The sequence below is a fragment of the Myiozetetes cayanensis genome, unplaced genomic scaffold (genome assembly GCF_022539395.1).
Source record: "Myiozetetes cayanensis isolate MyiCay16 unplaced genomic scaffold, myiCay2020 scf1, whole genome shotgun sequence".
In the NCBI taxonomy this organism is placed as follows: Eukaryota; Metazoa; Chordata; class Aves; order Passeriformes; family Tyrannidae; genus Myiozetetes; species Myiozetetes cayanensis.
This window is the reverse complement of record NW_026086604.1, coordinates 20,861,595-20,912,395: the sequence shown is the minus strand read 5'-3', so window position 1 is coordinate 20,912,395 and position 50,801 is coordinate 20,861,595. Positions and strand designations below refer to the sequence as shown.

General features: G+C 40.2%; 3 protein-coding genes across 3 annotated transcripts; 2 read left to right on the top strand and 1 right to left on the bottom strand.

The window, feature by feature from the left end:
* Positions 1 to 7,849: 7,849 nt before the first annotated feature.
* ERICH5 (glutamate rich 5) lies at positions 7,850 to 10,566 on the top strand. The gene is made up of 3 exons (XM_050327764.1): positions 7,850 to 8,203; positions 10,174 to 10,287; positions 10,388 to 10,566. The coding sequence occupies exons 1-3, from the start codon at positions 7,930 to 7,932 to the stop codon at positions 10,564 to 10,566; spliced, it is 567 nt and encodes a 188-aa protein (XP_050183721.1). The 5' UTR covers positions 7,850 to 7,929.
* Positions 10,567 to 19,637: 9,071 nt separating this feature from the next.
* RIDA (reactive intermediate imine deaminase A homolog) lies at positions 19,638 to 27,593 on the bottom strand. Its single transcript, XM_050324989.1, has 6 exons — positions 27,469 to 27,593; positions 23,147 to 23,252; positions 22,562 to 22,616; positions 21,744 to 21,812; positions 20,153 to 20,208; positions 19,638 to 19,728 (listed from the first exon to the last, which is right to left on the bottom strand). The coding sequence occupies exons 1-6, from the start codon at positions 27,528 to 27,530 to the stop codon at positions 19,666 to 19,668; spliced, it is 411 nt and encodes a 136-aa protein (XP_050180946.1). The 5' UTR covers positions 27,531 to 27,593; the 3' UTR covers positions 19,638 to 19,665.
* Positions 27,594 to 27,766: 173 nt separating this feature from the next.
* On the top strand, positions 27,767 to 50,507 carry POP1 (POP1 homolog, ribonuclease P/MRP subunit). The gene is given in 16 exon segments (XM_050316231.1): positions 27,767 to 27,988; positions 30,403 to 30,585; positions 31,418 to 31,593; positions 33,977 to 34,225; positions 34,786 to 34,873; positions 35,164 to 35,339; positions 35,957 to 36,207; positions 36,332 to 36,425; positions 37,197 to 37,308; positions 38,247 to 38,366; positions 44,215 to 44,330; positions 45,683 to 45,874; positions 46,754 to 46,908; positions 47,738 to 48,014; positions 48,016 to 48,080; positions 48,850 to 50,507. Coding segments are annotated over 16 exon segments (3,000 nt in total). The 5' UTR covers positions 27,767 to 27,867; the 3' UTR covers positions 49,475 to 50,507.
* The last annotated feature ends 294 nt before the right edge of the window (positions 50,508 to 50,801 follow it).

Genomic DNA, 50,801 nt, shown 5'->3' with positions numbered 1-50,801 from the left:
CCCTGAAAGATGAGGTTCAATTCAAAAAATAAGGCAGATCTTTTGAAAAGCTAGGCCTACATCTTTATTTTACCAATATGAACAGAACATACTATTTTGATAGGATGAAAATATGCAAAAATACAATCCTGCTTTTTCTTAGATTTATTGTCTGGTCAAGCCTCTGCACAATTACATAACAACATTGTGTGAACACCTGCAGCCATTATTTTCTACTTTTGCACATCAGGGCTATTAAAAGTGACAGACTGTGTTCTCTGATAATCATCACATTTACAGTGAATGCAAACATGTTCATCCAGTTTTCACAGGGTCATGCACCGAACTATCCCCTGTATTGTCAGGCATACAAATGCAGCTCATTTCAGATCGCTGGGAATTTGGAATCCCAGTAAGGCACAGATCCACTGCATCTGCATGCAAACCTCCCCCTGGCCACCCTTGCAGCAGCTTTATCATGGGAAAGGAAGGAAGGAAGGAAAGAAAGGAGTTGAGTAGGAAAATGGGTCAAGTGCAGAAAGGCTATTTCATTAGAGAACAGGGAAAATCTTGAGGTTACATACAGTCTATTGTGAATACCTGGATATCTGCACACCTTGGACAGATTTTCAGCCAGTGAAAGCATGTTTAGAAGTATGTGCGTATGCATATACATAATCATATACATATATAAATACATTTGTATACCTAGAGGTGTAGCCATCTTAAATACAATGCCAGTCAATTAGATACTGCATTTTCTAAGAGCCAAATAGTGCAGAAATTCACAGGTGTGGATATCTAAACATGGCAACTAGTTTGATAAGAAAATCTACAGACTGCCTCCTTTCCAGGAAATTCCAAGGCATGTCCTAGGAGGTAAGTTTCAAGGTCATTGCATCCCATGCAAAACAAAAATAGCCATTTCAGAAGGCAGTTCTCTGCAGTTCATAAATCAGCATCACAGAACTTCCTTCAATGGAGCTACAGAAATTTGCATCAGTAGAACATTTGGCCTGAATTATCTGATACAATAAATGATTTAGATTACTTTATTGTCTGGTTAGGTACTGGTATTTCTGTACAGAATAGCCAAAGAGCTCAGAAAAGAAATCACAAAAAAGAAAACTCAGGATTAACATAATGTTATGAAAATCACTGTGATTTGGAAAGTCCCAGGATTTGGGACTATCAGAAAATAGATATAAATTTAATAGCTGCCGTAGGAATAATACTCAAAATTTTTAATAGATAGTGAGCTCTGTAATGAGTGCAACAAGTTTGATCATGGAGTACTGGCCTGGGGAACTTAAAAATTGCCAGGGCCTTGGAGAAATCTTTATGAAGTTTGCTTTTGGAAGTGTATTACTGCTTGTATAAAAGAGGTCATAGGTATTTGTTGTTTTACTGCTGGAGATACAGCTGTCCCTGAACACTCACAGTTTATATTTAATTTTAATTTCCCAATTTATATTCCTGAATAAAATAGTTTTCCTTTGTAGAAATAACTAATTTGAGATTATTGTTTGGTTTATTTGCTGTTAAAGGGTTTTTGTTAGCTACTTTGGTACTGCCTGCATTTTGGGCAGTACCAGGTGGTTCAGATTAGAGAGGGCAGGGAGTCTGTGGAGAGGTGCCCTGCTCAGGGGAATGGATGGGAAGGCTACCAAGAATTTTCACCTGCCAACATCGTGCTGTGGCCACTGGATCATTTGCAGTAATTTCTCTGGGACTCTGTACAAGCTCTGTACAATCTTGTGCTCCCAAAAGGTAGGATGGTGGCGCAGAGGCAGCTGCAGGACAGCATGTAGTTCTCCTGCAGGAATGTGTTTGTGATGAATGCTTGTCAGAGGGCACACGTTGTCCAAGCCTGGCCTGGTATGTGGTAAAACAGCTGGTACACTGAGGTGCAGCCTTGTCCTGCCATGGCTCCACCTATATCAGCTCCAGCACTGGCTCTGTTGGAGTCTTCCTGCTGAAAAGATGCAACTTTTCCTTTACTCATGGGAGGAGGTAAGAAGACCATGAAATTGGTTTTTAGTGATTCTGGGAGTCACCTGCCAAATGGCCCTTGGGTTTTCCTTCCTATTTCTGTATCTTGTCCAAGGTTTGTTTAAGGAACATGAAGTACAGACCAGCCCTGGTCCCCTCAGTGAGCCTGTGGCTGCCGACACATGCCTACACATGTTCCCTCAGGCCTCGTAAATCTTGGATGCCTTTCTCCACTATTTAAATTAGATGGATAGTAGGTGCACTCTGCACAACTTACCCTTTGGTTAGGACATGGAGGAAGCAGGTACAAAGCTCTGCAGGCAAGAGTTAGCTTTCCCTGGTTTATTTCCCTCAGTTCCAGTGCCCAATGAATCTGTCCTGGTGGCTTGTCCTCCTTGCTTTATTCTCCGAAGGATCACAGAAAAAAAGGTGGGAAATCAGATATATTTGCCATCTTTCCCTTTCATATGTGCTGTCTTCAGGCAGCTTCCTCAGCTGTCAGTTCACAGTCACAGACACTTCTACTTTCCTACCTGTGGCAGCAGATGAGCGGGGTGCCTGGGTGTCTTCATTTGTGCTGTACAGGGAACCCACATGTGCTGTGTAGGGAACTCATTCCCTCATTCCCACCAAAGCACTCTCAGGATTTCACACCAGCAGCATGAATATTAAATATTTCTGAAACTAATTTTTAAGTTGCTAAGCCCTTTGTTGCACTTCTACTTTTGCCTTTAAATGCTTTGCTGATGCTAAAGTTACCAGCATTTCACCATCAAGTGTCTGGTCAAAATCTTATATACAGCCATGGAGAAATCTATATAGCCTACAGGGTTTTTTTCTATTATTTTTAAAAAGTGTCCTGAAAATTAACTTAAACTGAGGAAGCAGAAGATATTGCAGAAATTATTTGAGTTATTGCTACTGCTCCATCTTGGCTGTGGGACATTGCACACCCTGGACAAATGTCTAAAGATAATATGATTTGTCTGGACAAGTTTCTGGATGGATATAAAATGTTCATTTAGAGGAATGGGTGATTAGTCTAAATTTGAAGGACGTAATGAAACATGTCTTGGGTACAATAATTGCTTATGTCAGCAAATGTGTGGCAAACATTCTTCATTCTTACTCTCTGGAAGGTTTTTAGGCCACCTGGACTTCCCTTGACATCGGCTCATTTGCCTACATGCAAATATAAAAATCATGTTATCTTTATTTTACCTTTCAGGCTCGTAGTAAGGATGATGCAGGTGGTTGCTGAATCCAGAGGAGTCTCCAGCCCAGGGGTTCTTTGTTGCATCCCAGTTGCTGAGATCCCAGAGGTCTCCCTCTCCCAGTCCCACAGATACATCCACTTCTGTTCCCGTTTGGGAACAGAAGGGCCGGTGGGTAGGCTGAGGTTCCTGTGTGTGTACAAGCGACTCCCCCCACACTCCTATACGACATACACCTTACGTGCAGATAACCCAGTCCTGCTCTTCTCCACTGGTCTGGACTGAGGTTCCCTATAGAAATGCCACACCTTTGGTCTCAGGTTCATAAGTTCAGCCACATTCATGGTCCCCCAAACATCAGTATGGCCTTCAAGTCCGTCTAATATCCCCGTGCGGACCCGAACCCTCTTACCGGGGTATGGGTCTCCTCTCCTCGATGCCACCCTGGGTCGAAGCTTGCTCGTGAGGTTTATGTAACCCAGGGTTAAACTGACGGGGCACACGAACCTGCAGTCCTCTCTCCTTGGCTGCTGCCACTCACACCTTCTGGCACCCGCACACAGCGCTGAAATCCGCCCCCGGGGCAGGGACGGCCGCGGCGGTGGCCCGGGCTGAACCGCGGGGGTGTGTTTTAAGGCTCCGTCGCTGGGGCCGCCCCCCAGCTCGGTGGGTCGGTGCTGCCCGACTGCCCTCCAGCCGCTCCTCACCCGCCCCGGTCCCGTCGGGAGCGGCTGCAGCACCGCCCGCCCCGCCATGGGATGCTCCAGCAGCGCCCGCAGCCGCCCCCAGGAGCCGCCGCCGCCGCGGGGTGAGCCGGGCCGGGGGGAGCCGGGCCGGGGGGGCGCAGAAGGGGGCTGAGGGTGGGGGCCACGGTGCTCTCAGCCGCGGGGTAGTTCTGTCCCGTCCCGTCCCGTCCCGCCGCGGCTGCGCGTCCCGCAGAAACCCCACGGGGCAGGAGCCCGTCGGGCTTCTCCTGGTTTCTAATTCTGCCTGAGCTGTGGATGGAGTTGTGCCTCGTGAGCGATGCTTCGAAACTGCTGTTTCTTATGAATGAATAGCTAAGTCCCCTTCCGCTCCTCTCCATCGGCTTTTTTTGTTTGTTTGTTTTCCTAATTTCCAGGCAGGTCCTGCTGTTGGCCGTTTCGTATAGTACCTATTCAACCTAGTGCCTTCTTTCCCCCCTTAAAAAAATAATGAACTAGCAATACCTGACCCCACTATCCTTCCTGGTTTTTGACAAAATCAACCCTGACACCATTTGCAGCACCGGTAATGTACCCGTGGCTTTGACTGGCTCAAGTCACAGCAGACTAATTTTTTGTGCAAGATGTATTTGTAGGATGTTACATACGAATATCCTTGCTATTCAGTGGAAGTAAAATAAAACTTTGTTTCCATATCCATCACGCTTAGCTCTTTGCTCCAAGGATGGTTTGGAAATACTTTCATATGAACCCAAATGCTACAGTTACAGATACGAGAAAGATACTTCCTGAAGACATATACATAAAGGTTGTTTGCATTTCATTTTGCTGCATTTCTTTCTTATATTCTCGGGTTATAAGTACCATTTGTTGCTGTTACTCTGGCTGCAGCATCCATGTTTTCCATATGGGTTTATTTCCCCTGTGTTGCCTGGCAGTGCTGTGGCTTGTGGCTGCAGAGAGGATAGCAGGTTGTGTGGGGCGAGTGTTGTCAGTGCCACTACAGAGCCAGCTTACATCTGCAAACTCAGGAACCCATCTGAAAGTACCCAGCAGAAGTCTCTTTATCCTGTGCCTGCTGTCTTGTTCACCTGGTCAATGTACCAATCCCTCTGCCTTCCCATCCTCCACTGAAAGATGTCTGTACAGGGACACTGAAGGGAAATAACTGCAGTAATTTTTTCAGAGTATTTTACAAATTCTGTCTAGATGCCTGTTCATGTCAGGATAGGTTATGAAATATAATAAATCCGTAAACTAATGTCGTGGTAAGGATGAAGTGCGGTTTGTAATTACAGCTGAAAGATCTCCATTAATTGGGCAGTTACCAGAGAGATATGTCAATAATTTTCATATTTAGTTTAATAAGAAAGGATAATTTAATAAAAAAAACCAAAACAACAAAAAACCAAACAAAAAACAACTTATCCAAATGTGTTAATGTGGGAAAATGTATTTAATTTCCTTCCAGTGATGTGTAACTCACAAAAATCTGAGGCTTTTCCAAAAGGAAAGAAAGAAGGCAAAGGGAAAAATACTGTAGCCATGGCCCACTTGAATTCACTGTGTTTGTCATTGTTTTTCCATCTGAAATTGTCAACAGAAGGGAAAATAAAAATTATAAATTTAAAAATGAAACAAAACTAGCCAGAATTTTAGGAATGTTGATTGCCACATGATGTTCATTCTTCTTGGGGATAAAGGTATTGAACAGATTACTCTGAGGATTTACTTTTTTCCATATTAGGGAATTCTTTGCATTTCAGATGAGAGCAGAGGAATGCTTCCAGGGTTTCCAACAGTGCAGATCTCATGTTGCATGGCAGTATTTTATAAATCCAATTTATATAAAACATCTTGATGAAGAAAAGGCTAGATGGAAATTATAAGGCTGATATTTATAGAAGCTGCAGGAGATTCCTAGTAATAATAGGTCTGAGTTTGTTGTGGTTTTGGTTTTTTTTTTTATTGCTAACACCAATTGAAAACACTCTAATTTGAATTGCTCATTTATTTCTGTCCATAGGTTTTAAATGCTCCTAACACCAAGCAAGGTGAAGGCATCTAGAAGTGTCCAAAGAGATGAAAAATAAGAATGTGAAAAGATTCAGTCCATGGTCTCTTAGCATACATTTCTTTTTTTTAATCACTGCTTAGAGTAGCTTAAGATTTACTTGTTATTATTCCAGTTGGGTTATCTGTTTCACCTTGAGCTTTGTGTTAGGAAAATGAGTACCTAGAAGATGAGGTGTGATAGAGATCTAGAGAAGGTAATTGGGGGAAATATATTTGCTGTTTCTTGTAACACAAGAACTGTCATTCGATGAAATGACTTGCATCAGGATTAAAAACAGCCAGAATGTGTTTTGCAGGGGTTATAAGTGGGCTGCAGCTCTCATTGCTGCTGGTCATGGTGGTGGCTGAGAGTAAATGGATTGAAAAGAGGCTTGAGGAATGTCCACTGATGGACTGAAGTCAGCCCTGTGGGTTGGGGCCATCAGCCCTTTCCCAGTCCCTTGGCAGCTGTCAGAGGCTGGTGCTGCCCTTTGGGGGCTCTGTGGTCCAACATGTGCAGATGAACTTATCTCCTGTTGTTCAAGTTGTCTTATAAATACCCATATCTATGTGGATTTGGAGGGCATGGTTGGAATTTGGATGGGTTTACAGATCTTAGGACAAATGAGATTTTATCTGTGTTGCTTTCTGTACCTCTTGACAGTCCAGATTCCCAGTTCTTGCTTTTCTTCCTGCTTAATCGTCCTTCCCTGTGTCTCTAGGCACATGCTGACTAGGTGACACTTGCTGGCAAGGTGTTTTGCTTGACTGCCTCAAAAGAACTGTGAAGTTACTTTAAAGCAGCAGTATTCAAGCAGTTGTTTTAAGAGCAGGAGGTATTACATTTTTTTGCTGTTCATCTATGTCTGTATAAACACACATAGATGTGTTCATCTATGTGAACAGTATCATATGGTTCTGCTTACTGGCTTTGACAATGCAATCATAATTTTCTCAGAAAATAACATTTTTCCAGTTGTGTAATTATTATATAAACAGATTTCACACATGATTTACTAAGGTTTTCATCCTGACATTCCTTTGAAGAAGATTAACTACAAACTCTTGTCAAATTGAATTTAATCAGAACATTATTAAGTCAGTCTGATAGGTAGGTATAGCTCATTTTGAGTCTTCAACTTTCATACTTAAATACCTGTCAGAGTAATTTTGTCAGTACTTTATTCATAATTTTTTCTGCCAAAACACATTGCTTTACTAGCCAATAAGTTGATGAAAGATGAAAGAAGTGGAAGTGAATTTGTTTAGGCTTCCTTTTATTGAATTTTTTATTGGACAGAGCATACTATGAATGGTAGTTTGGTATTGAAAAAGACAGACAAATTGGTTTTTGTTTTAAGAAGTGGGTACTGCTCATCCTCCAGGATGAGAACATTCTCAGGGTTTTTCATTGAGCCCACCTGGAGGCACCACCAGAATTTTCCCACGTGCAGCCCAGACCAGCAGCTCCCTCACACTCATCACATTGATCCTGTGTTTGGTTTGGGGCAGGATAAGGTGCTTCCTTGCATAGTGTCCCATCTACTGCAAACCACCTGCATACTTCAGATTCATAAGGCAAAACGTAAACCGGTCAGCTCTCTTTATACAAAAATACATCTTATGCTTCAAATGAAAACTTCCTTTTAGTGTAAGAGCAGCACCATCCTCTGTGGGACATTTGTGGATATGTGCAGCACACCTGTGAGAGGGTATTGTTCCTAACCAGGAGGGAGCTCTTTGACAGGTAGTGCTCGTGTGGTGCACTGTGGGTTTAGTTTTCATCGAGCTTACTACTCACCAATTCTCTTTTTTCTTTCTTTGCCCTTCTGCAATTAAAAGCATCATCAGGTGCAAACACCTTGGCTGCAGACGATCATGAAACCATAGCTGACCAAACACAGTTGGACCCAGCAGAGGATGTGAGCCTTGCCTCTGAGGAGACAAACCCAGGGGAGCATCTGCCAGGAGAGGAGGCTGCAGCCATGATTCTAGATGTTGAGGAGAAGACCGATTCAGTCAGTAAAAGGGAGGAACCGGAGGGCACCGAGCCTGAGCCTGCAGGAGCAGAGGAGAGCTCTGAGCTGCCTTCTGTGTGGAGAGAGGAGAGCAATGGGCCTTCCCCTGCAGCACCAGAAGATGTTGGGGCACCATCACCAGGACCAGCTGAGGACAGTGGGCTGGTAGAGGGCAGTGACAGCTCTGTAGTGGAAGCCATCGATAAAGTACATATTACTGAAGAGGATCACCTAATTGAGGGTAATATTTGTGCTTTCATAAATTCAGGAGACCGAATTTTGCCTCCAGAGACTTCTGTGCGGGTACTTATGACTTTACTAAGAGCCTCTCAAGAGCTTCTGGAGTCAGAATTTGGTCCTGGGAGTCTGTACTGTGTGGAACATAGAAGAATGTGGCTGAGGAAGCCTCAGATTTACAAGTCCAAGCTGTAATAAATTTAATCAGCATTTCCAGTCATTATCTCTGCTACTTCATTTCATGTCCTTTTTGTTCTTAGCAGGTAAAGAGCCCCACCATGCCCCTCATTTAAAACACTGTGTCTCTGTATAGCTCAGACACATCCCTTAATGTTTGCAGAGCCCAAAGACTCTATTACTTAGTCACAGGTATTAGTTACAAAGTAACTTTCCCTGGGCACGTAAACTTGGAGGCTTCATGGATGTATAAGAAAAAAACCTCTTTGATGTATGCCTGGCATATCCAGTCTGTCCTAGAGCCTTTGCTACTAGACAAGCTAAATAGAAGTAGTAGCAGAGGGACATTGGGCTGGGCTTTCAAAAAATGTCTTGAGATGACTAGCGGTGGAGGAAGGCTGCATGAGGAGGCAGTGGTGTCTGAGATGGCAGATATTTCCACGTGCAGTGAGAGAGACCTTTAGTGGGAGATGTGCTTGTTCCTGAAAATTGTAGGCTATGCTCATCTTTAGGTTAGTGCCCAGAGAACATACATAAGGACCGCAGATGTAAAAGTTGAACACTTCACAGGAGGAGTCGAATTTCTCCTGAACTGCACATATTAGCTCGGTAGGGAATCAGATACATCCTGGGGGAGCTTTTTTTCAGGGAACAAGCAAGTGAAGCACAAGGAGGAATATTTCTCTGCAGGGAAACATGGTATCAGAAGCCTTTCTCACTCCACATTTGTCTTGAAGAAATGCAAAATGCAGGAGAAGGACTGGTCTGTGGGAAGTCCAGAATCAGTTACATACACTACCACTAATCCTGTGGCTTTGCTCTGCATGTCTCTGAACTGGCTGTATAAATCTCACTCTTTGCATTCCAGTAGCTGAGCAAGGTGGTTGGCTTGCTTTGTCCTCTCCTGTGTCTCTTCACAAAAGAATTTTTAAGTTTCTCCTACATAAAACAGGCATCTATCCTTAGGCATAAAGCCTCACTTTATGTAAGCAGTAAATGACAGGATGCTCACCTGTTAAACACACAGTCTTGTCTAGTTGCAAACTCATTAATCACCATTCTAAGCCTCAGGGCAGAATGCTGAAGGCAGAGCAGCACACACTGAACATTGCTCTGCCACCTCATGTCTGTGCAAACACTTTTACAGTTGACTGTTTGGCTGAAGGTGAGCTGTGGGGCTTTGAGCACCAAAGGACGTGTGCAGGACCAGTGAACAAGACTTTTGGGAAAAAGGGTTTTGCTCCTATTACTTCCAAGCTAGAAGTAATAACTTGTGTGCATTCTCTTTCCATGAGGCATATGATGAAGAGTCTTCACATTTTTATGCTGTGGTGCATAGGATACTTAGCATTTGTTTAATTTTCCTTTATGCTTCCATAGCTTCCATAGTGTGAGGAAATGAATGAGGCAGTAACTTCCCAGGGAAAGCACATATTCAGCCAGACTGGCATGTTACTGTGTTCTCTATTTCTGTTTAATTCGAATTGCAAATAAAACTGCACATCTATAAAACAAAATCAAGAGAAAATAATTGGAACAGAAATAGTACTCATGATGTCATTTGGATATAGCATCAAGGGGATTTTGTGAAAGCATAAGGAGAACTTCATGGGCATGAGGCATGCATGTAGCTGGATGGGATCACCCTGTTTGTTCTCTATGGATTCATTCAGGGAGTACCTTGGTAAGGGGCATTGGAGAGCTGACAAAGCAAAATCAGGTTTACAGAAGGGAGATGGGGCACTTGGTGCTTTTCTCAGTGGATGCTAATTTGATCTCCATGGTTACCATTCCCAGGTGAGACGGGAGAACAGGTGGAAACTGAGCTGCTCAGTGAGACAGTAAGTGGAGGGCCTGAAACAAAAGAAGAAACAGGAGAAGCTGTGGATAGTGCAGCAGCGACAGACATGGGTACGTTGACAGAGGAGGGAAAGACCACATGGGTTATTGTTTAGGAGACAGAAAAGACTCTGCTGTCCTTAATGAGCACTTCTTGTCACTCTCCTACCAGCAGGCAGCTGCTTTCTGCATTTTAACATGAGAGCATCAAAAATACTTTGGTTTACCTTAAGAGACATTTTTGGAAGCAATCAATTGGAAGTCATGGTTTTTACATGGATTGTCTTTATACAATACATGAACCTTACCAGAGATACATTATCCAGCTCTGGAGAGAATGCTAGACTGTGACATGCAGTCTTGGAAAATAAAAACCTGTGTTAAAATCATGACTCTGGCTCATTATTATTTGCAGGCTTCTTCTAAGATAAGCCTTGAAGCTGTTTTGTGATTTCGATTCTATGCCAGTCATTTTAGATCCGCTTGTTCTTCATATCAGCTGGAATCAGCAGCATGGTGCTGCGGGGAAAGCACATTGCACAGCAAATGCAGTCACATGGTGGGAAGGAAAAGTCAGAGGCCAAATAAAGTGCCTTTGAAAATTGGTCACACCAGTGAAGAGAAAAATTCGAGGGGATGGGATTATCCCTCTGGCAGACTTTGAAATTATGGTAACAATTCTATCAACACAGTCTTTCTGCAAAAGTTATTTCTTTTTCTTCCTCCACATTCACTAAGAATCCCACACTCAGGTCCATCACATAAGGCGATTACGTGCCTCAGAAGACAGAAGTGGAATAATAGAATTATTTAAGTTGGAAAATACTTCTAAGATTGAGTCTAGCTGTTGGCCCAGCACTGCCAGGTCCACCAGTAAACCATGCCCCTGAGTTCCACATCCACATGTTTCTTAAACACTTTCAGGGATGGTGATTCCACCACCACAGATTACCCTGTGGTATTGCTGGAATGTGGAAATGGATGAGCAGGCAACACAGGCACCTCCTCTCTTTCCCCGCTAAACGTTATTGCATGACTGAAACCACCTTTACTCTCTGCCCTCCCTCCTAACCACCAGCCTACGTAGCTATGCTCAAAATCTCTCTGGGATAGTTAGTATTTCTGTATTTGAGGACAGATTTAGCAGAAAGGGTAGTAGATACCTTACACCAGTGCCTTTCATGACTTCCAGATGAACACCTTGCAACTGGGATGAGAAGTCTTTGGTTCCTTCCCAGTGCTGTTATGCACCAGTATATGCTAGTATATGCCAGCTTTGAGCTCCCAGCAGCAAACCAGCTTGTGCTACAAGACTAAGGAAAATGTTTTTCAGCACAAGCACTGCAGCCTGGAAGATCAATATTGTGATGGTCTAGCAGTTTGGTCAAGGCCATTTATGCCATATAGCTTTGCTTATGAACTCAAAACAATTCTATTCAATCAACGTGCTTTTAATGTCTTGTCCATACGCTTTTGCAAAGAATTATCTGTCTGTGCTGAGTTCAGCAAAGCATTTGAATCTGAGAGAATCAAAGAACAGCTTAAAACCAGCTTCCTGCTTCTGAAGAGTAAGAGAATCATAAAAAGGCTTGGATTGCAAAGGACCTTAAAGATCATCTAGTTCCAGCTCTCCTGCCATTAGATCAGGTTGCTCAGGGTGCCATCCAACCTGGCTTTGAATACTTCCAGAATCCAGAAATTTCATCATGTGATGATTACAGCTTTATTGAAATACTTTCTGCATTTTCCTGCTTTGACAATATTCTCCCCAACAGTTTTGTAGGGAAGCAGAAAAAGCAGCCCTGCTTCTGTGTCTGTAATGCATTTCAGATGATGGGAGTGCAGTGATGCACACAGCTCAGAGAATGGCTGTGGGCGAGAAGAGAAACAATGTTAAGAATGGAATAGTGACCATTTAAACCTGGCATGCTGTTGTGTAAGGGAGCAATTCTTTCATCTTGAAAGGATATTGAAGAACTGAAACAAGATTCCGGGCAGGGAAACAGAATGGCTTAAGGGAATGAAAAAATTCTTACTTTGAGAGACATCAAAAACATTCAGAGCCTTGCCTCTGAAAGGGTACGACTAAGAGGATATGAGCTTTTCCTAGTGCAAAAAAAATACTGCTCTAAAGGTAGCTGCCATCCATCTCTTGGTAAGGGAATGCTCAGTGACATGCTAAGTGTGTTGAATTAAAAAAATTCAAAACCATTAAAGGTAGTTGGCTATTTTTCATGTTATATTAGCAGTCTTCACGCAAATTAACTGTCCTTGTCACAGTCAGTCACTGCAGTTGGATGTCTGTCACTCACCTTCATTCCCATGCAAATTTCCCACCTTCCCTGTCTTCCCTACCCACCCTCATGGAACACCACTATTCATTATGAGGAAGTCCCATGTTCTCATGTTCCCAATCTATCCTCACAGTGTCTTCTGGCTGGGAAAGAAGTACTTTGAACTTGGGTGGTCTGACACTGATTTCAGCCAATCATCCCCTTGGACACCTTTTTTTTTAGCTATCAAGGAAGCCAGTGAGCCTCAGGGCTTCTCAGCTGCTGATGGTTAAGATTGGTAGTTTCAGGGGCTGGTTCCCCAACCATACTTTATCACGGAATGGCTGAGGTAGAAAGGTGCCTCTGAAGCTTGTCTAGTCCTGCTCCAAGCAGGGTCAGCTGGAACAGGTTGTCCTGTTGGGATTTGAATCCCCAAGGATGGAGATTCCATAAATTGTGGGCAGCCTATTCTCATCAGTCAATTGTCGTTAGAGGAAAAAAAAAAAGAAAATATTTTCTTACATTGAAATGTAATACTCTGTTACTCCAATTTATGCCTTTTGTCCTTATTTAAGATTTAATGTCCATGAGATACCTGCCTCTATGTCAGATATGACTGAAAGGATGTAGTGATTTCAAAAGTTGTTAGGAGAAAAGGCAGCAGGGTGGGGAGGAGCACGAGACTGGTGCAGCGTAACGCAGAGGTGATGTTAATGCCCGTGAGAGGAAGATTGTATGAACAGGATGGGGCAAGAGGAAGCAGAGCCAGTGCCTGCTTGTGGTCATGTCAGGTCCACACAGAACGTTCTTACAGATCTGGGAGAAGAACAGATACCCCCTTCATCCTGTGATGCTTCCAGGGAACTTTCACTTTGAATTCTTGTGAGATTTTGTGAATATCATGTTGTACCTTCAATTAATCGCTAAATTAATTTTTCCATGTGTTTCAGAGACAGCTAATAACAAGGAATAGAAGTTATGTCTCTATGACCATCCTCTTCTTGGGCCTGCTCTTCTGTCCACATGAACATTTAAAAATTTTATTGGGTTGGGAAAATAGAAAAGCTTTTATGGATTGAGCCACAAGCTACAGACACCTGAATAAAAGGCATCAGAAAAATTTTTACATAATGTAAATATTTTTTAGTTCAAGCTGCCAAGACCTCAAGTGTTTGAAATACCTAAACTTCTACCACCCTTCCACAGAGTGCCTTCTGTACATGGTTTGATAATTTTCCAAAAGCATTCAGTTTTCAATTAGGATTTTTTTCCAGGTTCAGATAACTAACTTCAAACCTTTTATACCTTCAATCAGCCTTATATAGGATAAAGAATACAGTGCAGATTTTTTTTTTTAAGTGATTGTAATGCAGGCAATGGGCAATTTCTCTGAATGCCTGGACTACCAGTGTACAGAGCTGCTGAAGTGTATAGCTTAAAGGACTTAGAAGGACAGACCTAGAGAACTGGGAGATGAAAGTGCCCATTTACCAGGCTGTAACTAAATGCAGAGGTTAGTTTTCCAGAAAATAGAAGATAACAGGGTGCATTGCCCAGGACACAAGTGCTATGTGCTGCTCACTCCCCATTTTTAAACATAAATTTATTGAAAGGATAGTAGCACAATATATGTGATGACTTCTGCAAAAACAGGGAGAAGAGGGCATTTTTAACTGAGTAGGATGTTTTAGTCACATAAATCCTAGAAGAAAACTTCACAGCTGTTAGCATTTATGGTGATTAACAACCTGTCTTTAGCTGTGTAGCTCTCTTCATATGCATTTGTGGCTCCTAAAATAGATTTCTAACCAGAGACAACTATGAGCCTGTTCCCGAAGGAGAGGTCATCTATTATATTTCCCTGTAGTGCTGTCCTCCCGGAGAAGTATGCTAGCAGGGACTGTACAGGCTATTTTCCAAAATGCTAAATAATCATTTGGAGCTGAAGCTGAATAGCAAAGCTTTCAAACAAATTTCCTGTGAAAACGGGTCCTAAATATCATTAGTGTTATGGATCAGATAGAAAGTAGAAATTTGTTCTGATGGTGAATGTTGCAAAGGGACTATATATTGTATATTACTGGGGACTGTGTTAACAGGATGCTCTAGCATAAGGAAGTAGAACATGGAAAAAAGGTCATTTACCTAAAAAGAGCAAGCACATGTTGCTGTTTTATTAGCTTTATTGCACAAAAGGACTTAACAACATTTTGTACTGTCACTAGTAAATTATATAAAGCCCCTCTAAGAGCTAAATTTGTGCTGCATGTGCACATCTGACCCCAGCTGACTCTGGTTTGTATCACATAATCTAATTGATATCCTTGGGCTATCAGCCTTTGTGTAAGCTGATATAACTTGGCTATATCACTAAATCTAAGGTTTTCTGCTTTGTAGCCCTCTTTTGAACTTGTCAGCTTCTTTAATGTCAGCTTCCTATAGGCAACACCATAAACTTTTAGAACCCAAATGCATATTTACTATTTTTTTAAGGAATGCTTTGCTAAGTGGAAGTTGCTTTTATTTTATTTTTATTTTTACTAGCTTTCTATAATTGAGAAGCTAAAACGAGCAGCTATTTCTATTAAAAATTTATGAGATCTATTAATAAAGTGAGAGTTAAAAACACAAAGAGAGGTAGTCAAAACATGACAAAAATTCATGAGAAACATACCATGCACTTTGGAGAGTTGAGCAGTCAGGGGGCAGGTACTGAGCAGGATGAGGACAGTCCCAGGTGATACAAGACCAGGTGTACATCCAGAGTCTAGGATGCCCCAGTAATTTCCACCTTCAGCTGCACCTCAGGACTGATTTCCTCCTGTGAGCTGGGAATTCAGGTCAGCCCCCAGCACCTGTGCCAGCACAGCCCCACTCCCAAAGACAGGAGACTAAAATGGTGGAGGAGCCATGCTGACTACTTGTAAGATCACGAGCTGCAGTTTGACCAGCTATATTAAACAATTTTAAAGCATAAACCAGGAAGAGTTCTGTGACAGAGATCAGTAGTATTCACAGCAACAGAGGAGGCTGCACTTGGAAATGAAATGTGAAGATACAAGGGAGTCAAAATAACCTGCTCACCTCAGAGTCACTCTTTTCTACCGCTGTTGTAACAAGGAAGATGGGTGACAATAAATGTTCTTACCTCATTGTTCAACTTTGTCAGGTCAGTGAGCAATGCAAATAGAAAAAAGATAAATATAAACCAGTCAATGACCCAACAGTATCAGCCTTTCTCAATCATCTTCATGCTTACATACTCTATAATTACAACAGATGAAAGCTAAATATGCTTGATACTTTGTTAAACATGAAAAGTTAAATCACCTAAATTCTTACAATGCAGACGCTAAATAGATACTGAACATCCCTGCCTTGAGAAACAAAACATTCCTACCTTGAAAATTTCATTGGGGTCTAATATTCATGACCTGTAAGCTACCAAGGCATGTACCATGGATAAAGGGCCAAAATGCAGTTATTTTTATTTGCCTCTGCAAACCTGGGACATCACAGAGGTTCCCAAGGATAGAAATTGGTCTGTGTATCAAAGAGCTTTCTCATGTTAAAGGCTGGGAAAAGGATATGCTCCAATGTCTATTTTTTTTTAACACAGGCAAGCATTTTTGAAAATTGTTTTGTATTTTATCAAAAGCTGGACGATCTTCAGCCCTCAACTTCATCCAAGGTAGAAATAATTAATTCATGCTGCAGGGAGAGCTGGGCAGGACACTTGATGCAACAAACTGGTTTTTCCAAACTAACAAGGATGTTCTGATAGAAATTGTTTTCTAATCACCAATAAGCACAGTCCTAGAAGAGGTTAAATTTGCACCCTGTCAGCTCCGTGCAGGCACATAAGATCTGCTCTGCACCCTGTAAGATCTCAGAAGATACTTGGCCATCTGACTGGCTGGGGTTGGCTCTTTCACTCACTGAGGAGCTGCTTTCAGGTAAACACTGCAGCAAGAGCAAGTGCTTGTAGCAGAAGATTAGGGCAGGTTAAGTCCTTTAAGAGAACAAAGTTAGAACTTTATTTTTGCATTGTTTAATCTATAGAGAATATAATCATCTGAAGAAGAAAAAGGTCTACTAAAAGAAACACCTGGTACAACATGCATGTTTCGGTATTTCTTCACTTTCACAGAGAGAGAGGACCAGTTTTGTTGTGGTTTTTCTGTTACATGTGATGGAAAGAAATTTTAAATGGTGAAAATGGGATGCCACCAGCTGAATTGCAACTTCAGATTGTTACATGCTAGTGGCTCAGTCTAGCAAACAAGAAAAGCTGTGTTTAACTTGCCTCTACTTAAAACAGGTTTTATGAAATATCCATGTACTAAGTAGTTTGTATGCTAAGACCTAAGAGATAGCCATGATACTTGCTTTTCGTATTAGAGAATCAGCCTTTTTGCTTTAAGGAATAGAATCAAATCATATAAGTCTGCTTAAAAAAATAAATGTTTTAAACACCTCTATGGAAGGCTGATTATTTATGTTGAGAACTATTATGTTATAGCTGTAAATAAGAGAGGTTTTTTCAGTTATTCTAGACTTCCTGTACCAGAAGAATATGTATTTAGATCAGAGCCATTCAAGAAAAGGCTCTGATCTAAACATGAAGTCTAAAAAATACACCTGGTCTCCACCTAAAAAATCGTAAAGCAAAAAGTGAATTTTAGTTCCTGACTTTTTGCACTGATAATAACATTTTTAATGGAATCAATGTGTTCTGCCTTGTTAGCTGCATTGAGAATGCATTTTTTCCTGGTGTTTCACTTACACTTCAGTCTCAGACCAACCCTTACTACATAAAGGAATGGTGTATTATCATTACTCCTCCTATGGAAGTCTCCAAAAGGAGTTCTATAAAGGGCTTACATCAGCCAATGCACAAGTCAGCACACCAAAAAAATATCGAAACTGCCATCTAGTGTTACGTTCAAGGTTGGCAAAGAGGCAGCACAGCACAGGTAAGGCACTGGGAGGTAAGTGAGAGGTAAGAAGGGATAACCACAGCGATTATACAAAGCTGAACTTAGCTGATGTTCAAGACTATTGGAATCGGCTGATTTATGGGAACTTGAACTGTTTGAACTACTACAAATAAGTGAAAAAAATTCGAACAAAGCAATTATATGTGAAAAAGCTGTTACAGAGAACCCCAAATATAAATTAGAAATTCAACTCCATTTAAATGGAGTTCATATGTAAATTCACTCAATTATATTATTCTTAACTCTTACTAATTGACAAAGTGAAGCAACATCTGCTCTGTGTTTCCTAGAAAGTCATATCCACAGTAGTACTAACTCCTTCCTAACAAGTCTGACCATGTGTTTTCTTAGGTGGAATTGCTTATTGAGTCAAAGCTGTAGAGTATAAAGACATTAACAGTATAGCCAAAGAGTCAGAACAAAAGCACAAGCCAAAACTAATAAAGTTTATGTGTAGGAATTTTGTTTGCAGGTTTGAAAGGTTGTTTGGAAGTTCACTGTTTGAAATACTGAAAGCATTATTTTGCTTCTAATAAAAATAAGTATTGTCCATTTTTTCAAGGGAAAACAAGATAATAGTGTAAAATATCACACATCTGTATATGCCTGCTGTGACAACTCATAATGAATCTTTTTTCTATAAAGATACAATCTATAAGCTCAGTGAAAAGCAGAAACAGCCACTTTCCATCACATCCAAGGAGGGTTAAATAGGGTTGACTTTCTCACAACTTTCCAATGGCCATTCTGGTGTATGCTAAAGTGATACCAGGAATGCATGAAAAATACAAAATATTCGTACTGCAGCTGAAGTAACAAGATCTGGAAAGCATAGCTGGTGAGCAGGAAGGTAACAAACCACAAGTGGGACACCTACAGTTTATCCAAGGATGGCAGATAGTTCACACAGTGTGGCTGTGGTGTTGAATGCTGGGGGATTTTCAGACAAGGCAACATCTGCACGTGCCACGGCAAGATTGACAGCAACAAGGTGCTGCCAGATTGGACTCTTCTTGCGTGCTTACCCTATGAAAATCAACTCTGCCGTGAGGCAGCTGACTTTCAAACAGATACTTAAAACACAATATCCATTTCTACTTGGTTAGATCAGTAGGGATGGGATAACTTACTAGCAGCACCAGTCAGACTTCTCAGTATGGCTTAATCACCCCATGAAACTGATGTTTCTGATCTTAATGGCAGCAAAAAAAGAGCCAAGAACCATAATGCCACAATAGCCAAAATCTTCCTGTCTTGGAGAATTTCATCCTTAGCTATTAGGAGTGAGATAAGAAGCCTGCTCTTCTGGTTCAAATAATTTCTTATTGAATAAGCAAAATGGGGATGTTTTTTTATGATGGATAATCAAAGCAAAATCAGGAAAAGACGTTTGTTCCCAGAACAGACAAGCACATTTTTGCAGTTGCAATTATATTTTATTCTCATTAAACTCTTTTTTTTTTTTTTTTTTTTTTGGTGGATTTTACTTGGTTTTTTTTAAAATCAAAACACAGTCTAAGTTGAATTGCTATGAAAAAGATTATGAAAAAAGGTCAGGTAGATAATTATTTACAGCTGATTTATAAAGTTAGCACTTCAGAGAAGCATAATTTTCTTATTTCTGAAATTAATATTAACTTTCTTAAACAATTGCTTACATATGAAAAAAATGTGAGTCCCAACAGTAATCTATGTAAAGAAAGAGGTTAAGACAATTCAGAAACAAATAAAATTCCCCAAAAGTGAAGATACGTCCTAAGCAATTCAAGTGTTCTGTTTTCTCATTTCTGTCATTTTTTCTTATTTAAAATTGTTACTTACAAATCACGATATTTTTCTATGTCCAGATCACACATAGCGTAACTGTCATAAGTTCACCCAAACGTGTAGCTGAATATACCTGAATGTCCAGTGACCATCACAAAGGCTGGGCCCTGTCCTGCAATCAAGATCAGCTGATTTTAGCAGGACTCCCACAGGTTTCAGGCTTTGCCAGCAGAGAACTCATATTTTAGAGAATCCAAGGCCCCAGCCCAGAAGAAGGCACTTTCCTTGGTAAATTTACTACTTTCAACTGTATGGAACAGCTGTTAGTCAACTGTAGGAATCGGATGTAAGGGAGAAGTACTAATCAAATCCAAAACTGCTGTTGTGGGATATCCAGTCTCTATTTATAGTCAGGCTGAAGCATCTTGGAGGGGTCCCTGAATGGCAATAGCTTCAATCTCAACTCGGGCACCCTGTGACAAAACAAGGAAAGAACACATTAGGAATTTAATGCATCTATTCTATGAAGCAAGTGGATGTACAACACAACCTTGGAAGAACAGTGACATTTGAGAGAGATTACACTTCTGACAGTTGTATTACTGATTTAGCCAGGTTAAGTAATATTGACAATTCACTTTACACTTACTCAAGTATCATAAGCCCTTACTTCTAGTGTTGTAACTATCTTCCACAATAAAGAAATTTATATCTCATATTCAGATCTATGATAATGTGTGGGAATAAGACTGGTATACTTAGAAAAAAGCTAATTAGGAGTCTTCATTCAAATAATTGCAATTGAAACTATTTCAGAATAAGAAAAGCTGTCAGAATGCTTCAGAAGTAAGGTATTTCATAAATGGGTTTTTTTGTAGGCAGAAAAGCGACACTTACTTTGGGTAAAGCAGCAACTTGATAGGCTGCCCTCGCTGGGAAGTTTGCCTTGAAAACTGTAATTTAAACAGAAACATCCACCAATCACTGAACTTTGCTTGATAAAACACAGTTCAAAGTAATCTGTATAAAACGCAATCAATTTGAATAGTTCAAGCCTTCAAGTCTCCTGTGCCAGCTATCATTTTCCCCTTGTTGGTTTGTTTTGGTCACCGACTGCTCTCCCATCTCAGCAAGCCACCATTCATCACTAAGAAGCCAGAGGCAGTTGTGATCTAGTGACCAGTGATACTTGCACTCTGCTGATACTGCAGGGTCTTAACACCAGCTTGGCTGAAAGATTAAATTAGAATGGTGATCTACAATTGCAAACACCAGGGAGTGGGAGACAGCTCTCGCACAGAAAGGGCAAGAGAGAGAAACAGGCCCCTGCCAAAAGTGTTGTGAGCAAAGACCCCAGATTTATGCAAAGTCAACAGGAGTCCAAACTTACTCATCCCAAAGGAAGACAGAGAAAAAATAGGCCCTTGGCCTATTCCTCTGTGCCCACTTAGACCTGGAGCTCACAGGTGTTAGAGCAGGGGGTGAGGCAGGGGTAAGGGTACTTGTAAAGATACAAGAGCTGAATTTGCAGAATCACAGAATAGCTGAGGATGGAGGGAACATTTAAGGCTCACAAAATCATATCCACCACCCCTGCCACAGCCAAGAACGTCTTTCATTAGATCAGGTTGCTCAAAGCCCCATCCAACCTCACTTCAAATGTTTCCAAGAAGTTTGCATAATTAAATGAAACTTCACTCAAAGCCATTAATCACTGAGATAATAACTCACAAGGAAAGAACAGCAACAACTGCTTTCTTGAACTACAGGTAGGAGAAAACACGTAACTAAGCATCCAGCTGGTCTGTTTTTACCCTCCTTAAACACACACACCATTCCATTTTGACATGCAGAAGACTGTGTTGATTGCTCATAAGTGAAAGACTTCATTTAAGATCAGATGCCATTACCTTATTAAAGCCAAAGGAACATAAGGAACTTGTGTGCATAATCTCACGAGTTCTTTTACACAATATGGCCCACTGGCATCACCTATTTCAGTTTACATTCAGTTTTGTTAACCAAGCATTGTCCATTTTTTTCCTCAAGTGGAGCAGCGTGGCTCATCTTTGTATAAAAAACGATCCCTGTGTCATAACAATAACCCACAAATTGTTCAAAGATATAAACAGACTTTGAAGAAATGGAGGTGCAAAATCTAAAATTAAGCATTTGAAGGCCACCTACAGTAGAATTTTATTAGGGACAACAGAGCATCTATAGAGATAGAGGCATGGAAGATCAGCCTGGAGGGATAGCAGGAATTGATCTTCACAGGACAGTGAGTTAGTGGGATGATAGGCCATAAATCTACAAGAAATTAGGCTATGCTTGATCTGATGCTTGCAAATGTTTTTTTTTTAAATTTTTACTGGAATTTCAAACAATATGGAACCGCATCATCTGAGTCAATCAAACACGTTGAATACCAGAATATAATTTGTTACACAAGCCATACTGATAAAATAGAAACAAAATATCTACTTACATTGCTTATAAACATCATTAATATCATTGTAGTCCTTCATGTCTGCCATCAAAACCGTAGTCTTCACAACTAGAAATTATATAAGTGCAGTTATTTTAGACCTCAGGCTTGTATACAAAAGTTGAAAAACTTTAATGCATTTCTTGCTTTTATTTCATAAAGTTCTCTTGAGTATTCTAAACATTTTGGAAAGTTTTGCAAACAGATATTGACCATTAGAGGTACAGCCTAGAGAACCACCAAAACAATCTGAGCACCTTGTATTAATAAAACTTTAAGGACTTGAGGCATTCCTGACCAGCTCTGAAAAAGCCAAAATCTTCCAAGAGGCACAGAACTGACAAGCAAGTCAATTAAAAAAGCTCTTGTAAACCAACTGTTGGCAATAACTTATAGTATATATAATATCTGTTGTGAAAAAAGTCCATAAAAAGGCCTGAAAATATAGTCCATCCTAGAAATTTTTTGCCCACAACTGTCTAAGCCAGCATTAATCCTGGTTTGGCTGCACTATTAGAGTCCTCCCCCCAAAAAGTACTGAAAGTGTCTAGAATATTAATACCATAGACACAAACCTGCTTTTACCTGGAGCAAAACTTAGGATGCTTAAAATGCCTGTAGCCAGGTGCAGCTCTGTCTATACCTAAGCTTTCCCAGCTGGAGTTAAAGTATTAGTACCACTGGCAGAAACTTTCAGTGAAGAGCAGTGTTCCATTGATACCCATTGCAAAGATCACTGTAAAGGTCACTTGATATTTTTGGTATTTTAATTCAGGTAAAAACAGCTACTTGTTTGCCACCATCACAGCCCCACTTACCATTTCCATAGTCACAGCCTGCAGCTTTCAGGATTTCTCCCATGTTTTTTAGAGCCTAAGGAAAATGGAACAAAAATCTTTTAACTATCAGCTGGGTTATATTTATGTAAGTTTGTAAATATGACTTGTAACTTCGCTGCATCCATGTTATATTGTAAGTTCACCCAGCAAAACCTCAACTGTCAAAACTGACCACAATAAAAATTAATAAAACCATAAATATTAAACCATCCATTCATTAGATGTAAATTTATGATGCAGCTCCATCTCATCCTATTCCACCTCATTGCTTCTGAGGGAATAAATCTTTGCCCAACTCAAGCCAAGGTTTTTACAGGGGTGTGAACCTTTCTTACAAACATCGATTCTTTCTTACTTTCCTATATAGAAACACAGATTCCTCCCCTGACCTCCAAGTTGTCCAAGCGGAAAAAAGACAGGGTTAGGATAGAATGACTTTTTCTTGCTTTTTCCTCATCTGGAGGATGTAAAATGCACTTTCTAGTCCTCTCAGTTTCTCACAAGTCCATGTTTAACTAAACATGTGGCAACCCCAGTACAATTCATTGCTAGAAGACTTCTTACCTGCTTAGCTTCCTCCTTTGCCCCTCCAGAGACGAGCTGCCCGGTGGAGGGTTCTAAGCCTATCTGCCCCGCAATGTACATTGTCCGGTCCACCAGCACGGCTTGGCTGAAAACACAGGTCACAATGTGGGTTTAATGTTTCCCCATGAAAACATCCAAGTATCTGAAAGCACATTTCAGATTTTCTACAGTAGTTTATAATATCTCAGAAAGAGGACTGAGGTTATGCACACACAAGTCTGTGCACACAGTCATACACTCAATTGGTGTATGCTTTTGGAAGTGCTGGGATTAGACCCTCTATGGAATTGCATGGATCTGGTTTTGAGGAAATAAATCCCATTTCTTGTGAAGGTTCAGGATATGAATGCAGCAACACAGCACTAAACTGACCTATAGATTCCACACTGCAGATAGCACAGAAGCAAGGCAGAGTAAATAGACACTTTTTGCACATGCCCAGATAAATATTCCATGCTAGTTTGAAAGCAGACAATACCTTTTATCTACATCTCAGCTGCAGAGCAATGAGGGGAATGAAGGGGGGGAAAAAACACAAAAAAGAAAAATCATTTAAGAGTTTTCTTCTCAAACAGGCACCATGATAACAAGTTACAGCTGTGAGGTGACACCCTGCCCACTAGTACTTTGGCAGTATTTCCCCATAGTAATGAATTTGGCCAGTCAGCAAAGCACCTGGATCACTCCATCCCCAGAACAATCACTCTCCTCTCACCAAATAACCTGAGTGACCTGTTGGCTGGGTTAATTCAGAATAATGCAGAGTTAAAGCTAGTTGCAAAACATTTTTATATAAACGTCAGGTGTGTTTTTGCTGAAGTAGAATTAGCAATTATTAATGTCTCTAGTTACACAAAGAGATTAAAAGATTAAAACAAAGATTTAACTACCTAGCAAACATTATGCAAGAGACATAATTTAGTTCTCTTCAGCCAGTAATTAAAAATATTTTGCAAAGGAATTAGAGAAAGATTTTTTAAAGTGTTTGTGATGCATCAACACCGTTTTTCTTATCTCTTCCATTCCACAAGAAAATGCACTGTTTTGACCATTCAACAAGTCTCTTAAGCTACATAAACTAGCCAAGAACCTTCCTGAAGTATCTGAAGGAATTTAGCTTCCCTTTAATGTCAGTAGAAAAAGAAATGGACACTTTCAGAGTATGTTTTATTACATCTCTTCTCTCAACTGAGATTGACTCAGTTGGATTGTTTCAATGCAACCTCACAGGGGACACACCTGATTTAGGGACTCAGTAAAATGATTAGGGTCAGGAAGTTCAAACAGGGCCATCATTCCCATCTTTCCTTTCATCCCTGTCCTACATTCTCCTGTAATTTTATAAGGGGAAAAAACAGACAGTAACTTACTGGATATGGTAAAATATCTTACGTGACAACTCTTTTTACTGTCATCAACTAACAAAACTGGAGTAAGTCACAGAACTACACCATTTAAAGACGAGAAACTAGTGAATAAAGTCGTTTTCCAGCTGACACAATCTTGCTGATAGAAAATGTGTGCCTGTACACACATGCTTCCTTAATTTTCTTTGCTACCATGTTCTGCTTTGTTTGAGGCACAGCCCCTCAGCACATAAACTTCTGTTCTGTTTGAAGCACAGAGAACCATGCAACAATAAGGTATGAGCCCTCTAAAGAAAAAAAAAAGACATTGTCTTGTACTGCTTATTATAAAATGAATGACATGACAAGACGTTTATCTCAACAGAGGCCTTTGGAAAATCCTAAATCACAAATAACTAGGGAAAAAACAAGCTGCAGCCTTCTGATACCACTGCCAGACCAACATCTGCAACAGCCTTATTGGGCCCCCTTCTCTGCTCCTCCTCAGCCTCCTTCTCTTGGCATGCTTACTGACAGACTCCTCCACTCACTGGTACTAGTAACAATTTACTACAGCCCTACTGCAGTCAAATACAGAGATCTGATTGTGTGTCTAAAGTCATTCTGGTTTCAGTGTATCTAAATGCATAATTGGACAAACACTGTGACCTTGGAAGAACATTGTCCATCCGCGAGACGGTGATTAAAGACAAGGACTGCCAAGTTAAACATACCTTCTTTACACAAATGATTGTGGATTAATACAAGAACGGTATCTCTGCAGAGTCTTTTAAAAGGTTAATAACATTAATGAGATATATACACAACATTAATGATATCTATATATACACATACACAGATATATGTCTTTTTAAATATCTATCTACCTATCTCAAGGTACTGGCAAATAGATGCAGTAAAGGAAATAGAAAAAAACAGCAAAAACTGGCCATCAAAAAGCATACTTATTGGCTGTAGCAGAACCAAAATGCATCCTGCACATCCCAATTTTTCATCCTATATTAAGCCCACATTCCATGCTCAAATTTCACAGCAGAGCTGGGGCAGTTACTTCTTGTGCAACTTCTGCTCCCTGGACTTTGACAAGTTTACTGAAATCTGATAAACTAAGTTAGTGATAAACTAATGGATGTGAGACAATTAACAGGCAGCATAATAAGAAGTATTTCACCAAGAGCTACCAGTAAGCACAAAATGCTGGAGGGCAGTTAATGCACAACAGAAGTGGAGAGCTATATTGCAGACTGGGCCAGTGTGGGGTGTGTGGGTGTGCAGCACAAGAATCGTTGCCTTTCCATGTCTTAGACGTTCTGCTAATGCCAAGCAGTGCCGGGCCCCTGGCTGCAGTCCAACAACAGTTTATTGTTTACAGAAGTTAACCTTCATGTCATGTCTCTCGGCTTCTACACTTTGTATTTTTCCATCTTTATAATGCCTATAAGGATCACACAGTTTGAAGCTGAAAAAGCTCAGGACACATAGCAATGGAGACAAAAATGCACCTGGAAGGCAACAAGGTACTATTGGGAATACAAAGCCTGAATGCAGAATTAAAATGTCACATAAAATGCTCTAGTAAAAATCCCTCAGCTATAAGAGTCTACTATACTGATTGAACATTTTTTTCTCATCCATATAGTAAAGAGAAACCTTTCTCCAATTAAAACTGGATTTTTCTTTTTTTAGAATTACATGCCGATCTGCTGCAACAACAGACTTGTTGTGAAAACATTGAACAACATCTTACATATTTTTACAGCAGTTAGTTTTTAGCCTGAAAAGCATTTATAAACATTCAAAATAAGAAAGGATCTGCAATTCCCAGGCACTGAACTCTCCACCTGCCCAAGCCTGCCCTGTATCGGGCTCAGCCTTCCCTCTCCACCACCTCCATAGTCAGCACTCTCTGTAACTTCCCTGCGCAACACGTTTGTCTCTAGGCAAACACTTTCCTGGAGAGGAATCATTCTTCCTCTTGCAGTTTATTTTTCACTCACTTCTTGCCACTAATTTCAGAATTATTTTCCCAAACTGACTTTTGGAGGGACATTTTAAAATGATTAGGTGACATCCCCCTGTGTGGCAGTGCGGCCCCGCTCCTGCTGACGGACTCCAGCTGTCCCTGGGGTCACCGGGGAGGGGACCAGCCCCTGCTCGGGGGTCCTGCCCTCACCTCAGCCCCAGGGCTGCCTGACAGACCACACTGGGACCTGCCAAAACTTCACTGGGAAAGCCTGCTTCTGCTTCTCCCAAGAGACCTCTCCCTCACAGAATCACAGAATGGTTAGGGTTGGAAGGGACCTCTGGAGATCAGCCCGTTCAACCTCCCTGCTAAGGCAGGGTCACCTAGAGCAGGATACACAGGAATGTGTCCAGGTGGGTTTTGTATGTGTCTAGAGAGGGAGACTCCATGACCTCCCTAGGCAGCCTGTTCAGTGCTCTACCCCTCTCAATGTAAACTTCTTTCTCACGTTGAAGCGAAACTTCTTGTGTTTTAGTTTATGGCCATTGCTTCTTGTCCTGTCACTGGGCATCTGTGCACTGGCACCATCCTCTTGGCACCTGCCTTTGAGATACTTATATGTACTGATGAGATCCCCTCTGTCTTCTCTTCTCTAGACTAAACAGGCACAGCTCCTGCATTCTCTCCTCCTACGAGAGATGCTCCAAACACCTCATCATCTTTGTGCCCTATGCTGGACCCTCTCCAGTAGCTCCTTGTCTTTCTTGAACTGAGGAGCCCAGAAGTAGACAAAGTACTCCAGATGTGGCCTCACTAGGGCCACGTAGAGGGGCAGGATCACCTCCCTCAGCCTGCTGGCCGCACTCTTCCCGATGCACCCCATGGACCCTCCCGGCCGCAGGGGCACTGCCAGCTCATGGTCAACTTGTCATCCACCCAGACTCCCAGGTCCTTCTCAGCTAAGGCATTACCTGTAGGGACCCAGCGCAGGGGCCTTGGTAGTGCTGATTATTTTCTTCACGAGCGAGGCCATAGCTGGCGCTGGTGCTGCGGTCGGTGCCGGTGCTCCTCTGGGTGCCCGCCCCTCCCCGCCTCCCCTCAGCGCCGCACGGACGCACACCCCATCCGCCGCCATCCGCGGGGGGTTATGGGAAATGTAGTTCCCGCAGCTGCGCGCGGGAGGGGATGCGCATGCGCCATGCTGCGTGCAGGCAGCCGCGTGTGCCGGTGGAGGCCGCGCCGCGAGGGAGCGCCGGGTCTGTGGCGGTGCCTGTGCCCGTGCCCGTGCCCGCTGTGCCCGCGGCTGCACTGCCCGCCGGCCCCTCCTCGCCTCCCCCTGCTACCCAGAGGCTCGGCAGCCCCCGCCGGCGATGTCTGGGGCGCGGGAGAAGAAGCGGGCCAAGAAGATGAGGAACCAGCCGGCCAGCGTGACGCTTCCCGCGGAGCCGGGGCCCTTCGCCGGCGGCGGGAGCAGAGCCTGCCCTCCCCCAGGTATGGCTGGCCGGGTCTCCCCGTCCCCTCAGCCCTGGTGTGCCCGCCGTGGGAGTACCCAGGGCTTCGTCCCCTGTTGTAGACTCCTTTAGTCCTGGTGCTGCCATAAATCCCGTTAGTACGGGATTCATGTTAGTATGGGAGAATCCTGGAGTCTCCCTCTCTGGAGTAATTCCAAATCCACCAGGGCGCGTTCCTGTGTGTCCCGCTTTAGGTGACCCTGCTTTGGCTGAGGTGGGAGGTTGGACCGGATGATCTCCAGAGGTCCCTTCCGACCCTGACAAATCTGGGAATATGCGCTTCTCTGTATCATTCATTAGATTACACAACAAATCCTTGTGGTTCCTAGTCTTAAAATGAATTTGGATGTTATGTTCCATCCAGCGGCCCCCCTCTTTTTCTGTCAGACCTCGGAGCTGCAGAAGGGACTAGTTTAGCCTTCTGGTGCTGTGATAAATGCTCTGGTTTTCCCTCAGATCAGCGTGCCCGACCAGTTTGCCTCTTGGGGCTTGTGGCTCCTGTATCTATGGAAGGGTATTGATAGGAGGCAGCAGGGCCTGTCCCTGAAGTGGCAGTGTCTCTGAGTCATTGCTGGAGCATTTTGTTCACAGGTAACCTTTGTAGCTGAAGACTGAAGAATCCTGCCAGCTTGTGTGCCACATGCTTTTTTCGTCTGTGTTTTGACATGCATCCTGTATGCTTCAATTGGACCTCAGTTTCCACCCCACATCCTCCCATTTAGATATTTTGTTACATATAAACACCACACATGAAAGGGCTTGTTACTGTGAGACCTTCAAAAGATGACAAATTGCATCTTTGTGGTTGAACAAAAAAAATACTCAAGTGTCACAGTGTATTTAGGTGACTGAAGAGCTCCTAAGCAGACAGAATGACATTGCAAATTATGCTCAGTCATGCCTGAATATTTTGGAATATCATTACAGCAGTACTGCCAGATTAAACACATTTTTCTAACTTTATTTGTAGCAGGGAACTTCTAAGATTACGTGGTTATGTTTTTCTATTAAATAGAGTGGATTTTCATCCATGTAACATTCTTTGGTAGTGTTACTATCTCAGTTTTACAGGGCTATTTTGTAGAAAGAGGAAAGAAAAATTCTAAATAGGAGTTATAAAACTATGAATATCCATAGAAGCTGAAATAATTTAAATTTTATTTAGGTGTTAAGTCATTTACTGCTTTTTGAAACACTCTTCCATATTCTGATTAAAATTTTTAGTTCCTCTATGGAGAGGGTGTGTTTGTGATATGAGATATTTTTGGGCTGTAAGCCTACACAGATTTGCTGTCTGAGGCAGCTTCCATCCCTCTTTCCTAACTATTTCCTTCTCACCTTCACCTCAGTGCCTGGACAGTGCTTCTCTCAGCCACGTGGAAAAACTAGGTAAAGGAGTTGTTCTGCATAAAAGCTGATACCCGTTTTCCACACTAAATTAATTTTTTAGCTGTACTGCTGCAGTTCTGCTTGATTTGTGGTTGCAGCAGCCTGTAACAGCATTGCTACTGAACATAAAACTTCAGCTTCTTGCTTTTTTGAAATGGAAAAAGGAGGTTCTTTGCTGTTTTTAATTCACATAAATTGATGCTGCTGGAGGTGAATCTGCTCCTGGCTGTTCTTCATGCCAATGGTAGCATTTTTGGGATGAAAGGACAGGCTTATCTCACCCCATTTCTCTGCACATACAGATTGATTTTTCACTAGAGAAGTCCCTGAACTATATGGCCCCATGTTCTCTCAAGCACTCATCTTGATGAAGTGGGTGGGGTGATGGGAATGGCTGTCTGGGCCCTTTTTAGTTAGGTTGTCCAGCTTGAACAGCCTGAGAATCAAGCTATACTAGAAATCCTAAGCAAGACTTAACTGACTATAAAGTAATCTAAACTAATATATAGTATTAGTTAGGCTGAATATACACTAATCACTGAATATGGACTTCAAGACCCTCTTCAACTTTAAGTACTGCTAAGCACTCTTGATATATAGTGTCAGAGAAGACTACATTTACTTACAGGAACAAAGGTCAAGGGGGAAGATGAAAAAATAACTCCTGGTTTGTACTAAATCTCTAACTAGACAATAATAAAAATCACTACTGATGTTGCATGGACCAAGTCAGGCTCTTGGAAGCAAAGTCTGGATTGGGTACCATTTTCAGAATAGGCAAAAGTTACTTAATCTACTGCAGGCTTGCTGCAGGACAGTGTAAAATTCTTATTTATTCCTATAAGAAAGAACTTTTTTTGATTTCTGATGGCTTTTTCAGTTATGTATATTCAGTATAATAGGAGGAATCTGCGCTGCGGTTTTATGAGGAAAGACTGTAGGGTTATCGGTTACTCATACTACTTTGCATTTCTCTTAACCTCTTTTCATCTCTAAACCTTCCAGGAGATGTTTGTTCTGAGCAGCAGCATCAGCAGCAGAAATTCTCAAATCAGTCAGATGGGTCTTCTTACAGGAAAGACGAATATTTTTCAGAAGGGCAAAGTAGAGGAGAGAGAGCTAGAGGAAGAGGAGAATGGCAAGGAGGATGCCAGAGCGTTTCTGAGGAAATGCCAAAATACATAACGGGTTTGTATATATGAGAAGGTCGTAATTTTATGTCCAAGACAATTTTTGCTGGTGATTAAGTTTGCTGTGTGTCTTTGTTTTTGTTCAAGAGCAAAAATTAGAACTGATTCTATATTCTTCTGTTTTTCCTGATTTTCTCTAAAACACAGAAGTAGTTGTGGACTGGAGTGAATGACCAGCTGTTGTTCAATGGGTCCTTTTGGACTTCTGAGTTGAAAAGTTACACCTGCTTGTAGTGAGGGATATGCATTTTGGTTTCTGTTTGCCAGCAAAATGAGTACCGACAGTCATCTGCTTTTAATGTAGCCAGTGAGAGTGATTTTACCCATGATGTAAGTTAAAGACAGCTTTTTGTCTCATACAACATTTATTTAGGAGAGCAGATTAGCTTTGCAAAATGTGGCAGTGCTCTGATAGTGGATAGACCTTCATAAGCTTAAAACAAGACCAAGATCTGGATTTTTACTTGATATGTAATGTCTGTAAAGTGATTACTTTTTCCTTTTTTTTTTCCATGCTGAAGTTCTTTTCATCTTTCTGAATACGATCTGAAAAGATTTTTATTCTAATTTAACAAAGAACTGTTTCATGCAAATAGGACTTCATATACCATGGCTTTCGGATTCATTCATGTGTAAATATTAGTTTGAACATATCTGCAAGCTTCAGGATATCTAAAGAACTGAAATTTCTTCAGTAATAATGTGTAGTACTTCTACGTTAAGAAGGTACTGAACTGATGTACTGGGAGTAATTCCATAATTTATGTACAGTATCCTTCTCTTTGTTTTTTGCCATTTGTCATGCTCTGATGCAGTCCTTTTCATTCTAGTGTCTACCTTTGCTCAAGCTCGTGCTGCTGAAATCAGTGCCATGTTGAAAGCAGTTTCGCAGAAGTCTTCAAACTCTCTGGTTTTCCAGACTCTACCCAGGCACATGCGAAGGCGAGCAATGAGTCACAACATCAAACGCCTACCCCGGCGGCTCCAAGAGATGGCCAGGAAAGAGGTATAAGTGCATGTTACAGTGTTTGATGTAGTGGGCATAGCTAATGCACAGTGTTCAGCTGTACATTTATTAATGTTAAGACATGTAATTATTTGCAAAACTTCCCTGGGTACCCTAAAGTTTGAGTGACATTTGGATACAAAATGCAAACACCTCAGTTTTAGGTGTTACCTCACGTAGGTCTCATTAACCACTTGGCTTTGTGATTGCTGGACATCTTGAAAATTATTAGAGTAGTGTTAAAAGGGCCCACTGCAGGAGGGTTTGTTCAGCTAGTGTGCTGGTGTCAGGTAGTCCAGGAGTCCTCAGTAAGACCTGTCTGCCTTGCACCACCACAGTTTTAGGGTGTGACCCTGCTGGCTCAAACCAGCATGATTGATGGACGGTTCCCGTGTTATAGCTCAAATGTGGGAGGTACACTGGGGTTATTGGCAGGCTGCATGCAGCTTGAGACTTACTTATTGACTATTCCTAGTAGCTCATGAAACTCATTTTGTGTCAGTATTTCAACATTTAGTCAGAAAGTGCCTATGGAGTTACTTGCTCCTTACCCCTTGTGGCCTTTGTGTATGTTTAAAAAAAAAAAAAAGTCAAAAATTGGTTTAGCAGGATTTTATTGGGAAATAATCTTTCTGATGTTTCACATTGATCACTTTATCATCTCTAGAGACTTTTTAAAGTGATCAAGTTTGCTTGGCAAATTTTCTGTGTATTAAGGTTGACTGATAATCACATTTATTGCATTCTTTTTTTCCCTTGCATTGTTTTTCTTAAGTTCTTTGAGACCTTATCGCTTCATCTTCAGTTCCTGAAGATAATTGTTAATGGTTCATAAATTACTTTGGGTACTTCCCTTGCATACACCAACTGCATGTTTCTTAGGGTTTGTTTTATTGGGTCTTCAAAACCCATAATTCTTATTTTACTGTCTTGGTTAGCATTCTTTTTGCTTTGTCAGTCATGACAAGAGATGCAGTTTGGCCTGTTTTCTGAGAACTGAAGGAAGAAGGTGTGGGCTATTTTGCATAATTAGTTATGTGCTCTATCCTTGTTAAATCTAGATTTCTGTAATGTCTTATGTTCTTTTGTGTCCTGCTTTTTTAACTCCTTTCATGTGACAGCTTGTCTAACTTCTCTGTACATGCTCACACTCTCCCATCCTTGTCTCCACTCCATGTATAACTCCTGGATATTTGAGATAATTTAATTAGCCCTGGTGCAGCTGTATTTCTTCTGTATTTTCTGTCTTCAGGTCTTTTGGTGTAGTTTGTGTGATTGCACAGGCTGTTTTATTTCATGCTTTTCTACAGCTTGTCATATCTCCATTATTTGCTTTTGTAAAGGTTCTGTCTATTACTTTGCAGTGTTTGAGGTCTGCATCTTCAAAGTTATCTGTTTCAATTCTACTGCATTTTCTTCATTTGTCTGAGATCCTTCACCTTGACCGTTTTCATCTAAACGTTTACCCAGACCATCTCTTTATCTCTTCAAAAAGCTTAAATATGTATGTTTTTCACCTACAGTACCACATCCATTTTTCTCTAACTGCCTTTCTGAACCAGTCCCCTACCATTGATCCAGTGGCTTGTATTACCTTCTCTGAGGTGGAATGATGGGTCTGATAGGGAAGATATTTTCTTTTTTTTCCCAATTTTTGTGGGTTGCTTCAGTGTTTTCAGTGTTCTTGGAACCAGCCTTCTAGGATTCTCCTTCCTTTGCTATTCTTATAACCAGTGGTCTGTTGTCAACTGTTTCTTGGTGAGTTTACAAAGGATATCCTAAGAATCTTTTTGTATCTTACAGTCCCTATTTCTTTCTACCACTTCTCTTCACAAGAAGACAAATCAAATGCTAGATTGAGTCAAGCCTTCCTCTCCAGCCCTGCATTCACCCATAATAATTCAGACATTGACTGGGTCTGGTTATCAAAAATTTGGCCAAGATATCACCATAGTTCTCTCTTGCCTGCTTCTATGTACTGTAGAACCCTTAGGGTCCTACCTGACATTCTGAGAGTCCGTACTGCTTCTGTAGGAGCTCAAATCTCCAGGTGATTTTATTGTCACATGAATTTGTTCATGTGAATATACTGATGTGTGGCAGAAACTTAGACAGGAAGTAGCAGATCTTACTGTTCCCTGTTAACTTTCTGAACGTGTGGGGATTTTGTGTTATGTACGGGTTTCAGTCAAACCTTGATGCACTTCTATGGATGTCGCTTGTGTAGAATGTTTCAAAGTGTTAGTTACCCTCGAGAATTGTCCAACATCAGAATAAAATATAACCTAATGTTAGTGCTTCCTGTATCATTATATTTCAGCCTTTTTCTTTTCAGAAGTTTGTTCTCAAGATTTACTTCCACATCTTCTCTTTTAAAAAACAGGCAGAGAAAGCTGTGCATCAGAAAAAAGAACAGTCAAAGACTAAATGCCGCAAAGCCAGAAGGCGCCACATAAATTTGGTGGCAGAGTTTAATCGTAGACAAAGAAAGAATATTTGGCTGGAAACACACGTTTGGCATGCAAAGAGATTTCACATGGTAAAGAAATGGGGATACTGTTTAGGAAACAGCCCTACAGAGAAGAGCTACAGGGCTTGTTACCGAGCCATGACAAAACATTGCCTTCTTCAGGTACAGCGTTTTACACCTGTTTTTTTTGTTATTTTGCCAAGGTGAAGTAATCAGCTCTTCATTTATGATTAATATTTCTGTCTCTTTGAAGTATTGTTGCGTCAGCTGTTAAAAAAACTGCTAAATATGAAATAAAAGATTTTATAATTGTAATTAAAGGTGATGAGTATCAGAGAGAACAAGATGAATCTTTAAAAGACTCTTATGGTAACTATGACTGAAAAACTACATTTTCAGTCTTCTCAAGATCCAAGAGGTTAGGTGCAACCCTGTATCATCTTCCTAAGCAGGATGCTATTGAAGAGAGACACTTTCCTCCATGTCCTTTTAGGTCTGTTGGTTTGAAAGGCAGGTTGGCCCTCAAATGAGAAATACCTGTCAGCTCTTATAACTAACAATTTTGACTTAAAAAGGAGGAGTCATTTTTCCTTTCTCTCTGACAAATTTAGGGGAATGGAAAGTTAATACTTCAGTGTAAATTGTGAAGCCCTGTCTGGTCCTTTCTTAACAGACTCACTTTCAAGAGTTATTCTCACTTTAACACTGTCTTCTTGTTTCAGGATTTATCGTATTATTGTTGCCTGGAGTTGACTGGTAAAGAGAATGAACTTCTGAAGCAACTTGGTCGAATGTGCAGCATTGACACAGGTAAAATTTATGTAATTCAAAAGAAAGATTCTGAATACACTAAAGGATGACCTGTCACTTTCCTTTTTTTATAATGTACCAGTCTCAGTAACAAAGTTGATACTGAGTTGTGATTTTGGGTGGAAAACATAATTAAAATGTATCATACTAGGACTAGACATTCTAGTTGCTTATTAATAATCTAACTATGGTACAACATCAGCAACTCAACAACCAGACTGACTTTCAATTTTATTTTGTTTATTAAACAAGAGATTATTTTGTTTTTCAGTAAGTGTCATCTCTTTTAGGATTAACATTTCAAGAAGCTAGTTGTCTGTCTGGAAGATTTGAGGGTTCCCTGTATCTCTACCGAGCAGATCGCTATCCTGAGGACATGCTTGGTCCTGTTACATTTTTTTGGAGACCCAGAGATGGGTCTGAACACAGACAGTTGTGGATATGGGTGCATCCAGCTCTAAAGCAGGTGGGTTTTTTTATATAGTTGAACTCCTATTTCTTTATGCATTGCACGGTATTAATGCTTAAGATGTCATTTGAAAAGTATGGAAGAGTTGGATATAATATATGACTTTAGGAACTAAATGTTGGAAAACTGTTTCCACTGTAACAATATTCATGTTCTGCAGCTTGTTTTTATACATGTGGTACAGAAGGTAGGTGCTGCTGAGGTGTTTAGTGTTTGAGCTTGTTAAAAATTTTGTAGAGTCACTTGCTTCAGGATACATGTGCAGTGTGATGTTGCTTGATTCACATCCTTTCCATTGCCCAACAGGCTAAGGTTAATATCACCACAGGTAATCATAACCTGATACTTAGCTATCAAGTTTTAAAAAAATTTTAAAAAGTAAAATGTTGTGCACCAGCAATTTTTCTTATGTTAATTTGCATGAGAACAAATTCTTAGTAACATTCAATGTTATTTTCAGCTTTTGTTAACAAGCCCTTAAATTCAGCAGAATTAAGTTTATTCCTTTAAATCCAAATAGGAAAACTGAATAATAGAGTGTAATTTTTTTAAAGTATACTTAAGTTTTGCAGTACACTGCATATCATCCTAATCCAAACTTTGTTTTTCTTAAGGACATATTGAGGGAGTTAAAAGCAATTTTTCAGTGTTCAGAGCCTGAAGAAATCTGTATTACTGAGCCTGTTACAACATCAGTTCAAGAGGAAAAACAAATGGAGGTTGTTATGTGCCCTGGCAAGAAAAGAAAGAAAGAGGATAAAGAAGGAGAAAAAGTTGTGCCAGTGAAAAAAATAATTGGTGACGGCACTAGAGATCCATTCCAGTCCTACTCTTGGATCTCACAGACTACTGGTATTGCAATCAGGTTTGTTCATAGTAGAGTCAGAAACTGTGGCCTATAACCACATACCATAGCTGAATTCTGGCTTAATGGTATACTGGGGAAAAAGAGTGTGTGTTGTACCTTAACTGAAATTTTTCTCTTTCAGTGACAGAAGCATGGAGATTCTCAGATACCGGCTGATTGGCCCATTATCACACTCGGTCCTTACAGAGACCCTGAAAGCTGCTTCTGTCCAAACAGTAAGGAAATTGGCAGTTTGGATCTTAGTGTAATTTTGGTAATGTTCCTAGCATGTGCAAGCTTGTTTTGGCTAGAAATAACCGTAAATTATCTAGCCTTGCTTATTATGAAGGCTAACCTGTGTATTACTCTGTTAGCTTCTCTGCATTGGGTCTCTTGATCAATGCTGATCTCAGGAAGAACTCATATCTGGATTTTAAGTGGGGGTAGAAAGAAAATAAAACCAATGGTGCTGCTGAGCAGGCTGTGTTGTTTCTGCTGTAGTGATGTATTCTGCGGAGAGGTCCAGAATAATTCATGTTCTCTTCGACAAACCCTAGACCATTTTCTCAAGCAATGAGCTAGAGCACTAGAACTGAAGGGCAAACTTTTTTGTGTTTTCAATCAAATATTCAGTTTCTCCAGGATTTGGGAGTTTTGTGTGCCTCTTGGCACATAGTATCACTGTGGATTTAATGGTTGGTGGGGTGTTTTTGTCTCTTGCAGTAAAAATGATGGGGGCCATGAAATTTCTGACTTTCTGTAAGAAATAATGACAGAATTAGGAAGTATTGTGCTTTGTTTATTTTTGGAACATGGGCTAAATTGAACAGCTTATTAGGGATTAGTGTAAAGTATAGGACTACACTGCATCAGGAAAAAATTATTTTGGTTTAAAACATGAAGGGAGAGAAAGCGACTGTAGTGGTTGAGGCAAACTGAGAATGAACTCATACTGATAGAAAGTAATAAATAACCGTTTGAGTTTAATTAGATGTGTTGTTTTCCAGGACATGGCAGATTCAGAGACAGAACGCAATAACTGGTGGGTAGAAAACTGCAAGGACTCTGAAAAAGTATCTCTTCATCAATGTCAAAGTGCTATCTTTGAGCTTCTGGAAGGTATTTGGGCATGTGGGTGCTATGGGAGGAAAGGGAAACTCTTAAAATCTCGTGGTCGGAATTGGCATGTTAATGAGTTGACTTCAGTGTGGACATGCTTATTTTTTGCATGATCAAGAGAGTGATGCCTTTGAGAATGTACTTAGGTAATTACCATGGCAGGACAAAGAATTGAGAAATGTTACATCGGAGTTTTTAAGGGAATTTAAATCATCTGTGTACTCCAAACTCTTAATAGATAAACTGAATCTTTTTTGTTATCTTCCTGAACTTAGATTTGAGATTGCTGATGGGATATACAGTCTGATGTACACTCTCATCCTCTCCCCCCATACGCTCAAATTAAGACAATAAGTTGTACAATACCTCCCCAGATAAAATGGTAGTCTTCTACTCAAAGTGAAAGTATTATACCTTGCTTTACAAATGTTTGCTTCTAATTAACAGATGTATATTTGGCTGAATTGCAAAGTATCATAAAGTTAACAACATCTCTTCGCTTTCTAGCACTGAAGTAGGTAAGGAACTGGCTTTGGTAGATCTCACACTGTGCTCGCTGTCTATCCAATGTGAGGCAGTTAAGTAGAGATAAGGTAAAACTTTTACAAAACATTTTTAAATTTCCTTTCTCTGGAAAACAAGTATAAAACAAAGGTTGCTGGTTCTTCGATACGTGCCAAATGCAAAGGATGAATTGAGTCGGTGAGCATGACCTCACTTCTATGCTTGAAACTAAATGCAAACTAAGTCTTGCGTTGCTGTTGTTGATTTCTTGGTCTTGGACATTTAACAAGCATTGGTGAGTTTTCAAAGCATTAAATAGAGTACTCTGGATTGCTTTGCTGGCTTAGTGGTGTCACATCCCTTCAGTAAAAAAATGCACAAAAAAAGATCACAATTGGTGCTTTCATGGCATTGTTCATCTGTGTGTTTTAAAGGGATAAGTTCACCATCAGAAATGCCACCAGGTACCATACTTGGCCTAACTGTTGGAGATCCTCGAATCAATTTGCCAAAGAAGAAGACAAAAGCCGTGCCTGACTTTGAAAAATACCAAGGTAAAATGCCTGGCTTATATTCTGCTGCTTGTGGAACTGATAAAGGGAGGAGTTTCACTTTCTCTCTACACTTCTTTTCATTTACTGTCATCATTTATAGATTATCTCTTGCTGTTTTCCTCTAGCTTTTGATTTTCAGAATGTTTCCTTACCCTTTCCACAGCCCCTGGCAGAACAGAAACAGCTTGAAAGTTGCATAGGTTTTAGAACAGGAGTTGTGAGGGAGGGACATGCACCAAAGCTGGTCTTGTGCTCAGTGGAAGCCTCTGTCTGACCATACAGATGATCCAGGTTCGAATCCTGGCAAGGCCATCCAGGTGCTAAAAGCTGCTTAGTAAGTTTTTGTTTGCTGTTTAGTCTTCCTGATGCTGTTTATCTCTCCAAAAAGATATCTGCTATTCTGGTTTATAGTCCTACAGTGATGAAGGTTCTAATTCCATTGGGAAAAAATATTACCATTGCAGGATTAGTATTTCAGATGGCCAGGATGCTGGTTATGCTAAAAAATGAAAGATGCAAGCAAGACTTCTGAAATTTTTATTTCAGTGCAAAATTCAAGTTCAGCTAAATGTGAATGTTCTTGAAAAATGTGCAAGAGTATATACAGTGGGGTTTGTGCACAGTGCTGTGTAGGCATTCCCAATTAGGTTGAGTGGACACAGGTTGTCTGACCTAATATATGAAACATCCTAGCCAGCTAGCAAGCAGTAGCACACAGAAAAAGTTGAAAGTTCCAGAGACTTAAAAATACTTAATTTCCTTGGTGAGGTGTCTAGTGAAAGACACTAGAATAATCTAGTCTTACCCTTCACTTAAATCAGGTTGAACACCTACTTCAGTTACTGTCTTTTAGCTCTCTGCACAATTCTGTTATTTTCATTTTCTTACATCCTCCTGTTCTACACTGTGGAACAGCCTTTCTGTTAATTAGTTCTCAGCTAACTTTCTCATCATTAATGTTCCTGTTGGAAATGCTGCAGCATACATGACCTCTACTTTGGTTCCTTCCTTCTGGGAAGTAAGGTGAGCAATGTAGCACTTGTTTAAGGATACTGGTTTGAGCAGATAGAGGAGTTAGCAACTGCAAAAAGTAATTTGACTCCCTTCGTTCTGCTTCCCATGTCTGAAGATGTGTTCAAGGAGGCAAGATCAAGAGAAGGCATCTAGGTATTGGAAATGTCTAAAAGTATACCAGAGCTGTTTGTCCCTCAGGAAGGATGCCTTGGTAAAGAGGTAATGATGTAAGATAGGAAGGCAAGAGGACCTGTATGGTTTTTCCTGTGGCTAGCTAGAAATGTCCATCTTCAAGATCTTTCTACCTGGGGTTATCCTTCACTTACAAAAAATCTTCCAAACCACAAGTACTCAGAAAACTTGGTGTTGCTTTCTGGGGTTTTTTTCTGAGTATTTTTTTTTGTTTCATCATGAAATTAAATTAAAACTGCTTCTGTCCTCTCTGACCTTTATTCAGGAGAGGGAGAAGGTCCTTGTTCAGCTAGCAAGGGAAGGTAAACTGCCTAATAACTTCCAATTTGGATTCTGCTAAATGACTTAGTGTTACACATGACTAAAAAGTTTGAGTAGGCAGAAGAATGAAAGAAGACAGACAATACATCTGTCTTCCAGTAGAAAATCAAAAGGATGTCATGGTAAAGGGAGTAGAAAAGGAGAGGACAGCCCTACATTGTTGTAGTTAGGGAGAGAGTAGGAGGGACTGATGGTTTAGCAGGGAAAGTGGCAGCTGTTTTTTACATTTCCCACCTAAGTGACTTCGTAATGCTGTGGGGGAGGAGTTACAGAATTATTTACAAGCTCCTATTACACGTGCAGTGGGGAATCCTATGGCACGGTAGTTCATATCTCAAGACTGGGGTCTAACTGCCACTCTCCTGTTTCCCTCTGAGTATTCTTCCATATTAGTTGGAAGATCAAGTCCAACCATTAACCCGGCACTGCCAAGTCCATCACTTTGATTTATTCTTTTTTCCTGTAAGCCTCCTTGGTTGCCTGGCAGGTTTGCAGAAGTTAAAATCAGTTAAATATATGAAGGAGAACCTATTGCAGGCCACTCAGTGCAAAAGAATCACTTCTAACTGAAGAAGTTTGTAAGTCAGAAGAGGCAAGGAACTGGCAGAGTGAGGAAATGCAACACAATGTACTGATTGTTGTCGTGTACTAGTGATGTACTCTTCCCTAGGACTCTATTATTGGCCACACGTGGAATCAGATGAGTGTAATACCCAGCAAGAATTTCATCAAAAGCAATGTATTCCTGAGGATTATTCTAGTTTGACTTAGCATTTTCATTAGCATTTTTCCAATCTATTCTGTCCCCTCATTCTACTGCTTCTTTTGCCAGGAGTAACCCGGGAATGGAGACTGTCCTCCTCTTCACTTTTTTGAAGGGAAATTTGTTCAACCAGAAAAGGAAGGAATTTAATCATAGCACATAGCATACATCACTACAGCAATAGTATTATCAACATTTCCACAGTAACACCCACCTAGAAAAAAGTTAAACTTCTCTAAGATCTGTAATTCCATTTCAGTGGTATTAATTTTCCCCTTCTGTAAGAAAAAAAGATCTTTTTATGAGCCTTAGAACTACATAAACCCTCAGAGCCTTGGTTGTGTTGTAGCCTTACTCAGATGTGGTAGTATTTTAAGCTGATCTCAATTTAAAAAATGTTAATAGTCATTCATTTGCATTAATGACATGTCATTTTGGTTGAGCAAAAAAAGGGAACCATTTCTGTATTCCACACTTTTTTCCCCCTTTTGCTTCCCAGACACTCAAGTGCTATTAGGATTGGTATTAGTAAGATTGAAATGCCACTGCTTGCTTATGGTAGCAGATTCTGTATGTAATTTAGCCTTTCTTTTTCTTCAGTGTCATATAAAAGCTAACTGATTTTATTAGTCTTTACTAATTTGCATTTGTTTGTCAAGTGTGTTTAAGTAAGTTACAGCCATCATCTTTGCTCATGGATTGTCATACCTGCACTCTGTAAAATTGCTACATATCTGCCCATATTGCTTTTTTTTGCCAAAATGCTGTTCTAAGTTATGCCTGAGTAGTTTTTCCCTGTGGGTGACATGCTAACAAATCAAATGTAACTTCAGTCTTTCCCAGTTACTCTCACTCTTGAATGCATATGCATGTGTGAAAGCTGGGATTTAATCAAAGCATTGTCCTCATTTCTTCAGGCTGGAGGATAAGTCATTTTTCACTGCCTTCTCAGCAGCCTTATGCCTTCTGGAGTTCAAGGCTTCCTGTAAGCAGTCAATTCTCACATGACTGCAAATTAGTGCTATTCTTTTCTCCACTTCTGACATTTTGATATATATTTACTGTGGGAGAAAGCAAATTCCATTGCCTTAAAAACCAGTCAGCATGGAGTATATTGAAGCTTTTAAATGATACATATAGATGCATGAATGAGATGCATAGAAGGAAAATACACCATGAAAGATACATGAGCTGAAGTTCCTTCTGCAGACACACAGCCTGGGTCCTTGCCAGGTTTAGGTATCTGTCCTCAGTTGTCCTGATACACACACCCCTATGTACATAGGACTCTGAAACTGCTTATTTTTGGCCTTTCTTTTTCTGCTAAAGGAGGAAGGAGAATTTTCAACTCTTAGGCCTGTCTTCTAAGACTGTTCAGATAATCAGCTATGCAAATCAGAATAACAGCTTGAAATGGAGCAAAACCTCCTTCTAGCTGCCTGTATTGTCTAAGCACCACCACTGACACCAGCAGAAGTAGCTTGTCACTGAGCTTGCTGTGCTTAGTAATGCAACTTCCTGTTTCCTATACTACCCCAACATCTTTCCCTATCATCAGCAACTTCATCAGTAGGGTTATTTCCCCAGCAATCTTAAAATGTGGACTGAAGAAACCGGGAGAGAGGTAAGAAATAAGGATTGGTGTGAGGGTTTGGGATTATGATTTGAATCACAGTATGGTTAGTAGAAAGAATAAATACTACAAGATCATTGAGGATTAAAGAGAAGAATGTACCAGGCTAGAGAAGAGTATTTTAAGGTAAGGAAGATATTGGATGTGTGATGATGATGGAGAGACTGACTTCAAAGGGCTTTCTGTAGTGGGAAAAAATATTTATGCCATTATAATATACAGTAATTGTAAAGAACTCCAAGAATATGACAAGCATAGACTGCCTGAACTGTGGTAATAAAAAGAAATGTTAAAAAAAAAGCAGAAAAAGTTACAGTGAATAATTTACAGTAGAAGGAACTAGAACATGTTTAAATAATTTAACATAAAGAGATTCTGGTGTTCACAAATGCTTTTTGTTCAGAAGATGGAAAAGGTTCATTCTTTACTTTATGTTTGCTTGTAATTATGTGCCCTAAGTCACATAATAAGAGTCAGGAAGGAATTCCCCACCACCATCACATATAGTTTTGTTGCTATCTTTTTCTTCCTTTGGGGCATTGATATTTGCTGTATCTTCAGACAAAATGTGCTTTGTTTCTAGGAGTGTTGAGCTCTCTTAGGTTCCTGATCAGGTTCCTGTCCTTAATTTTTGGTGTGAGAAGGAGTTCTTCTGGCTTAATTAGCAAGGATTTCCTTTTTAGCTGTATTGTTCTTATTTTGAAGGAATGTCACCCTAATCTGATAACTTCTTTAGCATTTTCTCTCACATAAATCTAACTTGTTAGCAAGAATACGTGGCAAGTATCAATTTGATAACACCATGAAACTGAACGAATGGTGCCATCGGTAATATTTCTTGCAAAGGATTTTGCAAATTTTAGTAATGGGGACATCTTAAAGAGTATGGATTTTAAATAAACAGTTATTGCAGTTATGTTTGACAGTGCCTGTTGTATTGTTATTACCACTGAATAGTCCCTGCCTTCTGTGCTTCGAGTCTTCGTCAACGTTACCTGGAAAGATTAGTGGAACCATTTTTAAAAGACTTAAGTAATTTTAAAAAACAACTGAACCCTGACATGTTCTGTTCCTGTAATGTGTAAGACCTTGTAGATGACAAAATGAGGAGCAGTCACTCAAAAGTTTTAATCACAGAACTATTAATAGGTTCATTGGATTATTTATGGATAAGCATTATTTTACTTAAAATATGGATCAACATGCATTACATACTGTACACTGAAGGCTTTTAATCCACAGATCACTAAAGGTAGGTATACACTTTCTTTGCTTTGCTTAGATTGCAAACCAGAAGAAGAGAGAGGGTATTTAATATTTCAACAATCGGTTTTAAAGCTAGAAGTGTTATTTATCTTCTGTAATGTACACAACTTTGATTTGTGCAGACATAAGGAAGAATAGTCCCTTCCTTGAAGTGCACTCTGAAAAGATCCAGAGAGGAAAGCTAGTGCTAAATAAGTAGTTGCATGCTAGTCATTTCCATACAAGTATTTCCTGTATGTACCTTTCTGAAAGGTAATACTCACTTTTCTTACAAGTTTACTTAGGCAGACTTATTTCAGGCTTTGTAATGTTCTTCTTCCTGATTTTCACCAAACCTGTTGAGTTTCACACCCCGCCTAAAAGGTCAAATTCCAGAACGTTAAAGTTGGCATGTAAAGATCTAATTTAGATTGCCAAAGGTGATGTTATTTGTAATAAGAAATACGTGTAAAAAAATGCCAGGTTAGTTCTTCTAACAGTTTATTTCATACTTGGAAAAACATGATAGGAACCTACTCCAGAAGCAATGATGCTTGTTAAGCTTTTAATAGTCTTTCCTTGGTTGTCTGCTACTTATGATAGTGGAATGATTTTGGAAATTTGATACTTAAGCCACAAAAATTGTTTGAATTTTCTTTAAAGGTTCTCTTCTTTTCTAGATAATGATAAAGTTAGGCAGCTGTACCTGGAGGGTGTACCCGTAGACTGTGCTCACAGCTTTATCTGGGACCAGGACATCTGTAAGAACGTCACTGAAAATAAAATCTCAGAGCAGGTAACTAAGTAGGTGGATTGCCACAGAGGAAATGGCTAATGGTCCATAGAGTCTATAGAAAGAGGCTCTTGAGACTTATATAAATCCAAGGTCGATCAGGAGTTTCCTAATGTCAGAGTATCCAGTTGCTGACTTGAAGTGATTTTTTGTAGCCTTTGTATAATGTTCTTGCACAACCATTGTTCACAATTTTGGTTAAAAGAAAGCCTTATTGCATTGTCTACAGGACTAAATAGTTGTAGGTTTATTTATCAGAAGAATTTGAACTTGGATTTTCCTACATCACCTTGTCTCAAGTGCAGTGGATAAGAGGGATAAGTGGCACAGAGAGGCTCTGGCCTTTCACTCGTAGCCAGGATTATTCTCCTGATGAAAGAACCGTGGAAGCTGGAAGGAAATAAATCCTCTGGTTCTGAAGTGCAGGACACTATGCTGTAGGCATTCTGGGCAATAACCTGTGATTTGTAGAGAGCTTTAAATTTGCTGTTGCTGGTTTGAAATCTGTCTTGACATTTTCATTGACAATGGAGGAGCAGCCCATAAAGTTCATGAGTGAATTGCACTTTATGTGGTGGTTCAGTCACAAGAGGTGATAAATTTTCAGCACTATTGTAATCAGAAAGAGTAAACACTTGTATGGCAGAAAGATCTGTATAAATATTCTCTTTACGAAAATTAGATTTGTGCTCTTTCAAACGGGCTGACATAGTGTAAAAAAAGCAGAGTACTTGGAAAATATTGCATTAGCACATGACAGTTATCAGCACAGTCTTTTTGTGGATGACAGTGTTTTTCATGCTGTCATGAAATTTGATGTTTACCTTATAAAACAGAGGGAGTCTGATGGTCTGGTTTTTATAAATATATTCTTAATGTGGTACAATGGAATATAACAACTGGTGATTGACAAAGCCTTGGTGCCAGCATTCTTTATGTGAAACTGTTTCATGACCAAATGTTCTTCCCATCTCTTTGGATGTAGTTCAGATTTGCTCTGTGTATTGACAAACTGTCTGAAAGCACCTGTTCAGTCTAGTCTTGTGCACAAATCTATAATACGAAGTTGCATTATTTGTTTTTCCTCCTTCATCTGTGTTGTACATTGTTTTTTCCCTGAGTTTCAGTACCTGCTCATCCATCAAGGACTACAGAAGTAAAAAGAGGGGAAAGAGGGTGTTTAATACTCTTCTAAAATAATTTTTCATACCCTGGTAAAATTCTGTTAAAATATGTAGTGTATTACTATCATATGTTTTCTAACTGTAAGCTCAGTTCTTCTCTGTATCTTGGAAGAGTATGGGAAAGAGGGAAAAAGAATGGTTACTAACTTCTGGGAAATGTCTCCTTCTCAGGATTTAAACCATATGAGAGCTCAGTTACTGGTACCTGGATCACACCTTGATTTGGGTCCTTGTGAATCTAAGATTCCCATACTGTTGGTGCAGCAGCCAGGGAAAATGGCTGGAGAAGATCGACCAGGATGGGGGAGTGGCTGGGATATCTATCTCCCAAAGGGCTGGGGCATGGCTTTCTGGATTCCTTTTGTAAGTGACTTTGATGCCAAATTGCAAGTAAATATGACAAATAATTTGGTTTAGATTAATTGATTTTAGAGAGTATACTTCACATTGTATAACCAATTCACAATTACAGGATCAAAACCCCAATATAAAAGAGCATGTATGAACTGGTTGATGGCTGAAGCTTGGCCTTGAAACCTTAAAAATAAAAAATAGCTTTCCATATCTTCTGTTGGGTGCTATGCCCATGTAGCATCTAAAAGCAGCAAATCAGTGGGGAGTCAGCAGAGGAAGCTGAAGCTGTAGGTCCCTGGTTTTGTGTTTCTGCAGGGATATGCCTCTAAAGAGAAATGGTTTGGTGCCTGCTGCCAATCTATTTCCAGCTTGGCTATCTCCACCTCTGTCAACAAATTGGTTGCCTCTGATTTGGGAGAGAGCTTGAAACACAGAGTTTGAGTTAAGCTTCAATACTCCTTTGATGCTGTTTGGAGCATCCTGCTTTGAATGTTTAGGTGGCAGTTTTAGTATCTTTCTGCAGTTAAATTTATGCTTTTGAATGTGCAGGGGCATTAATTGCAGTGATACCTGTGTGTGGTATAGATTGGGCAGTGACTGTTGAAGTATTACAACATTCTTGGCAATGTACAGGATCAGAACCTGTGAAATTATTTTCAGTTTTGTTGATAGTTTTTCAGAATTAAATTTAAAGAGCATTGCTAACATTTTTGTTGAAATAGGCATGTAGAACTGTAGAAACCATACTTAGCTTTATTTTTTGAAAGCTAAACTGTTAGGCTTTCAATTTTCTAAGGCAGTACCTTCTGGAGCATTAATGTTTTGTTTCAGTTAGGAACTTGGAATCAGTACAAACATTGCTTTTTGGGTGTTTGGTTTTTATAACAGATATATCAAGGTGTACGTGTCGGTGGCTTGCAAGAAGCATTAATGCATTCCGAATATCAAAGAACACCTCACATTCCCAATGATTTCCCAGACTGCCAGGCAGGAAGGCAGTTTGCCAAAGAACTGGAAACGAGTCTTCTTGAAAAATTCAAACGGTAATATTAACTTAAAAATTAATTACAAGAATGACAAAAATGAATACTACTTAAAATATTCCCTTAATTATCTGTCATTGTGTTCATTTAAACTTGAACCTAATATTGGCATCTTTCACTAATGCATTAAATCTTGTATTATAAAAAGAATCCTAGGTATATTGAACTCTGCTACAGGGCATATGAATTAAAACATTCTATTCCCAGGGACATGCTCAGTTATAGGACTATAACAAGGCTGTAAAACAATAAAATAAACAAAGCTATTCCAAGTTCCCTAAGCAGCAAGTGAGGCAGGAGGTAAGAGAATGTAAAAGCAGAATACCAAAGCACATACCAAGTGTTAAAGAATAAAGTGAATTAAGAAGTACATCTCAGTGTGTACTTTTAAAATATCAGGTATTCTGAAGTTTTCCTTCCTATTCACTGCAACAAACACAAAAGTCTTAACCATGAGTATGGAGTAGCTGGAAGTGTCCTCTGCACCAGCTGACGTTGGTTCTGCTTCAAGCTAGGAGGGGAATGTAGGAGGAGTTCAGAGGAAAAGGTGGTGTTGTCAATCACAGCACACAGACATTTCCAGCGTAGCTGAAAGGATTTGGTTGTCAAAAATACAACAGTGTTTTCCAGGTTGTAACTTTAAAATTCTTGTTCAATGAGATAACAAAGGGGAATGCACAGTTAACTTTCTGCTCTAAATACTTGATTTTGAAAATAGAAAACATCATTAGACTAGCAGGAAAAAGTAGACAGCCTTTTGAAGTGCTAAGTACTGAATAAAGGCCCAGGAAAGAAATATTCTTACCTACTTACTTGATGTATTATTTAGACGTCCACCTGCAAAAAGGGCAAATTATGTCAAGCTGGGCACTCTGTCTCCTTTCATCTGTCCTTGGGGGCAGCTGACAAAGAACTGGGAAGGAAGAATGAAAGCTTCAGGAGGCTTTGTACGTCCTTCTTTGCCACAACCTGAGTGCTGCACAACTGAAGGGCATAATGATTGTGACCCCAAAGCAGAACTGGTCAGAGAAACTTCCCCTGAGACTGGTGAGGTAGAGGAGACCATGGAAATAACAAGTTCTGAAGGTGCCCTAAAGACAGAGGAATGTTACAAGCACCCAAGACCTTGGTGAGAGAGATGAAACTCAGACAAGTGACTTCATTGTTCTCAGGTATGTCAAAATGATACACACATGTTATTTCTTTATTGGGAATTATTGAATTGAGGAAAAGAAGAGCCAAGCCTTGAATATTAAGATAAGGGAATTATTTGATCCCAATACAGTGAGATTAAATAGTTTTGCGAGGATCAGAATTTACTGTTGAGTGGAAGTCCTTTGCCTTTCCCCAGCAAACTTAGTGACTAGATGAAGTAAATTCCTGAAATTATTTTAAATATAACACTCTGGAGTTTACTGTGTTCTTAAAGTTGGCATATTCTGGCTACTTCCAGGTGGATGGAGCTTTTAGATGTTCATGTTTTTGATTTTAAAACTGTTGCTGTGAAAATCGTCTTGCATTCTCTTCTGTAACACATCATCACAGGAGGTTCTTGCACTCTAAAGAAAATAAAGAATCCCCTGCATTCCAGTGCAACGCATGAGGGCAGCAACAGTGTTTGGAAAGTGCCTGAATGCAAGTCTTTAATTTTTGTGTAGTTACTAGGGAAGAAAACATTGGAAGTTCTGAACTGCATTAATGCCACTGAAGGTTTTAGAGTATTTGTGGTTTAACAAGTTTTGGGAGTTTTAAGAAGTAATGTCACCTTCCTTCTGAAGAAGACACATGAATTCCACTCCCCCATGTTTTTTTTGTGCTGAGTGATCTGAAAACCCCAAGGCTTTTATTAGTCCACTCTTACAGATATGTGGGGTGCTGGATTTCTGTTGTACTGCTTGTTAATAACTATCCATGATGTTTATTTTTGAAAATTTTTAATAGGAGCGAGAAACTACTAATGCAGTTATCAGCCTGGTGCTATCCCACTGCTGGAAAAGATCGGCGAATCCGTCTTATTTCTCGACTGGGACAGAAGGAAATGACTGAAGACGTTTTTTTGCCAATCCTGATGAGCTATCCAAGGGCTCTCGTCTGGGTCAACTTGTCACTCCTGAGAAAGGGGAACCCTGAATTACACGCCATGATTTGCATCCCAACAGAAGATGACTTGCTGCATCTAAGCAAGGACAAACTCTTCTGTGGTCCTCAAGAGCCAAAACATCGTGACATATTTAAGGACAAGGTAAAGAGACAAAAAGAGGAAAAGAAGAAGAAAAAGGGCATTCCAGATCAAGACACAGCTGAAGACCATAAAGACCTAGTTCTTGGTCTTTGGTCAGATGCTCTCCCAGATGTTACTTCGCACTGCTCCAGGACTGTCTTGGGATATGTCACTCGAGGGGATTTTTCATTGGCTGCAGGGTGTGGAGAAGCTCTGGGTTTTGTTAGCTTGACAGGGTTAATTTATATGTTATACAACCAGCCAGCAGATAAAAAAGGTCTTGTTTTGCTAAGGACTCCAGCATCTTTACAGTACAGATTTGCAAGGCTTAATATTGAGGTTTAAGTAGAATTGCAATGCAATAGAGTGCCAAAAATACCAAAGAACGCCTGTTTTTTACTCTGTGACCTTTCTAATTTGTCTCAAATTTGAGGTTATTCTGAGCCCCAACATCTCTAAGATTATAAAATAATTAAAAGGCTTTTTAGCATTATTCAAGAAAATAACTAATGCATAAACAGACCTAGTATTACTTTTGATGTCTGCATTGTTAAGGATTTCTAACAGGTCATTATCATGATCTTATTTATCTCTAAAAAAGCATATTCTTCATTTTGCTCCTCAAAGCATTGGATGCTGTAACAATATACAGAAACCCATCATTTCCATTTTAGAACCCTTTGGTCAGATGGACTGTAACTTCACAGTGCACTTCCACATGTAGCTGCATGCAATCTGATCCAGTATATATAGCAAGTGGCTTTCCTGATTCCTCGTATCTGAATATATGTGGCTGCAGTGCAGAGGAGCCAAGTAGAGAAACTTAGAACAGGAAGTTGAATGCTTAAATGAAATGCAAATAATATGTAGCCCAGCTATATAATTTTGAATTATAGCAACTGGAGCTTTTAAAATCAAAAGCATATCAGTCTGTCTCTCCAGTCTGTAAGGTAATAAGCTTTGCAGATACAAATTTCTGGTGGTGGGTCAGCATACATTTTCTGTTAATAATAGGGGATATTTTTCTTCTTTATAACATGAGAGTATTTTTGTATGGAATGTGCTAGGATTGAAAGTTTCTTGATGTTACAGTACGGTTCATGAATTGTTGTTCAGTCAAAACTTGTAAAGTATGCTGGAGGATGAAAGGAGAAAGGTGTTTGATTTGACTGGGACAGCGTGTGTAGGTTGTTGGGTTTTGGTGTTCTGTTGGGGATTTTTTAATGATAGCCTTAAGCATCTAGCCATTCTTGAGTTAAGCAGCTTGAAAAGGAATTTACAATACCCTGAAGTTTAGTAGCAACATGATACAAATATATGCCAGTTTGTAAAATTACCCTGAAATTATCATGTACAAATAAAAATGTAATCTATTTTTGAGTCAGGAGTCTATTGACTAAGCTTGATTATTAGAGAAATTAAACATGGATAAGTAATGACTTTGTCTTTCTAAGTATCAGTCTGCAAATTAATTTTCTCTCTCACAGTTTTGTTTGAAAGTCTTAGGCAAATAGATTAATGTTGGCTGGAGTTGCTGGACGAAGGAGTTAGCATGCTTTACCTTCAAAATTATTAATATTTAGGACCATTTCTGAATTAAATATAGCACACACATGGGGAAGGGGGGGGGAAACATCTCTGATTGCAAGGGAAGTATTGGAAGTGGGGCTGG

Bases quoted from the DNA above. Each gene is read 5' to 3' on its own strand.
- ERICH5 (XM_050327764.1), top strand. From the start codon at position 7,930: ATGATTCTAGATGTTGAGGAGAAGACCGATTCAGTCAGTAAAAGGGAG. The intron at 8,204-10,173 runs GTAATATTTGTG...TACCATTCCCAG, and splicing joins AGAGGATCACCTAATTGAGG to GTGAGACGGGAGAACAGGTG. The intron at 10,288-10,387 runs GTACGTTGACAG...CTCTCCTACCAG, and splicing joins TGCAGCAGCGACAGACATGG to CAGGCAGCTGCTTTCTGCAT.
- RIDA (XM_050324989.1), bottom strand. From the start codon at position 27,530: ATGGCCTCGCTCGTGAAGAAAATAATCAGCACTACCAAGGCCCCTGCG. The intron at 23,253-27,468 runs GTAATGCCTTAG...CTGTGTTTTCAG, and splicing joins CCTGCGCTGGGTCCCTACAG to CCAAGCCGTGCTGGTGGACC. The intron at 20,209-21,743 runs GTAAGTAGATAT...TTTAAATTACAG, and splicing joins TAATGATGTTTATAAGCAAT to TTTTCAAGGCAAACTTCCCA.